The sequence below is a fragment of the Nesoenas mayeri genome, assembly GCF_963082525.1.
Source record: "Nesoenas mayeri genome assembly, chromosome: 2".
Lineage (NCBI taxonomy): Eukaryota > Metazoa > Chordata > Aves > Columbiformes > Columbidae > Nesoenas > Nesoenas mayeri.
In genome coordinates, this window is record NC_137543.1 from 43036440 (window position 1) to 43108528 (window position 72089).

At 37.9% G+C, this 72089-nt stretch overlaps 1 protein-coding gene across 1 annotated transcript; it reads left to right on the forward strand.

Moving 5' to 3' along the window:
- Nucleotides 1-15103: 15103 nt before the first annotated feature.
- On the forward strand, nucleotides 15104-49571 carry ALKAL1 (ALK and LTK ligand 1; the record flags this gene model as incomplete). Its single annotated transcript, XM_080338730.1, has 4 exons — nucleotides 15104-15449; nucleotides 43173-43226; nucleotides 47087-47167; nucleotides 49507-49571. The coding sequence occupies 4 exons, from the start codon at nucleotides 15104-15106 to the stop codon at nucleotides 49569-49571; spliced, it is 546 nt and encodes a 181-aa protein (XP_080194856.1).
- Nucleotides 49572-72089: the final 22518 nt, after the last annotated feature.

Below are 72089 nucleotides of genomic sequence, written 5' to 3' on the forward strand. Positions count from 1 at the left end.
CAACAGAGGCCTGCCAGTATTAAGAAGATCAAAGCATGCTGGCATTGATAGCCGTATTTATGTTGTGGGTTTACTGTACTAAATTATTTAGATGCCTTAGAAGAGAAGAAACATTTCACTATTGATACAATAAATATTATATTGCTAACTTTGGTTTAAAGTTATTTTTTTTTTCAGGAGCGTGTCTTTAATTTGCCATTGTCTAATAAATACAATTTAAAAAGTTATTTATTTGAAAGAAAAAAAATAATGTTTTTCTGTATGTGTTTGAAGCTTTGGGGAAGGAGTGGTTTCCACATCCAAGACAAACAAATCTTGAAATTAAAAGACTTCCTGCTTCTTTTATATTTCACCTGTTTCTTGTTATCATTTCCCCTTGTCATACATACACAGAGAGAAAACCAGTTTTTGAAAAGCGTTAACTGTGGCTTTACATAGTTTGTCCTGCTAGTCAGTCACCTGTGTGTCTCTGCCTCAGTCTTCCCTCTGCTCCATACATTGGCCAACCAAATCCGAGAAGGCTGGTCTAGCCAGCCAGGACTGCAGCCTTCCACATGCTACTTGAGCTTTTGACCAGCTGAAAGCAACATCCTCAGCATATTGACATGACTCTGCTGGCCACCTTCTCCAGTAGCTGCCAAGCCAGGGAACTTGCTCCTCTCTCTGAAGCAGTTATGTTCATACTAGTGACAGACCACAGCATTGCCTGCCCTTGCTGTTCTTTTCATTAATCTTTCTTTTGATCTACCCTTTGGCTTAAAGAACCAGGAACAGAAAGTCCTCAGAAAGACCTCAAGATCCTCTCAGCTCATGTTTTATCTTTTTTTTTTTTTTTTTTTTATTTTCCTGAAGACTGCCAAACTAAGGAATTCTTTTCTTACAAAGAATAGGAGCAGGAGAAATGTAAGAAGAAAGTCCTACTTCACAGACATATATATTTGCCAATATAAATATACTATTTATATTTATTTATTTTGCCTTCCTATTTTCTTCATATTTAATAAAGATTTTAAAAGCATTTAGTGATGATTGTTTAAAGCAGGAAAAAAAATGCTACACTCTCTCAATTTAACCCCCTCTCCTGGATCATATTTAATTGTAAAATGTACAGTGACAATGTCATGACATTTCTTTTAATCAGCTGGGCTCTCTGAAATTAGCTTCCCTAATTTTGGCCTCTAGTTGCCTACTTATAAACTCCATGGCATAGGACAGGAACAACTCATTACAGCCAGCTGGAATAAAGATTTATTTTCTCACAAGAAACAGCATTTAAAAATAAGTGTACATGTACACGGGCGGACATATAAACTTTTTTTACATATATATAGATACACATACACACACGTATATATACTTCCTCCTGGATCAGAATGAAAAGTCAGAAAGTTGACACTTTTCATGGGAATGAGATCCCTCTAATGTCTCTCTTGATTTGCCAGCTGCCAAACTCCTTTGCTTCCACCTCTCTGATTGCTTTCCTGGATGCTCAGCTGTCCAGCTGCCACGCTGGCTTGTTGGCTGCCTGAGGAACCAGCTGCTCCCACAGGGAAGTGGAGGAATCCAGGGATCTGTCAACCTGCCCTCCCCGCTGCCAGCCAACTGGCTAGTGCCTGGTCAAGGCAAACTGCCTGGAAACCTCCATTATTTCTGCTGAATTTTTTGACAGGCTCCTGCAGCATCTGTATGTCCTGTTTAATCATTATTCTCGGATGGAAGAGTATTCCTTCAGAGATAAAAAACTAACGAGCTTCAGTGATTCTGTGGTGTGTACATGTGCTGTTCTCAAATGTGTCCTTTAGCTACGACTGCATTAATGCATGCTCAACACACTTTCAAGATATGCAGGTGTGTCAGAAGAGTGCTCAAATAGGGCTCAAGGAAAATGAAAAGAGAACCATAGAGGTACTGGAAGCTAATAACAGTGAAAGGTACTCATGTATCACAAAAAAAAGGAGCAAGAAGGGCATTTCAGAAGGATAAGAATGATCTAAAAGAATAGAGGAAATTTTTAGGGAATTCCTGATGAGCCAGTGTCTTCAGCTTTTAAACATTAGAAAGCTATGAATGTGTCATGCTTCAGAAATGCACAGACTCAATTTATAAAAGCTCAAGATTGTTGTATGAGTAGATAATAGCTAAGGAGCATCATCTGTGGCTACACAACAGTGTAACCAAGTTCATCGGCTTTCACGCACCCCAGTAGCAAGCCAAATGCCAATATATTACCTTATGCCAGAGAAAATGTTTCGCTTTGGGATTTTTTCAACTAGTAAATAGCATATAATTCAACTAACAAATGCCAAACGATATCTAATTAACACACTTCATATTTGAGAAGAGTGTATGAAATGTGTATGCAGACTTATCTGCCTATATTGTAGGTATGAATTTGGTGACATTTTGATGATGGTCTTTGTCCATAAATTATCAGTATTTAAAGTAGTATTTATCTTGTAAATGCCCCTCCCCACTTTAAAAAGTTTGGGATTTTCTTTTGACTCCCCTTTTCTGTTGCTCAACTCCAACTTAACTTTCCCTGTGGAGAGACTCCTTCCTTTCCAAAGGAAACAAGGTAAATATAATATTCAGATCAATATCTACATCACTTAGCTTCTTCCCTTCCATATATCAAACAAATATTTTTTAATTTTTCTAATTTCTTCTTCTACCCCAGCTCACTATCCTTGTTTTCTTTCTCTACCCAGTCTATTCTAATTTCATCATTTCTTCTCATTTGCTTCAGTTTCTTCACGTTATAGAGATGGTATGGAATACCACTTCCTTCTTTCAGCCTATTCAGGATTTTCTCTGTCTTTCCATTTCTTTTTTCTTACCGTTCTGATTTCACTGTAACAAAATTCTTCCTTCCTTTTAACATTCAACTTTTTGATTTCTTCTTAATCACATCCTCCTACTCTGCATTGACTCAGACTTTCTTTCCCTCCTCTCTTAACCCTTCCGTACCTTGCATCTTTCCTCCTCCCTGCATCACGGCTTCTGCATTCACTCAGCAGTCCTTTCAACATTTTTTTTTCTACCTCCTCCACTCAGCTTGTTATCTTTCCTACTTAAATTTTCTCCTTGACTCATTCAGTGATATTATTGTTAATAATAATAGTAGAAAAGAAGCTTTCCACAGAGAGCAAGAGAGAAGGTCTCTGACAATGAACTCAACAATATAAAAAGATATTATGGAGACAGAAATGAAGTGAACAGGACTGAAAAAGGCAAAGGCATCTAATGAAGCAATGAAGCGCTTGTTCTTTAATTCTCCATCATTTTATTGTTTAAGTAATCTTCTACTAGAGGAAAATTGAGCTAGGGATTAAAGTAGCTGCAAAGCTCATATTAGATAGGTAGCTACTTTGGATAGCTGAGTGGGAGTTCTTCAGCTGTGTCAATGGAGCCATTTGTCAATGATATCTATATTCTTCTTTCTTTTCCAGCATCGCCTGCAGTATTTATTCTTCTGCCTTAGAGAGCTGGCACAGAAGATATGGCCGATACAGAAGAAAAGGGGGAGTCTTGGCTTTTTTTTTTTAAACTGAATTTCTCTCCAAATATTTAGTAGAGCTTACATCCAAATAAGTTAAACCTGTTTGAATAAAATTTAGTGAAGGTCCATATGCCGCAGGCAGGCAGTGTGAAAGGCTATCCCTACTCCTAGTCTTCCTTCTCAAACAGCTAAGGGTCTTTGTCCAGGCCAAGAAAATCTGCTTATCTTAGATCCTCTATCTCTAGTAACACGTTTTTTTCACAGTGTTTTGTAAGCCCTCTAAAGCATCATGTTTGTTTTGTAAAACCTCTAAGGCATCATAGTTGAAATCTATTTTATAGTTTTCTATTTAGAAGGAGAGTGAAGAAAGAGCTTGGGAAATACAGCCTCTTCCTAGCCTTCAGTTGGGTTTTGCATGTCTTGGTGCTGCCTAGCAGGTGAGTTTCACAGCTGCTGCAGGAGCTTTGTGCAGTTTGCTCAGCAACATATTCAAATTTTTGCAACGATAATGAAATCAGAATTGTGGAGGAGGAAAAACAGAAGATGAGGCAGGAAAGACAGAGCAGTAGCAAGCACAGCACTGGGCTCACCTCCTGCTGAGTTGATTCTCTCTGAAACTCCTTGGAAGAAGGGCAGAAGAGCAGCACATCCCTTATAAAGATTTTTAGTTCCTCTCACTGTCCAGCAGCTTTTATTGGATAAGAAATTAGAAAGCAAAGGCAGGGCAGTCAAGAGGTCTTACAACATCTAGAAATATTTCTGTGGGTTCATATCAAACAGTGCCTCAGAGGTTGGAGACCTGGACTTTGTGGTGTGAGTGGGGCTGAACTTGGATCTTCACAAACTGCTGCTGTCATGGCTAATGCCCTCCTCTAGCATCTCTCACATGTAGGCTCTCTATATAGGATGAAAATCGTTTGCACATCTTGGCATGTCTCCTCCAGTGAAAGACTGCTCAGAAACAACTTGAGTAAAGGAAAGCTTTGCAGGTACATCTCCTCAGTTCTAAATATTAAGAGTTTAGGAGAGTCAAATTGCCTTGGACAATCTACGTGAGAATCTCAGTGACTGATTTGGCCTTAGCCATTGCTTGCGTAAGGGCACTGTAGGTCCACCACTGCACACTGAGCTCCTTCAAAAAGCCAATAGTTCAGAAAGCAAAGGAGCCAACAGAGACAGGTTTCCAATGAATATAATGGTGTAGTTAGAATATTTGATACATACGAAGCTTCAAGCTCCAAAGTGAAGTAAGATTGCTAAGTCTGGTAGAAAAAAGTAATCTTATGCAGATGTCTGCCTCTTAGCAGGAGCACTAATTAATTGCTCCCTCTGCCTTGGCTTTTATATTCAGAGAAATATGAGGATAATTTTATCTATTATTACACATCTCTCAACATGGGTGAAATAGTAAATGCACTCCAGTATTGTTAGGATGGGCAGAAGGTATCACAGTGTCATCTGCAGGCACATATTTGTGGACTCTCTAAGTCAACATTGATTATGGAAGACTCAGTCCTGCTTCACCCTTGCTACCAGCTCCTCACTGACATCTCCATGCTAAGTCAACATTGATTATGGAAGACTCAGTCCTGCTTCACCCTTGCTACCAGCTCCTCACTGACATCTCCATGCTATTCACTTATTCAAATCTGCAAGAGGAGTTGTGTATGTTACACAGCAGCTGCATGGCGAAAACAGCCGTTAGGACCTAATTTCAGCTTGAATCAGCATCTTGACTGAGTTCAGTAAGCAACCACCTAGACTCCTGTGCCAGCCTAAGAGAGTTAGCAGCTCAAGGGCAGAAATTTGGTGGCCAGAGGCTTGCAGTGTATGGCATTGATCTTTTTGGAAGCCATTCCAGACTACGTTGGTTTAAATTGTGCTTGAAGCTACTTTAAAATAATGTAACTGGGTGAGAATTCACTGCCTCAGGAAAAAAGGCCAAACAAAGAAACATTTTAATAAGATATAATAAATGTTCATGTTACTTTCCTGTTATGAAGAGTGGAGTAGTGTTGAGAAGCAAAACTGAGTACTGGGTAAAATGCCTCTCCAAAAAGGGAATTATCAACCAAAAAGCAGTCACCAACCAAAACAAATAAATACCCTTCCTCAGTGCCTTGGAATGTTCCCTTAGACAGGGCAAGCCTCCCCTATATCTGTGCCTTTGATTCATCATCTGGGAATCAGATGCCATGGCTGCTTGCCAGCACCTGCGTTTTGCTGTCTGTCAGAGCAGGGCTTGCAGCTTCCCTGAGTCTGAAAAGGGGTTGTATGCACCATGACAGGCCACATTACTTCCAAGCAGCAAAATGAGCATCTTCGGGGCTGCCTTAATCTGTAGTGCATCATCATAGTGTGTGTTGTAGTAATATAGTAATACTGACAGCGATTGGGAAGTGTTGATAAGTTGGGGGTATTTTTGTTGTTTTTTGGTTTGTTTGTTTTTTTTTTATTCTGCTCCATTTCATCCTTTCTACTCCAGCAGAGTTCCCTTTTTGTTACAGGATCCCTAGTTTTACCAGAGAGATGACACTGAGGTAAAGTCAGTTATCTGAACTGAGGACCCTCTTCAGTGGTGCACAGAAAGATATCAGACACATCTCTGTTCCCATAGGGTCACACTGCAAGGATTCATGGCAAAAGATGCAATAAGTCACAGCAAGGAATGTACAACCTCAGCACAACTTCCAGTTTTAATACTGGTTTCAACTAAACTGAAAATAATCTCCAACAACAATGCAGCATTGAATTAACACAGCTTGATTTTCTGTCAGTCAATCTTTATTCCCTTAAAAATGTCCAAGTCAATTTGAAAAAAGAATGCTGCAGTAAAAAAAAAAAGAAAAAAGCCACCACCACCAATTGAAAACCCAACCATTATTAGAATTTGAACATAAAAAATAGAAAGAGTGTTACTTACCTTGTTTATTAAATCATCATAGTTCATGTTCCATATTAAAGGAATTTCAAACCTGATGTTAATAAATTAAAGAGTTTATTTCTTTTATTCGTAACGCCCAAATACATTTGGACACTCCTTAGGCAGCCCTTCGATATCTTGTTTGCTGCAAGAAGGGGAGAGAAGGAAAGGATTGGTATTTTTCCCTTCTTTTGAGTCACTGGAGACTTTCACAGCTGGAGACAGTATGTCAAAAAAAACCATTAGTAATTCATTACATTCTCAGCTACTTAACTAGTGTATCATAATCACAGACTTAGGTACAAGTCAGTCACCAGGGCTGGAGTCATCATGAAATTTTTCCTCTAGATCAGGTAGGCAGAAGCATTCTGGCATTCATAGCTAGGGGATGACCTGCTTCTTCCAGTCAGTTTATTTTAAAAGCTCCCTATTCCTACAAGGCCTTAAGGCTTTGGCATTGTTCTTGATTTTTTCCCTGATGTTTCTTCAGACGCTATATATTTGTTTTTTGGTTCGTTACAGGCATTTTAAATTTGGTCTAGACTATTTTAAAGTATCATGTCATCCAAAGTCTGGGAGATCATGTGGAGAGCATTTTTATACTCTGAAGTAGGTCTCTATTGCACTCTTGCTGAGAATTTCAGGTTTATAGACTGAATGACTATGATGGTCTATTCCAAACTCATGTTCCTAAATTAAAGAGTTCCCTAACATCAAATTTCTCTTTTATGAATAGATATTTTTAGGACAAGCTCAAGGTAGTCTCTGATAAGCTTGAGTATTTTATTTTAAATGTATTTTTCCCAAATTTAAAGGCATATTGCTTATTTGTGTGCAGTTTTCATTATTCTTCCCAAGGTGTGAATTGGTGATTCAAGTGCAAGATTTGAGCAGCAGTCTCATCAGTGAGAAATTGTATTAGTTGAGATGCTTCTTTCTGGACACAACAGCACTGTTTTGGCCAATTATGATTTTTTTGTTTGTTGGTTTGGTTTGGTTTGGTTTGGTTTTTTGTTTTTGGAGAGCAACTGTTTTTCGGATAGCAATCTGTGCACACAGAACTTCACTCTCTGCATTTGTCTGCATCCTGACTGTGTCTTCTTGGTCCCAATACCCATACTGGCCTGCAGCAGAGACCAGTTTTCTTTATTACTTGCCAGTCTAAAAATAAATTCCTGCTGAAAATCTCTTCCCAAATCAACACTGATGTGTGTTCTATTCAACTAAATGAGGATGCCTCACTAGCATTTTTATTATGAAGTATCTCAGTGAACCAGTTGTTAATCCACTGTATTCAGGTTAACTTTTAAGTTCTTGACTAAACTGTCACTTACTGTAAAGCCAAATGCTTCTTAGAAGTCTGTTGCATTGATGTCATCATTGTGAATCAGATAAGAAATCTAACAAAAATCACAAGTCATCCATAGTAGAACACTGCAGAAATCTATCCTTGATTCAATACATTAACAGAAAAAGTCTTTGCTGTAGGGAATTACATTGAATATCTGAACTTTTGCTCTGGAGGTGGCATGAACCTGATCTGACTGGCTTTCTCATTTGAGGTGATCCTTATAGTTGATTTTTTTCTAAAATTTGTCAAGCCTCCTCTTTCATCACTGACAAGAAATTCCCATTTAAATTTTCTTTCTTTTAAAGATTATTACTTGATCGTAGGGGGTCACTGAGCTCTAGATTCAGGCCACTCTGATGTAGCACACCTGCAGTGACTGTCCATATGCATGAAGGATGGAATTGAACCTCTGCCTCCAAAAATCCCTAGGTCCAGGTTCCCCTGATCGAAGGGTCTCATTGTGAGAGGAAATTAAACATTTTTTTCTGGATCAGAGACTCCAGGATTTGAATGTATGGTCTACTTGATATTGTCCTAGCTGCCAAGCCCTGAAAATGCCGCTCAGTTTTTGGTTTGGTTGAAAGGAAATGGATCTGTCTGTTTAGAGGATAGTCCCCATGCTGGCCAGACAGAGCTCTTTGAGGAACCCATGTCACATGCACAGTTATTCTGGTCACCAATCAGCTTTTTGGTGTTGTCAGTAAGTTCCTGTCTGCTGCCATGAATCTGCTGTCACAAAAGGCACATGGTGAAGATGCCTTCTGTGATAGGCAAGAGATTTATTTTTGACCCACTTCACCTGTAATTTTATTATTTTAGCAGCTTTAATGACAGGTGTAATAAGCTGTGATTAACTTAGAAACAGGACTTTATCTTCTGCAGTACAACTGATACAGCTGAGAATTCAGGATTTTGTTCAAAAGAGAAAGACTCAAACCAGTGGGACCATTTAGTACCTATTTTTGACCTTATGATGGGGCAAGACAACATCAGGTGCCTGCTTCAGGACTCTTGCTGGGTATCTCCTACTTCCTTCTTAAATGCAAGTCTGGTCAAAATCAGAACCTGACAATAAACCAAATAACTATTGGAGATTTTCTAAGGTAAACTGTCAGTCTTCAGAGTCATGGTAATCCAAACAATTGCTTTCCATCATCTATGTCACAATGTTTGTGAAGGGTCCTTGGGTCAGACTGGTTATTGCTCAGTCCTCGAGCCCCATTCTCCTCATTACAACACTGCTCCTGGGTTCTGTGAGATCTGTCAGGGTTTTAAAATCTCTCCACTTTCTCTTCTTTGGAAAGTTTGCAGAAGATCTTGTCCAGGGAACAATTTAAAGGAAAGCAATGTTCATTTCTTGCTCCTAAGTTCCTAGTATCAATTGGCCTAGGAGAGAAACTATATAGATTATGTTCTTGTGAAATAACATCCATAGACCCAGGCTCTACTTTTGAACACGGTGGTTTCTCCCATATACAGCCTTCAGCTGAAGAGTCTCAGCTGCAGACAATCAGTCAGATGGTGCAGGAACAAAACCTTCGCTACTGTAACTGTTTCAGAAAAGAAAAAAAAGGAGGAAGGGCTTACTTCACACTTGTGCTGAACTCTGCTCTTCCTGGCTTTCTCCCCTATCCTCTCTTTACTTCCTGCTGAACTGGAAAGATGAGGATCTTTATTTTATGGAATAAACATTTGAAGCTACTACCTAAAATTCAATTAAGAATATGCCACAATTCTCTGCTGAACTATTTCTACAAAAAAGTGCTGAAAAAATAGCAGAAAGTTGCAAGATGCGCTAAGTTTTAAATTAATATATATATGGCACACTGATTCTCACATCTCTTTTAGTAATACTCTTTTACTTCTTTAACTGTACATCCTTCCACTATCAGCCAGTTCATTAGTATATCCTGTGCCATAAGAACTGCTTGCAAAAAATCTACAGATTCATAGAAAAAAAGGACTGCAAAAGGTATTCAAGAGTTCATTTGACCAAGTACTCTGGACTGAGGCAGAATCCAGTATATCAGCCTCAAAAGATACATATATATATATGGGACAGTTTAAAAACTGATTTTAAGGAAACAGTGTGATCTGAAAACCAGCTGGAATCCTCTATTACGTATCAGAAATTACAGCAGACATCTATAAATTATTACCTTGGCTAATACATTCATACCTTTGATGTAATTTTTCACTTCCTCACCTCTCCTTTACTAATAACCCTGCATCAAATCCCAGCCCAACAAAGTCAACAGGAAAATTCCCATGGACTTCAGCAGAATCAGGCTCTCTCTCTCTGTTTTTCTTCGTGGTTTAACTGAGTGGCCATGGAAATCTTTGGCTGACAGATTTATTTAGAAACAGTGAGAACTCTAAATTTTAAATCTTTGCTTTAGCCTGTCTTTTATTTGAGTGTGTACCTTGGGAATACATTTAGATAATTTTTATACTTCAGTGTAAATCCCGAGGTAAAATGTCACCACTAAACCAGCATTTACCAATTGTTCATTTAACGGATTTGAGTTGAAGTGTTGAGCTTGACAGGAAAAATTAAAAGTTAGGTTTCTTACTGAGCCCTGATGACATAGGTACAGTAGGCTCTGCCTTGGGCAATGGAAAGCACTAGATCATCTCTCCAACTCCCTGTCAGCCCTATGATACTTTGATTTAACTAGTTTGCTTTTAACTTCAGTCAGACATAGACTTCTAGCTAAGACAGATCAGAATATAAAAAGAACCTGCCACAGGAACAAAAAGAAAAAAAAAAAAAAAGTGATGTAGTTCTTTAAATCCATTGGCTACAAGAAGCAAATAACCCAACTTACTTAGGCTCACTATGGACAGGTTTTCAGTTCCTGAATTAGATACTGAGTGCGGTCTTAAGATGCTCTCTTTGATGTGAATCTCATGCTGAGGTTCTTTCTCCATATAGTCATGAGGAGGCCCATCAGAGCAACTAACAAAAAGGTCAAGGTAACTATGACCTGGAAATGGGTTTTCAACCTGCCAGGATTGCCTGGGATTAGTAAAACAATCATCTTCCTCTGGTTGCTCCCTAGTTGCCATTCTCTCAAATGCTCTCTGAAGAATGCAAATACCAAAACAATTTAAAAAGAGACAAGGCTTTGCACAATCATAGAAAACATTTTTTTTTTTTAAATCAGTCTTGAAGGCTCTTGGGCATAGAAGGGCATAGAGAGAATCTGAAAAAGCCACTTAAAACTCATTATTTAGATGTGCTGTGGTTCTAATTGGTTCTTTTCATTTTAAGGCTTGCTCCAACTCTCACAGCAGTGAATGAGAACCACTGCAGTAACTTCAGGGCCTGAAAGATCTGCCTCTCAAGCTACTCTGCAGGGACACCCACCCTCTTGTTTCCTTGACTTCTTATTCATTCTTTTGCAAATAGACAAGAACATAAAAAAAAGTCCTGGTAACAAATGAAGCAAACAACCTATCAGTTTGGTTTAATTTAAAACAGTAACTAAGAAACAGTTTATTGCGCTCTGGATGGGTATAATGTCAATTCAAGGAAAGAAGGATGCAACTGTTCTGAAGGAGTGAAGTAAATGACAGTGTAGATAAAGAAGGGTAGAACTGGTTGGCTCACAATGGTAAAGGGCCTAGTTCCGTTCCAATATGATGATTTAAAACTCTAAATCCTCATCATGTAAGATAAAGAGCAAAGTATAACGTCCTCAGTATTTGTATCTTAGAAATCCACTGCATGTGGGTGACACATTTGACTATCTTTGCTCAAGGAGTCACGAACTTTCCCAAACTAGCAGCTCCGGGATGTTGTAAATCAAGATTGGATAGTCTGTTACAGCAGTCTGCAGACCTCTTAGATCTTTTTGGGGGATGTAGGGGACAGAAGTGGACATGTTTGCTTGACTTTTCCAATATTACTCTCAATTCTTGTAAGAATTCTGCTACCTGCCTCAAACAGATACCCAATAAAGACTTTGATTTTTCATGAGCAGAAAAAATATTCTGTCAACATTGCTACATAGATTCCCTTCCTTTGTGACCTGCACCCAGGTCTTAAAGAAGACGCAGACCAAATCTATGACTAGTTATGAGGGTGGGCAGAGGTGCTGGAGTCAAAGTAATATTTTGGTTATTTCTAGAGGAGACATCAGTCCTATTCTGTGGTGGCAGTATGTGTTTCTGAGGACAAAATAAAAGCAAACAAACAAAAAGGAAATGCTGAGAAGCTTCTGATTTGTTTTGGAGTGGGTAAATTAACATGCTGCCTTATTTCGCAGCTTATTGCTGCTCTCTCTTTTCCTCTTCACTCAAACTAACCATCAGCTTGACCAGATAAAACTCCTTATATGCTCCCAATAAAGAGGTAAAAGCAGGAAGTCATGTAGTGAGAAAGAGGTTGACATTGTATGGTCCTGCACATCGGATGGGCAATACAAATACAGATTGGGTGGAGAGTGGATTGAGAACAGCCCTGAGGAGAAGGACTTGAGTGTGTTGGTTGATGAAAAGCTTAACATGAGCTGACAATGAAGCCGAGAAAGCCAACCATATCCTGGACTGCATCAAAAAAAACATGGCCAGAAGATTGAGGGAAGTGATTCGTCTCTCTACTCCACTCTGGTGAGAACCCACCTGGAGTACTGAATTCAGCTCTAGATATCCCAACATATGAGGGACATGGACCTGTCCAAGTCCAGAGGAGGGCCATGAAGATGATCAGAGGGCTGGAGTATCTCTCCTATGACGACAGACTGAGAGAGCTGGGGTTGTTCAGCCTGGAGAAGAGAAGACTCCGAGCAGACCTGATAACAGCCATCTAGTACCTAAAAGGGACCTACAAGAAAGCTGGAGAGGGGCTTTTTACAAGGGCATGTGGTGATAGGACAAGGGGAAATGGCTTTAAACTGAAAGAGGGTAGATTCAGATTAGGAACAAGGAAGAAATTCTTCATCATGAGGGTGCTGAGGCACTGGAACAGGCTTCCCAGAGAAGCTGTGGATGCCCCATCCCTGTGAGTGTTCAAGGCCAGGCTGAATGGGGCTTTGAGGAACCTGATCTCATGGAAGGTGTCCTTGCCCATGGCAAGTGGGTTAGAATTAGGTGATCTTTAAGGTCCCTTCCATCCCAAACCATTCTATGATTCCCTTCTGTTACTCTGGGAATCCAGAGGTCAAACCAGTTTAACTAGTGCTGTACACTGACCTCTAAAACAACCTGTGTGATAAAACCCTTTGTAACACTTCATTAAGTAAATTTCGTTTTATCCCTGATCTCTGTGGTATCACATTCTGAAAAGTTGAGTGAGGGTGGCACAAGAGTAGGAGGATGTGGGGAAGAAGCTGACTTCCCATCACCACCAATGACACAGCCCCTGTGAGATCCAGCCCTGCGTGTGTGCTGCCTGAGGTAAGCAGAGAAGGGGATGAATTGCAGAATTTTGGAAAAGAAATAGAGCTTGTAGGAAAATGTCATATGTCAGACATGCAGGATAGTTTAAATCCCTTTCAAATCCAAACTCCTCATTTTCACATATTCGGGGATGTCTCAAATACTTTTCATTTTTCTCCCACTCTTATTAAGTAAATATCTTAATAAGACTTTCTGACAAAGAGTTACACTTGCAAATTCTGTTAAAATGTGAAATATAGCCTGGTATAATTTTCAAATCTGTATTGCTTTTCAATCTACACCCAGATCACTGGTATGCACTGCTCTCTGAAAGTCAAGATCTCATTTACTAAATATATGCTTACACTTTTATGGCTTTTGGAGGCAAGTTTTGGAGAAACAGACTTTTACAAGGTCCCTAGTTTGTGAATTCACCCGCCAAAGACAGTCTACAACTTTCCTTGCCAACAAAACAGAAACAAATTTATACACACTTTAGGCTTCCCTCACAGCTTCTTTGTTCAATAAGAAAAGGGGGGAAAATAGTTCTCTTGGTGTATTCCCAAGGGAATCTCACTAAGTTAAAGCACATCTTAATCTCTTGAGCCGGCAGCTTTATTAGTAAGCGTTTCCCAGTCCTCAGGGAAATCTAATTTCACAAATAGATCAGAGCCACTTCAAACGCAGCTTTCAGTTGCCATCCACCGGGGGACAAACGGGGAGGAGGAAGTTTGTCAGAAAAGACCTTCTCTGAGCCCAAGAGTGATTACCAGAGGTGTCTCCATCGACTGCCACCCACCTAAAGTCGATAGTACTCAAATGAGTACACCGGTGCGGACTATATAAGAGAAGCGCATGGCCCTGGAGAGCGCATCTCCCCTCTCCGGGCGCAGCACCGACATCCCCGCTCCGTGCCCGGCGGAGCCTCTGCGGGGACACGGGCTCTCCGGCGACGGCAGAGGACGTCTCTCCCCAGCCCGCAGGCACTCAGCGAGACCTGCCTCCGCTTGAAGGTGAGCAGCCGCCCGCTGGCCCGTCCGAGGGGACCTTTGGCGTGGAGTGAGGGGGTGTCGCTGCCTCACTACAGCGAAGCCCGAGTCGCTCCCCGGTGTCTCCCCGGGTTTGCCGTGCGCCCCGGAGACCGCGGAGGGAGGGAGATCCCGGAGCCGTCGGGGAGAGCCGGTTCCCTTGCGGATCCTATTAACTCCTTCGCCCGAGAGGATTTGCAAGGGAGGCCAAGTATAAAACAGTTTGCAAATAACAGAATTTTCCTCCCTCCCCCTTAATCCTAACCGTTTGCTATAATTAGAATAGCTTACTTAGGGGCATTAAGCACTGCTCTCGAAGCCTCAGCCTGTTGTAATTGTTTTTGCCCTTTACACTCTGATTTGCAGCAGTTCCCCGTGTAACCCCCAACGGAACTCCATCCAGTTGTCTGTCCATAGGCTCTCGCCCGAAAACCGTCCTCTGGTACTGCCCGGGCTCTGGCTAGCGGGTAGGCTGCCCCGCGGGGACTCCCCCGCCACCTCGCTCCGCCGGCGGAGGAAGGAGGTGACGGCAGGCGCGGGAACGCCGGAGGCAAAGGGACCCGAGCAAATCCCTTACAAAGCCCCGGACCGCAAATATGTGCGGCGGGTTTAATACCCTTCCCCTAATCCGAGTCTGTAAATGCGCCCTCCGGGGAGCCGGGCGAGCGCGGCGGGGCAGATCGGGGGCTGGCGAGGAGGTGCAGCGGGGCCAGCCGGAGGCGGCCCGTCGGGTCGCCGCCTCCGTTGCCTCTCCGTGGGGCTTCGCCCGACCAGGCCGTGCGGGAGCAGCGGGCGGGATCCCATCGCCTCCGCACCCGCGGGGGTGCCACCGGGCTCGGCATGGGGGGCGGGCAGGCGGGATGCGGGCCGGGCCCGGCGCTGACTGCCTTCGCTTTCTGCCTCCTCCCAGCGACGCAGAGATGCGAGGGGCGAAGAAACACCAGGCGCTGCCTGCCATCGTGCTCCTGCTGCTGGCCTCGGCCCCGCCGTCGCTGGGAGCCGAGGGCCGGGACGTGCCCGCCGCCGGAGCAGAGCGGGGGGCGCTCCTCGACCTGCTCCTCCAAGCCCTGGGCGACGACGGCCGCCCGCTGCCGCCCCGCCCGCCGCGGCGGGACCGGGTGATCTCCCGGCGGTACAGCGGAGGAGGCTCCCCGCCGCCCGACTCCCGCGCCATCGCCGCTGCCGCCGCCGCCGCCCCCCGGCCGCCCCCGGCCGTCGCCGCTGCCCCACCGCCCCCGCGGCTCTTCGTCGCCGCTCGCCACGGAGGTAAGAGCCACCGCGCTGCCCCGCGCAGGGAACCCAGGGATGCAGTCCCCTCCAGGTCCTGTCTCGGCCGCCTCCTCTGAGGCCCAAGCCCGACGGCTCCTCCATCGCGCCAGCCAGCTGCAGGCAGGAAGGGGCGAGAGGAGGTGCGCTCCCCACGTCCGAGGCGGCAGCCCCCGGGGAAGTTTCTGCCTTTGCTGGGGTCGACCCCCCCTGAGGGCAGCACAGCCCAGCTCCACTCCCCGGCAGTTCAGCTATGGGAGTATGCGAGACACGGGGCAGGAGAGGGTCACTTGGGCTTCAGCACCTGCTGGGAGGTCAGTTGTGGCTGCAGTTGATCGACAATCCCTCTGAGGCAAACCTCTCGAGTTCCCTATGTTGCAACGCAACCAGCATTGAGGGAGCCCCGTTTCTCCCCAAACTTAGGACCGCTCCTCTGATTTGAATAAAGAGGGAAAATGAGTAATCTGAGAGATAGATGCCTGGACTTATTCTTCCTCTTCAACTTGACTGATTCCCATCTGATGCATTTTTCTAGTGTTGCTGGGACAGGTGCAGGAGACCTGGGCTGTGCTGGCCATGGGGGCTCATTTCACCTTTCAGAGGATGCTCAGAATAGGGTAGGGAACCACATCCAGCACTGGCACAGGTCAGGCCTGGCTGTGACAAGCAGATGATATTCACAGACTGTGCTTGGTCAGGAGACCACGCTGCGGGTCACCTCTGCTGCAACTAGTTTTGATACAGAGCCATGCAAAACATTTCCTACTAGAGTGGAGCTGTCTGAGGGCCTTGTGTGGGTTAGAATTGGCCAGTTCAGCAAGAAGGAGATTATAGTGACTGTCTTTTGGCTGTAGAGGGAAATTAGGGAAGCTTGGTTTCTTAGAGATTTGAGTCCCTGGAGGGCTGTGTCCCTTGTGGCGGATGGCTGGTAACAGGTGAAACTGAGATGCAGCTCTCTTAGGTCACACTGGTAGACATACTTTTCTCTGTCCAGTGGTCTAATTTAAAGGAAATTAAACCTCATTTTGGAAAAACTTGAAGCCAGCTGACAAGTTCAGAAGTTAGTAGGTGAGTAACTGATTGGTATGGCAGGCACTTGTACAGTGAGATTGCTGCACAGTCTAAGAAAACTGGACTGAAAAAAAGGACAAATCAAGCAAAAAGGTAGTTAATGTTCTGGCTTTGGAAGCTTCTGCTGAGTGTTATCTGCCCCAAGTACCGAGTAAGGGGTTTTGGTGTTCCAATGAACTTCCAGATATTCCTGCTTTTTCAAAAGCATTAAGTCTCTGGTAGTAAACAGAAAGCTACCCCAAACCAGATTGCTACAGATTTGTCTTCTGACTGGAAAAGATGCTTCTGGTTATCAACATGACTGGTCATGAGTGGTTACTTACTATGGCTTGAATTCTTTGTATGCTGTGAGCAAACCCTCAGTGTACACTTTTCCATGAAAAAAATGTAAAAGGGTCTTTTCAAGGCAGAATACATGAAGCCTTTTCAAGAGAATAAAAGTATAAACCTGAGAGCAACAGTTACTAGTATCAGGTGTCTTGAGGAAAAAGTCTATTTTGGACAACAGTATCTCCCATTTGAGATGTTTACTCCTAACTAATGATTGTATTGAGCTCTGAAATAGAAAGTATAAATATTTCATAATATTTATATAACTTTGAAATGAAATTTTCTTGAATTCATCAGTGCTACACATAATAAGGCTTTGTTTTCTATTAATTGTTAGTTTTAGTAACTATATTGTATGCAAAAGGAGTGAAACTGCTGGACACACTTAGAGAAGTTCTTCAGTTGTCCCTGGTGTAGGTACAGTGTCCAATGGGCAGTCACAAAGGTAGCTTTCTCTCCAGCCTGGAAAGGGCACATCTGCACTTTAAGTAACAGCCAAGTTTTCATATTAATTCAATTTTTTATAAGGTAGAGGAAGGTTACGAATTAGTACCAGTTGTGATGGTGTGAGTTTGTTTTTTGCGGCAGGAAACTGTAACAAAGCTTTTCTTACAAGTCAGCATCTCTTTTCATATAACGCCAGTCACCAACGAATTAACAGCGACTTTTTACCCTGGCTGGTAGTGCCTACCCGAGTGTCAGCCAAGGAGAATGGCTCATCTTCCCATCGGTCACGAAAGGCATTGTTTTAAGCAGAGTACTCAGCCAAGCATTTAAAACTGGAGTTATGTATCTGAGTTGTCTGTTGCTGAAAATCAAACCCAAGTGTCTGATTTAAAAGAAAGCTGAGCAGCTCAATTGCTTCTGTTTGAAACAAAAAGCACCCAGAACAGTGCTGTATAGAAAACAGCATCCAAGAAGCATAATTTCTGTGTGTTTTATCTTTTTTTTTTTTCTGAGGATGCTATTCTGTATTATCAATGAGCTAAATACAAGAGGGCTGAAATATGTGTCCCGTCCTGTTATTTCTCTCAAGACCAGTTTCAGCTTTAGACTAACCACATGATGAGCTAATTCAACTCACTGAGCCACACCTCCCCATACACATTTATTTTGTTTTATTTCATTGTAGGGGCTTAATTAGCTGTTTGCATAGTGAGGAGAGACGGCCTAGAGAGCCACCGAGTGAATTTTAGGAGCAGCACAGGGCAAGTGGCTGCAACACATGACCAAGGGAGAGGTTTGAGAGGGGATGGGACCTCTCTCCTTACTGCAATAGGGACCTGCCTATTTAGCCCAGGCCATAATGGCATCATAAGGTGTCTTCAATGAGGCTGGAAAAGGAAAGGTGAGAGACTAATTGTCAGACATCCTACATGTACCACTCAGTTATAGATACGTAAATAAGATGTAAAAGCAAGAGTGGCTGGTCTGTGATGCCCTGTGTGAATGTGACATGCAGGCAATCCAAGGACAGGTCCTGGGCTAGAGCTGTGTCGTGGGAATAACAGCTACACTCTACTTCATGTAGTTTTCACTGGGGGGCAAAGGGACATGAGAGCACTGAAATAGGATGGACACACAAACCCATCCTGTTGTGTTTGGGCAATGAGCTTCTGTGACCTGCCTGGAAACAACTCTCTAGGTCTTTTTTTTCCCCTTAATAATCAGGGGTATCTTCTGCGTCGTGTGCTTCTTGGCCATATGAAGGTTTCTGTCATGTATCTTGTAGGACCCAGACAGACATTCACATATGCAATAAAGATGCCAGTTTCACCATCACTTTATCAGTCTTAACTTCTTATCCCTTTTATCCCTCCATGTTGAAAAGTCTTATCTCACACAGATCTGTCCCTGTTTTTCTTGGTGACCTGATTAATGAGACTGAGCATTTACTCTGAAGGGTGTATTCAGAAGAAATAATGTATTCTAACTAACCAAAAGCAATCTTCATCTTTAGTAGGATTTCTGGTAGGATGTCACTAAAAATACAAGTTGTTCCTTTGAATTATTGTCTCTAGTGTATCTAGTGGGATTAAATTTTCTGTCACAACAACATCCTTTACTTGCCTGATTTCCATGAAGTTTCTGTGCTTGAGTGTGGTGTTTTGTTGTTTGTGGTTTTTTTCCATTTGTTTGTGTTTTTTATTTGTTTGTTTTGGTTTTTTTTGTTTTGTTTTGTTTTCCACTGAGAAGAGTCTCATAAAGTTTTTAAGCTTACTTATGAAAGCTCCTCAATGGGCAATCTTTTTATAATTATCTTCTATTTCTGATGCGTGTGGCAATTTTTTTTTATGAAGAACCCAAATATGGATTTTTCACAAAGAGAGGATTCAATATCAGGTTATTCTTGAACGTTACATTGGGGCAACTAGAATAGTTTGTCATTCTTCTCAGATTTTCTTTGTTACCTTTATCCAAACACTTTATGAAGAATGAAAATGGCTTCCATGTAATTAAATCTAAATAAGTCTTAGGAAATAAATGTCTGCATTAATTGTTCTTTCCTTACATATTCCACACAACAGTGGAGAAATGGGCTATCTAAAATTACAGGGGGTAAGGGGCTGGAATTTGTCTTTGTGCTGGGGGACCAGCAAGACATTTTAAAACATATTGATTAGTTATTTTTCAAGTATGAAAGAATGAAGATAAATATTGCTCTCGATTTACCAGTATGTTCAAATGAGCCTCCTGAGCCTACCTACTTCAGGTTTAGAATAACATATCTGAGAAGAGAATTTGGCTTGCAAACTATTTGAACTTTGAGGTTAGAGTTAAGAGATCAGTTTTATGCCAAAATTTCTTACAAATCAGCAGAAGAAAACCATAAGTTGTCCCATGACATAGTACTAATTTAACCATTATTCATAATTAGTTAGATTTGAAAGATATGTTTGAGGTTTATTTTAGTTTACAGTTGAATCAAAAACTCGTAACCTTATGTAATGCATAAGAAAAGTTTTGTTCCTTTTACTCAATTAGAAAATCTCCTGTGAGTGTAGTGATAGTTACACCTGGAAGTCCCTAATTCTGCAAGACATACTGTGCCTGATACTAAACTACTTCAGTGCATGTAATTACAGATCTGGAATAAAAAAGGAGACCACTGAGGAATGTAAACCTGGTCTCTAGGAAATTGAAATATGTAGTACAAAATAACACAGAGTTCTCTGTAACAGAGTTCTCTGTAATAGTTATGTTTTGTCAGGTTATTATTCCTACTGATAAAATAGGGGGTGTTTAATTTATTTATTTATTTATTTATTTTAGTATATTGTGTAAAGAGGAATTGCTGGGCATTCAGGAGATTTAAAAGAAGATGAGAGCTAATAAAGATTATATTCTCCAAAATAACATGTTAATAAAAACACACATTACCTGAGAAAGTAGCAAAATAGTGGATAAAATTAATTTAATAGAAGAATAACTGTTATACTAAAAAATTGAAATAAGTTTTGTTGGCTTATAGTAATTATTCCTGATTCCACATCTGAAAGTTTTTGAATAAATTATTTTTACAGTGAAGTTACTGGGTAGGCTTTTCTGGAGAAGAACGAAGCAAATATATTTTGCTTTCAGAGGCTTAATATAATCTATATTCCAAATGGCTAAAGGACTTATTTTTCTTTATTTTTATTGTGATAGACATAATAGGCAAATGAATTATAACTCTGCATATTCAAGATCTAGTAGTTAAAAGAAAATATATTCTCATAAATTAACAAACTTAATGGATCATCAGACATTGCTCCTCTTAGCAGAACATCTATATGGCAGTCTCCATGGGAGAGTGCAACTCGTTTGGGTACTGGAACCAGTTTGGTTGCGACAGGGCACCATGCTGCCTGAGCTAATGGTTACTGAGGCAGGATCGGAGGGGCTGAAAGGCTCTCAGAACACCATGATGCAGAAATATGAACAGTCCCAATGAGTTCTGTGAAAATAATGATGATCTCTGCTGATACCAAGATTAGGTGTCAGTTCTACCCCTAAATTACAAGTAGGCAGGATAAGTTTTTGTTATATAGTACTTCATTTGGGTGAGGAAGAAAAATTACTTTTTATTAAATGTATCAATAGTAATTTGATCTCAAAGCCATCCTTAAATTTTCCAAGTTAATTTCTCCTAAACGAGCTGATATTGGCTACTTTTTAATGACCTGTTACTTACAGTCTCCTGTAAAAAATACATAGTTCCAGACATCAATATGTTTAATTCTGACAAATGCAGACAATGAGCCTTGATTTACTGCCTTTCATTCAGGCCAGCTGTTACTTATCACTAGCATTTCCTTCCAGAAAGTGTTACTTTTGTGTTCCCCAAACTGGAAGATGTCCGTGATCTCAGTGCTTCTAGTTTGAGTACTGACTTTCTTAGTTCCTAATGTAATGATTTCCCAAATGCTGCAGAGTGTATATTCCTTCAACCCTCAGTTCCGTGCAAGTTGTATCCAACTCCTTCATGCTTGTGATGCCTTCATGACCTATAACCCTGCTGCTATATTTCTTTCCTTGAATGCTTGGGTTTCTAAGTGTATTATGTGATGTGCCTTGTAATAGCAATATTGTGTGTTTGGCAAACACAACTGTCAGGCAGTAGAGCTAGGCCACTGAACAGAAGGCATCTGAATTCTAGGATGAGCCAGAAATCTTTCACAATCGAGAATATAAAGCCCATGCACCAACCCTGACAGCTAATGAGTGAGCGAGCAAAGACAACCTACATCTTATCTATAATACATGTTACTTGCATGGAGGGTTAAAATATAAAGAAGTTCATCAGAAGAGTCTTTCAAATAAAAATGGGGCCCTTCTCTCATTTCCATTAATCACAATGTGAACTGAGGGTGCTTGATACCTTACAGTATTGACCTGACACTTTGCGTTCTTGTGGCACATGAAGGGAAAAACCTTATGGAAGTGGAGGATGTTGGACAGCAAACATTTTAGATGGCAGTATGCCATGCTGGGAGTAAGATAGGAGATCAGCATATGGATAAGTTTTTTTTGTTGTTGAGCTATTGCATACAAAAAGTCAATGATGTTTTCTTTATCCAGTATGAGGAGATCTTTTGGGTTTTGTTTTAGTTGTATATCATATTTTTATGAAAAGTGTATTTAGCATTACCAAAGACACAATTACTAATATGCACAGCTCTAGTCTCAGAAAAGTGAATGTCAGAATTTTTGCTGAATTACACCACAATTGGACCTGAAGTGCACCAGGACTCCTCCATATACAGGGGAGTAAATAAAAAGTTTTGTGTCAAAGTAGATCCATGTGCGTAACAGTCTGTAACTCAGGAAATATAGCTTGCATTTTGAATTAGTCTAGCTGTGAGCAAACCAAAGAGTTGATATGTTTCATATTTTTTTTCTTTAGTGTAGACACAATTTGATTGTTCAATCAAAAAAGAATGGTAGGTCTCTGTGTTTTACTGGTTTGTTATTTCAAGTGTAAGTATGCTAGGGAAGGCCTCTGAGAGGTGGGAGAATGGTAGTGCAGAGGTGTAAGTCTTTGCAGTACATTTATTTTTTGGGAAACAGGCTTTAATTTTGAGAACACACTGTTTCATGTCTGGAGATGATTTTGATTTTTAAATATGTACATATACAGGGAGAAAGATTTAAAAATATCAGAAGTGTAATTATCCATATATATACATATATATATAGGTACACACACTCATCTTCTAATTGGTTGGTTTGGGGGGCAATTTGAGGAAGAACCATGTGGTGCTTTGGACCTACACATGATTTGAAAGTCCATTTGAAATGGTATGTAAATGTAGACTGTATTTTCCAAAGTACTTAAAACAGCATGAAAAATATTGCATAGTAGTAATCACTGTGCAAAGCTATAAACAAATCATCATAATCAGTGAGGGACCTGAGGAAGAGACAGCACCTAGGAAAATCACCACTGGAAGGTTGCAAAGGAGAGCCTCGTTCCACATTTAAAGCACATGTAGCGTCACTGTCTGAATTGGAGTAATTTTATTTTTACAGAAGATCTCTTCAAGTGACCAGAAAGTAGTTTGTAGGAGGGGGAAAATATCCCCCTTATTAACACTTATCTGTTTCCTAGAGAACTAAAATTTTCAGTGGTATTCACCTAGTACTTTTCATTGAAGTTAAAAAAAAAAATACTGAAAGGTGAGCAAATTTTATGCTACTGTTTTGTAAGACTTGTTTTAAAACATTCCAAGTAAGTGAACTTTAATAGCCATTGTAAATACCTTCTCTTTCAGAAAAAGCATTCAGCTGATGTTGTACTGATAAATACATATTTTTTGATGATTTGTTGCATACGTTTGATTTTGATGATGAGGGAGAATATTAAATAAATTAAATATTATTAAAGCAGACTGTTAGAAAATAATGTAGTGGTTTGTGAATGTATGCACACATGAGCAGTATTACACAGAGTGAGATGCAATTTTTTTTAGTTGGAAAAATATACATCCTCCGGGACATTTTGTTTGTTTTGACACTTAATCCATTGCATATACTCTCTGACTATGAGACCACAACTGAAACTTAGCTCTGAGGAAGAAAACACTTCAAAACGAAACTTGCAAAATGACCAGAAATCAGGTGAAGACATGATGGAAAGATTTTGCTGGAAAAAGTGTAGCCGATCTCCTGTGTTAGCCTCAGCTGATGGTTAGGCTTTTCTATTCAATTTAAGGATGCATGCTATATTTTGTCACTTGTGGATTAGACATTTCCACTTCAGTGGAAGTCCTACAGGCTATTCATTTGTGTTTGGGGCATTTTTAATGTCAGTTAATTGGAAAACAGTTGCTCCAGTGAGAGAATTGATTAACTATTGATTAGGTACTGAGGGTGGAATTCTTTGTCTCTAGGGTATAAACAAGATTTAACACATGAAGCATCCAAAGGTTTGATTGGTTAGTGATCATTTTTATATTCTCCTATGTTTTATTATGTCTGCTGGGCAAAAAATTATTGATGCGCAATGCTCTACTGATTTTATTAAAACAGCACATAAAAATGTGTTTGTTTAATACAGACTTTAGCATCAATGGAAAATACTGTTTGGAGCTACAAATTGTGGCTACATTTTAATCCTAATATTTTGTTTTTAAAAATACAATTAAAATGGTTACAAAATCAGAAAGCACATATGGTAAGGCACAACTTTACATACTACGAGTATTTAAACTTTTTTTGGTAATCTTTCTTTGTCAATTCAAGTAAATTTATTAGATTACATTTTAGTACATTTTCTTTTACTACATAATTCAGAATCTGCCTCTTTGGCTTGAAGAAAAATATATTTCAAGTTGCATGAGGAAAGCATTTATTGTCATGTTCCTTGCAGATTTTATAAAATTTCAGGAGTAACATGATGCAAATCTAATGAAGGTTTTTCTACTTATGTTTTCCTTTTCATTTGAGATTGTAAAATAAAAGTGAGAAGCAAAATAAAGCCTACTGGAAAGCAGTTAGGCACCATTTTTTCCTTAACCCTTACTCTATGTGATGTCAAGCTATATATGATGTGTTTCTGTAGAAGGAACCTTTGAAATGAAACATTAGGAAATGCATTCTTATCAGTATATGTGGCAGTACTGGATATATGCACTAGATTAGTAAAACCCTTAAATCCCATTGGATTAAAATAGCTGAAGGGATAGCTGTGATGTTATTACTGTAATCATGACAGAGTAATTACTTCTTCTTTGTTAATGACATAGCATGCCTAATGTGAGAGACTTGTCACTGACATTTTAATAATTTACTATGCAGTTTTAATCATATACAAGACTGTTTGCATCTACATACACGTCTATGAACATCATAATAATCTTCTAACTTTGCAAGAAAATAAACTTTGTTCTTTTATGCTATGCTTGGGAATGATTTCAGAAAAATACTTTTATGAATAATTTTTAATTTTGTCGCCATCCAGTACTAGTATAACTGGTGGTTCTCTTATCTCTTGATAAAGGCACAACAGCAAGAGTGTTGTAGCTAAGTGATGGAGCCAGTCCCTTAATTACCATAGAAATGATGACCCACAGCACCTCATGCAGACTGCTGTAGGCATCAGTTTATGCTGGCTTTCAGTTTAGGCTTTGTATCATCTCTGACTGTTTCTCAGCTGCCATGTACAGATTTTTTGCTGTCTTGGAACTGTAATGGACTACATGAGCTTCTGGATGCTTCTGTCAGAATTCCCAGAATCAAGCAGTATAAAACATTAAAAATAGAGTGTATCTATCTCACAATATTGATCCTATCAAGATGCAGACAGGTGTCAGCTACTCTAGAGCCCTAGCAAATTGTATCTGGAGTAGAAAGAGAATGTCTTGTGACATATTTAATCATAGAACTTATCTCGTCTTTATTATTATCTAATTCAGTGTCCTTAGGGTACTGACATCTAGAATGTTTCTGTCTCAGACAGCTATCTTGATTTCTGTGTGGGGTACTGTCCTACAAGAGACAAGGTTCAGTTTATGGAGAAAAAAAAGAAGAGAAAAAAAGAGAAAAAAGAAGAGAAAAAAATGAACATAAAAAGGAAGAGAAAAAAATAAGAGAAAAAGTGTAATCTCTTCACACTTGGCATCAAAGTAGGAATATTTTGTAATATTATGAGAAAGTCGTCTTTCCAAATTTAGCATTAAGATCTTTTAGAGATGAAAGAAAAGAGTTTTCAGATTGACATCCTTATCCTTCTCAGTCAGGTCCACAGAAAAATTGGGCTATTCAACAAAGGAAACTTAGGAAAAACATTTTTAGAACTTTTACAAGGTGGACAAAGACTCATGGCTAAAACAAATCAATATGAGGATTGGTTGTGGTGTCCCGAGAAATCTTCTGGATTGGAAGAAAATCTAGAGCAGGCTAATCACTTCCATTTTATGCTGTGGGCCTAACATCTGAATGGACCTGTTGGTCGGTACTAATTTAGCATAGGATTTGTGCTTCCAATTATTAGATCATAAATCCCCAAGTTTGCATGTAAAGTTAATACATTGATTTCCTCCTTTTATTCAGCAAAAAGACAGTTTTCCAGATGTCAGGCAATTTTCAGACTTTCAGAAAAGTGATTACTACAAAATAAATAATTTGTGTTGGATAAGACCTTCACAGGCACAGCAAATTTAAGACCTAGATGTATTGCTCATGAACAAGGTAAGTGCATCACTTGCATGGTGGTGTTTTGACATGTGTACGTACATGACTCAGCTGCATGGGAATATAGAGGATCCCTTATCTAAGCTGCAGTCAGGCCTTTCAAAATCCTGAGAGCAGATCCATATTGCACATTTATACTAAAGTCCACTGACCCAGACACGAGCAGAACCTTCAGAGAAGTTTTGCTGCTGCTTCTTTACTTCTGTCTGGGATAATTATTCCTTTCTTGTCAGAGCAAGGAGTGAAACAAGGAGTAAATATGGAGATTAAATAATACTAACAGGATAAATGTTATCTTAAAATAGACAGAAATCCTCTTGAATATTGAGGGTAACAGTTCATTTTCTCTGCAGTTACACTCTCCAAGTACCAGAATACTATAACAGGGAGAGTAGTAGTGAAAAATAGAAAAACATTAAACTTGCTTTCTCCCAGGATATGGAAAGTGTTTTCTGGTTTTTATTTAAGGCCAACACTTTCTGTTCAACCCATTTTGGCCCACTGAAATGTATGGTTTGCCTGTATTTTACATCTGGTTTTGATCCTCAAATATAAGCTCTCCAGTATCAGTTATGTCTAAATAGCTCACTATCTTTAATGCATTTATATGTCACACTCAAATAAAACATTTTGATCCCCATTATCATTGATAAAATGTCTCCTTATGTAACTGTGAGAGGGTAAAGTGACCTTAGCCTGAGTATAAACATTGCATATGTTCACTGGGAACACCTTTAAGATGGCAGTTTAGAATAAAGTACTTATAAGGGAGAAACCGTGTATTATTAATCTATTATGATAGTTCTGAATCTGTTCTAATTTGGAAAGAAATAGAAACATTTCTAAAATAAGTACAGGAAATGTAAAGCACAATTAAACATTAGCATTTGCACAGCAATCAACCTGGAGCCTATTCATATTTCAAAAAGAGCAGGGTCTAATTAAGCTCTGGCAAACTCAGTTCTATTTCCTTTCACTTCGATAGAGTTTGCCTATGTTTATCACTACTGAGTTTGTCTTGTATGCAGTCAAGCACGTCATCAGTTTCATTCAAACGATTTGACGATTTCATATATTGCTTTTGATGTATTGCAGCTGTTCTTGTGTTTAATTTATGCAAATATTCTAGAATCTACATTTATTAGCAGCCATGATAGCTAAAACAGAATACTTGCATACAGAGCTGCAGAATTCCAAGGAGTGAATTTCCTCTTCAGATTTATCAGTGTGTAGTCTCTATATCTCATTCTAAGAGTGGTTCTGCCTTCAGTCAAGAGCTCTCCAATAACTTTCCAGGTGTAATTTGGAGTTTCTGGATTCAGACAAAATATCTGCCTTGATAGTTTAATGATTTCAAATAGCTGATAGATGAATGAATGGAAATTGTTATCTGTTACAGAAAAAAACAAAACAAAACAAAAACCAAAACCAAAACCTATGAATAGGAAAAGATAGTTTCAGTAAATAATGCCTTGAATAGTTTGTTCAGTCTCACCTATATCTCTCATTATTTTCAGTGAATTATATTTTTGTAGTTTGATGAACAATTAGTATTGTAATACATCTTTCCTCTTGGAAAGAGTGAAGTACGTATTCACAGCTTAGTATTCAAAATAATGAGGGTTTCATAATGCCATACATTTTCCTATTTGAATTGTTCAAGGGATAACCTAACGTGCTTATTAGAATCTCTTAGAAAAAAAAAAAAAGAGCTCTTTTGCATAAAGTCATGCATCAGGTCTATAATTGTTATTTTGCTTTTCAAAATAGATATGTATTTCAGTGTTTTCCATGTTCACATCTGACAGAGGAGAAAAGAAGAAAAAGTGTGCTTTTGAATTATACATGTGTGTGGTGCTGTTCAAGAGGCCCGCCATGCAAAGCATAGTTGCTAAATGCTTTTTTATATTTCTTTTTCAAATGTAACACTTGTCAGAATATGTGAATCTAGATCTATATGCATTCCAGTTCTAACTGTTTTCTAGAGTGCTCACTAATAATAATAGCAGAAAAGTAATCATATATACTACATTTGGCTTATTCCTTGATCCCACAGCATATTCTGATGGAAACAGGGATTTACAGAGAGGAAACAAAAAGAAAGCCATGCTTCTTAATGTTCTTTTGCAAAACAAATATAAAGGTCTCCACAGGCAAGGATTAACTAATACAAATATGCTTTCTGAGCAGCTATTGAAGAATTAGTAATAAACATTATTATAGCTGAGTTCAAGATATTCAACCTTGTAAATATATCCTGTTATGATTTCATTACGGTTGGCTGAAGCCTTAGGAGAAGCCAATGTTTCAACCTCTTTGTTCCAGTCTTAATGAATTATTGGAAAATGGCTGATTAGAAAGCATTGAATCAGAAGGGGCCACTGCATTCTGAATGTTAGACTCTTTGATGTTGTTTACCTCCCAGGTTGAGTCATTTCCTTGGCCAAAAATCTTAATACACAGCTGTGGACCTGCTTTGCTGGGCCATTGTATCATGGTGCACGTCTGGAAGTCAAATGTGCTAGGTAGCCATTTACTGAACATTGTAAGTCTTCATTGAAGCTCAGACCTTAGAAGAGGAGCTTTCCGTTCCAGAGAGCTCCAGATTTTAGGTAGTGAAACATGAGCACAGGCATAAGGGATTAGGATGTGAGTCCATCTCGAGACTAGAGTCGAATCCTTCACCAATTCCTTAAGGAAGTAAACATATTCAAAGGAGTGGATGGAGTATGAGTAATTGGTGTTATCTTCATGGTGTTGTTCCACTGCGATTCACATTTTCTAGCATATCAGTTCCACTCTGCGATGTTGCCTAAAGTAAACTCAAATAAGAGCAGCAATAATCTACATCCCGTGTTTTTAATCTCCATTAAACTAGTGTCATTTAAAGATTTTATCATTGGGTACATCACCTAAAATAATGTAAAAGCATCAGCCATTAATCACAAGGTTCCCCACTCAGGTGATGGTCAACAAATATGCTAATCAAACTTGTTTGTTTGTTTGTTTGTTTGTTTGTTTACTTGAACATGTCTTTGATGTACCCCTTAACACAGCCTCTGCTCTCTTGGGGTGGAGAGGAGGGTTTAAAAAGATGTCTGGCTTGAATTGAGGGTCTTTCCTTTAAGGATGACCTTGCAACATGGTTAAATTCTTAAGCATGGCCTTCACAGATAGGACTGACCTATAGTTTAAGGGTTCAGAGCATTTGAGATGTCTCATTGGTAACATGCCTTGGACAGGTCCTCAACTGTGTGTCCTCTGAAATACCACAGAAGAAGCATCATAGCAGACTATGTTTTCACCTTAGTTACAACAGCCTCTGGACTAAAATTAATCAGATAGCTTTAATTTGAAGAGTTAAGGATTTAAAGAGTTAAGTTTAGTTAATTTAAGTTTAATTTGAAGAGTTAAGGCTAAGAATATTTGAAGCATGGTAATGAGGGTTCTAACTAAACCTCTTTTGTATAAGAAGATGGCAAAGGTTCAGGGTGGAAAAGAGGAGGAAATAACATGAAAGTTGGTTTTGCCAGACAGGTAGAGACTTACTCATGCTGGGAGAATCTCCAGCTGGGAAAATCCACAGTTGTTATAGCCTTTGTGCCACCAGAATAGAAAAAAAGGGTTGGCTCAGTGAAGAGAATCTGGCTCAGAGAACTTAAAATAAATATCAGATGTCAGAGCTGTGACTTAATTGTTTAGCTAAGTAGATCATGTGAATTACACACAGATTGAGGACCTGTTTTTGCTTCTATTGAAACCAAGGAGAACAGAATCAGGCCATACTCTCCTTCCAGTGTCTTTCAGCTCTCAAAATTATATTATTTAAGTGTCTGACAGTTCCTAGAATAATTTCTTGTACCAGACGGGAATCCAGAGAGCTGCTTGTACTCAACTGCTTTATGTTTTACTGTAGACATAAACTAAGACTCTAAACAGAATGCATTTTATTAGTTGCTGTTGATTTTTATTTCAAAATTTGACATTGAAACAATGGCTGCTGTGACTCTAAGCATGGAAACTGGAACTCTGGGTTTAGATATTGGTTTCTGACAGTAGCCAATTTCAAAGACATATACTGAGATGTACATATATTTTCCTCCTTTTAATGTAGTCTCAGATTACAGCTCTGACAATCTCAGAATAAGACTTGTGCTTCATCTCAAAGATATGAGCTTAAAAATATCCCCTTGAAAAACTGTGTTTCTGAAAGCTTTAGAACTTTATAGAAAAAATTTATTTATTTCTTCCTTAATGAACATAGAAGAGATGTTTGTTACCTGTATGAATAAATTAAAACATTTTTCCTTTATAATTACATTATTGCATATTTCCTTTAGCATTTTAAAATTTTCAATTAAATAAATTTTAAAAAACTTTAATCATGAAGGATTTGCAGGGCTGAGGAAACTATCAGAAGAAAGGCAGCATCAGTTGAAAACTTGAAAGGATTGTTTAGCTATAAACAAAATTAAATTACCTGGAGCTGACTGACAATCTGACATGCATCAAGAAAGATTTTTGGAGAAGTCTTCAACTGTGCAATTTAAAGTACATTTCCATTACCTGGCTAAGAGCCTTCAAGTAGTTCTACTGACAGAGTGAAATACTGGTAGACAAGTGACAGAAAGAAAAATGTTTGGAAAGATCTACAGCCAATTTGGAGACTGACGTATTTCTACAGATTCTGGCTGGATGATGAATGACTGTTGATACAGCATGGAACTGATGACATTATAAATGAACGGAGCACAGAGAAACTACTTAATATCATATTTCTGGACATACTTGGAAGGTACTGATATTCTGATTTTGATAGGGCAGTTTTTATGTGCTGTTTTCTGCATTCACACCATAGAGGGCATCAGAGAGTGGCAAATACCTCTGTCCTATGGCCAGCCAGGGTTCAGACTCTTCAAGCCCATGATGATAATAATACCATTACTGCTGTCCATCAACCAGCAACAAGGTGAGATTTCTTTTTCTAAGAAATGAAAGTAGTGTCTGAGGACTTAGTGAGCAATTACTTTCCCTTCAGAAATTATGAGTTAAGCAAAGAAAAATCAAAGTTTGAGGAACAGAGGAGGAATATAATATTACCAGTGTTGAAAACCCTGAATAGTTTACCATAGGCAAAGCTATCCTCCCCATTCCCTGTCTGCCTATCTTGACACTTCAGGCATGATTAAATGCTTTTTCTGTAGCTCAAGTGAGTTAGCCCCCTCCAGTCTCAGGTTATGTCCTTCCCACAGTTCAGTGCCCAGGCTCAGAGGAGCCAACTCTAGGGATAATCTGTTGCCCTTAAGAGGGTGTTGAACTGGAGGCTGGCAACTCCTTTTAGGCTGTAAATAGTCATTGCTCTGCTGAGGTAGAAAGGCCTCCCTGGAATTACTGTTCATGCTGTTAGTTGTCTTCATAGCAACGATCACTGCTAACTATTCCTGTCACTCTCAGTTCCCACTCACAGCTCAGCGGTAACCAGCCAAGACAAGGAGGCCAAGTGGAAGACAAGGGAGGGGAGAAGGCGAAGTGCAATGGCTGGGCAAGAGCAGGGCATGGGCAGGGACGAGCAGGGGCAGCAGCTGGTTGGGTCCTTCCTGTGGATATGAACAGGTCTTTATTACCCTCCCATGACTGGGACAATGGTAGACAAGGGATAATAGGATAATGGAAATGGGTAAGGGGTAATGGGTTAAAATTGGAACACAAGAGGTTCCACTTAAATTTGAGAAGAAACTTCTTCACAGTGAGGGTGACAGAACACTGGAACAGGCTGCCCAGGGAGGTTGCAGAGTCTCCTTCTTTGGAGACATTCAAAACCCACCTGGACACATCCCTGTGTAGCCTCATCTAGGTGTTCCTGTTCCGGCAGGGGGATTGGACAAGATGATCTTTTACGGTCCCTTCCAATCCTTAACATTCTGTGATTCTATGATTCTGTGACTGTGATTCTGTGACCTTTTCTGCTTCTAATACTACTGGAAGGACTTAGTTAAAAATTGTTTTCCTCCATAGCTTGTGAAGAAATGACCTAGGGATGTGTGAAGGTAGGAATGATAACTGTATGTCCTTATCCCGTGCCTTGTATCCTGCATAGGTGTTACAAGTGATACAAGATGAACACCAAATCATAGAATCATAGAATAGTTCAGGTTGGAAGGGACCTTCAAAGGTCATCTAGTCCATCCCCCCTCTAATGAGCAGGGGGATCTTCAAGTAGACCTGGTTGCTCAGAACCCTGTCCAGCCTGGCCTGGAATGTTTCCAGGGATGAGGCGTCTACCATCTCTCCAGGCACCCTCATTGTAAAAAATACCTTCTTCATGTGTAGAATGTTTCCATGCCTCTTTCTCCTACTTTTGTTCTATTGCTTCCAGATGTGTTTTCCAGCCTCCTCCCTGGTACTGTCACACGTTCTTTCACTTTTGTACAATACAGTAATGTGGATCACAAGGAGTGGGAAACCGAGACAAGATGAACAGTTGTGGTGTCTCAAAGATGGTCCTCACAGTACAGTTCAAGTCAGAAAGTTGTGTTATAAAGGAAAGAACTTCTGTATCCTTCCCAAGAAGCAGCATAGTAAAATGAAAAAGAGCAAACTCAAGTAAAATTATTATGTATTTGCTTCATTTCCTCTCACTGTTTTGATTTTGTGAAAGTCTTTTTGAAGGATTTCTTTCACCTGAAGCACAAAAAAGTCTAGAGACAAAAGTTTGTCTCAGAGTACTTCGTGTCACTTCACTTCACTTGCATGAAAGAAGGCAGACCTCCCACAGGTTGTGCTTGTGAAGGGACTGTGTTGGCAAGAGTAACATGATACTAGCTGTAATGGCACAGGAGCTTTGACCTGAACACTCTACTTTGATTATGTCCTGTGAGATGAAATAGAAAAGTACAAGGGTTGTGGGACTAAAGGTCTCACTTCAATGAAAAAGAGGACAAACTTCAGTTTCATTCACTTCCTACCACAGATGAATGGAGAGAAAACTGCAGCACTGTAGAAAATGTAGAATACAAATGAGCACAAATTTAGAATACAAATGAGCACATAATGCCTTCTGAGGCAGCATCACAATTGTAGTTCTGGAGTTTTGAAAAAATCAAAAAAAGTGAGCTGTTTTAAAATTATCTGTCTTGTGATATACACCAATGTTTAGTTACTTTTCCTGAAAACATCAGTGGTTTACAATCTGAAACATCAAAAAAGGAGCTAGATAATGGACATTATCTTCATAAAAGCTAGCTGAATCAATAGGATGTTACTTATGGATTTACTCTGTGTTAGAAATGAGGCAAGGAGCTTGAGACATTCAATTTCTAATTCCATGTACTCCTTCATAATGTAGTAATGAATAAATTGAATTAATTCCCAAACTAACTCCATTTAATGATTTGCAATAAACAAAGAATGAGGAAGTTAGCCATAAGATACTATAGCAAACAAACGTATTTCTTCTCAGGGTAAAAGAGCACTTTTTGCATGGCTCATTGTCATATATTTACAAGTTTGCATAGTGTTTAGGTAACACTTAACGTTTAATCAAAAGGACTCCGTAGGGGAATGAGCAGTAGGGATTCCAGGAGAAATTCCTCTCTCTTAGGTGCTCATAGGCCATGATCCAATGGGGATAAGAGCACATAGAACATAACTCAGATAGTTTTTGTTGAATTAAAGCTAGTATTTCAGAGTTAGAAATATGGCTGGAACCTATTTGATTTATTAAATCCAGCCATCTGCTATTTCAGGCAACAAGTCCTACCATCTTGTTCATAACCTTTTCAAAGAACTGGAATGTGCCTAGCTAAATGTAAGACTTGTCTTGCCCATTTATCAGTTAGCAGAGATAAAAAATATCACTTTCTTCTTGAAGAAAGGTTCAAGTCACATTACTCTTGCTTTTTTGTGTTGCTGTTTATATTATATTATACTATAGTATGTACAGAACCTTAGTGTTGATAAAGCTTACTGCCCCATCACTCAAATAAAGGCTATAATTCCAAATGAAATCAAATGTCTAAAGTTAGTCATCTGTTTTTTTGGTACTCACCTGAGGGTCTCTGTAATAACAATACAGCTGAAAAATATTTGTGTCCAAAATCTCTTCTATATTTCCCTTGCAATTACATTAATGGGGTGTTGATGAGTGAGGGGGACTACACAGGCATCAGTGAGAGTGGAATTTGACTCCAGTCACTCTAAAAAGGCAGCACTTTAACTATTTCAAGACTATTTTTAGAAATCTTAAAAAAAAAAAAAAAAAAAAAGAATAAAAGTGTTCCATTCCATACAAAGGATGAAGAACTAGAAATACGAAATACTTCAAATCTGCTCCAAACTCTGGTGCACAGATGACAATCCATCAGACAAATATTATGAGGACACATATAGCTCTACAGACAAAAGTAAGGCATGCTGAATCAGGAGAGCAGTATGCCTTTACTCTTTAAATACTGTTTAATGTGTTAATTTTCTCACTTCACTATGGTTTGGAGAAAATATTCCTACCTGTTTTTATCATCAGTTTTAGGAAGCCCTTTGTATGATACTATGTGCATTTTTAACATGTTCAGTGTTTGCAATGCTGCAGTTTTGATAGAACATAATAGTTACTCTCCTGTGAATGCAATGTGAATATTAATCTCCCTGGGTTTAAGGGAGCAACTGATGTAGATAAGGATGAGTAAGAGAGATGTGACATAGGTGAATAGAGACTCGGTGATAAGAATGAGTGGTTGGCACTACATGTGATGTATTGGCAGAGGGAAGAGGGGAAAAAAATAGAAACTGTGACTGCATGTCTGGCTGAGCTTTAGAAGCTGGTGCTTCCTTTTATGCCCATCTTTAACGCATTTAGGAATTACTCTGCCACTTGCCAGTGGTGACTGACATGCTAAACTTTATCAGCCATAATGAAAGCAGACCCTGTTAGGATTTTGCTTTGGAGTATTTCTAAACTGATTGATGTCACCGTCCAATTTATTGCTCAAGTTCCTGATGAATGTTACAGAATACAGACTCTCAAGTTTACGTATGTAACATCAGATATTGTATTCATAACTAAAGTTGGGAGAACTTGAGGATATATCAATTACTCAGCATTTAAAAGGAGTATTATTTGCCATGCTCATATAAGAAAAATATTACTGGAATGAATATCAGGGAAAATAAACAGTCACTAGTTTCAGTATCCTTAGAAGCACTGTTTCAGATCTGGACAAGGAAATAAGCATGGAAGCATTTATTTAATATGGGAGCAGAACTAGCATTTTAGGACTTGACTAATGAGGTACAGTCACATATCGCAGTGTGCATTCCAAATATTCTCTATAAATAACGTTAAAGTAGTGAACAAAGGTTTTATGGAGAGCAAATAAATCCAAAGAGATTAGAATATGGTTTATGTTTAGTCTTGGAGAAGCAGAAGATAAATTGACCAAGTCATTAATTATAAATTCTTGATTGCATTCTACTGTAACCCTTAAGCTCTAGAGTACACTTCATATTGCAAGAACATTAGATGGAGTAAATGGGAAGCCTAGTAAACTCCAGTCACAAAGCAGAAAGGTATTCATGAGTATATTCAGCATAGTCCACATTCAGCAGATGGCAGTGGTATGCAGTTGCAGATTAATTCAGGATTGTCTCTTGAGCAAACGGTTTCATCTCTGTGAATCCAAGCACTTGGATTTGGAGATATATTTGAGGTGCTTTTTTTCAGAAAATACTAAGATACCAGATAATTTTTCAACTGCGAGGGCAGACAGTGGTAGAAAATGCAAAAAATTTTGCTAATTTATTGTAATCTTCATTACACAGTACTTGGAAAAGTCTGGTAAGTTTTGTATTTCAAGCAGTGGTGTTACATACAGGAAGGAATGTATCTGCCTGGAGCATTGACTCATTTTCCATCTAGGCCTTGTGGAACTTAGTATGTACACATTGCAATCTCAAAATAAAAGTATTCAGTAAGTGGGAACTGTGTGTCTTACTTAACAGAGGTAATAATACAGTGACATCTCAGAGTCCTGCACACAGAAATAGATATTTTCCCTTGTCTAAAGGAATGAATTGCAAATCTATTGGGGGAAAGCAGGGGGGGGGTGTGTGTATAAGCAGACAAATTGTTAAGAAATAATCAGAAATTATTTTTAGTTTTTAATTATGGAAAACAGGAAGAAAAATAAGAAAATAAAAGCTGAAATACAGTTTATGTGGTAGAAACCACAGATGAAGAGGCTAAGACAATTAAATTACGTCATTTAAGTAGATATTTTGTCATCTGGCAGGTATTTAAAAAACAAATAATATAAAATGTTTAATGATGTATGATTTTAATGATGAAAGGGGTTGCTCTCTGTTGCACAAAGCAATGTTTTTTCTTGCCTCCCTATGGGAAACTGCAATAGGAAAAACATTAAATATATCAGTCTGTGAACTGAGTTGTAACAGAACCACAAATTTCTCCTAAGGACTTCCAGCACTCTTGGACAGACCCCAGAATCAACTGGTGGTCCCAAGTAAGGAGTACAAAGGTCACATATTTTCAATAAAGAACTGCATATTCTGTGTCTCTTCTGTATCAGACACCACGTGAGAATCCAGAGAAATATTACCATGTATATTAATATGGCTATTGTTTGTGGAACAAAAAGTAATACCTTTCTTGTAGCAATGAAATAACAGCATTAAAAAAATAGCATTTCCAGCACAGTCAAAGCTGCTGGAAACCCTCAGCTTTGAAGATGAGAACCTTTTCTAGCCATGGGCCTAGAAGTAAGAGTTTCATGCAATCTGGTCACAGCTGAAGTATGACAGTAAAAGTAGGAAACTAAGAGCTTTTAATTGGCCCAGGGTACTGAAGAAACTGCGTGCTTGATGCTCCATTCATTCACAGGATGTTTTACTGTATGATTCCCATGTGTGAGATTCTAGTCAAAAGCTTACGCTTTATTCAACATCATATGATGCACTTATCAAAGTAAACATTACAATTTTTTTTTCTCTGCTAGGGTGTCTTATGTTTGCACAGTTTTCTATTGTAATTCTTGATTTTGAGCAAAACTTGTTTTTTGTTTTTTGGTTTTTTTTAATCTGAGTCTGTACATCTCTTCCTAACATTTGTAGAAATTATTACATATATAAATTAAGACATTTAGAGGAAAGATGGTTTGGGTCATTAAGGTTTCCAAATGTGTATATATATTTAATACAATGCTTTTGTAAAGATTTTATGGACTTTTAAGACTATCATACTGAGGGTACTTTCATCCTGGCACTGCAACGTCATTCCATTCGCTCATCTTTCTAGTATATCACTTTACGTAGGTATTTTTATCTTGTTTTGATCTAGTTTAATGTCTGTTGCCTAAGTTCTTTTGATAATTTGTCAGTTTCTTTATGTATTTACATTTGAAAGATTTTACTATCCCTTTTATCACCATACATTTTATTTTTACATAAACTGAATCCTTCTTGACATGGCTGGATGTATGCAAACCTACTACTACTAGTGTTTCACCTTGTAATATTGTCAGAATAGACAAGAGTTGTCCTGTTTAGGCACTGTGGAGTGTTTCTAGTAAAGATAAGCTCCATCCAAATAAATGGGACTCGTCTATATAGGTGCTCGAGACAGTTTTGCTGGCAGTGTTCAAATATTTGTAGAAGCATGATATTTCTACCACTGCAAGATTTATTCCTACACTATGAACAAATATAGCCTTTCTTTAAGTTGAAGCTTTGGATAATTTTGTCCTTCAAAATGTCACTTTTATTTAAAACTTTATTAACATATACTGTGTTGTAAGCAGTTTCATGACATGAAATCACCACCAAAAAAAAAAAAAATCACATTATTTTCATGCCAAAACAACATTTTTAGAAGCCTACATTCAGGTTTAGAACACAAGAGTCAGCTGCATCTTACTGCTGACGGTTTTCTTCTGCTATTTTACAGGTAGAAAGAAGAAAATACACAACAATACATTTGTTTTCTAAATGCCATAGTTATAAAATATCTTCAAACACAATATAAGGAAATTAAGATTTTCATGAGATTGTGCATGTGATAGTTGTATAAAATTTAGATAAATCTATACTAGTCTTGTAAAAATTGTTTTTAAGTTTGGTAATGCAAGACCTGCTGAAATGTATTGCCTTGTATTAATATTAATTCAGCTTGAAAATGATTATGAAGTAAGAAAAAATATGAATGAGAAGAATAAAAAGCAAAGTAAGAAGTATAGTTCTAGAGAATGGCCCTTTCTAAAGAATAGACAGTTACATTAACTCAAAATGGCTTTACCAGAGTGAATAAAACAAGAGAACAGGACCATATTACCATTGTAAGATATAAGATATATTGTCATTGCTATTTACTGTATCTTGGACTAAGCATTATATTGGAAACAAACTTCTGTGAGATTATAATAATCTGAACTTCCTAATTTTGTTAAGTTATTGAAATGCAGAACAACATAAAATCAAGAAAAGCCTGTTATTCCATCATGTAACATGATGCTTCAAGGAATGTTGTACTATGTAATTCTGAATTAAGATATGTGAATATTCTGAATTAACATTGGATATTCCATAAAACATATAATTATTAAATCAGCCTAAAAATGCTAAGCTTTAAACGTGTTGTGAAGAGCACTTTAGCAGCTGCATGTAAATCTGAGAAGTATTTATGTGGCAGACAGAGCTATAGTGATAAGTAATGCCATTTGTGCTTTTATGTTCTGTTGGATAAACTTACATTTTCCTGGAACATTTACTGTGGAGAAGTTTTTTTCCATTCATAGTTTAAGAGTTGATTTTTTACTTTTTGTTTGTTTGTTTGTTTGTTTTGTTAGTAATTGAGGAACCTTTGGATTGTTGTTTCTTTTTGTTTGGCTTCTTTTTTTGTTTGTTTTTGGTGTTGGTTTTGGTTTGTGTTTTTGTTTGGTTTTTTTTGGTGTGTATTTTTGTTGTTGTTATTTGTTGTTTTTGTTTTCTGTTGCATGAATATTCTTTCAAAAAGAGAATATTGTGATTCTTGATGAAGACTTTTTTTTCTTATATAGAAAGATTAAGGGGCTTGGCCACTGAAGCAGAGCCTGAACTCTGCTACTTCACATTTTCTACCCTTGCCTACAGCAAGTACAGCCTGCAGTAAGATGTTGTAGGTGTAGGCCTGCACTAGGCCAAGAGCAGGAGTAATTTTTGCTGGCTAATTTACACTATTTCCCTGAATAAGTTAAAAATAAGCAAAGGCTGCCTGTTGGGAGCATAAAGAAATTGAGATCTTGATTTTTTTCTGCCAAGGTGATATCACCTGGGGATGTGGAATTTTCATGTCCCAAGCCAACAAACTGTTGTATGGGTTTAGCTTATTTCAGTGCCACAAGTGCAAGTCATATTTATGCTACAGAAGGATATGCTGTCACAACTTTGCAGTCTGATCAGACAAAAAACAGAGAGACTGAAGGCACAGAAAAGTAAAAAGCCTCATCCAACATGAGTGAACAATGTCTTATACTGCAGGTTGAGCATATGCCTGAGCCCAGAGCTCTGGCCTATTTAGTCTTCTACCTCTCTTAATCATGTCCAAATTAGTGAAAAATTAAACATTCATGTCAGCTACCAGGTGCTGAATAACAACTGAAAAGTGCACAGAATGATTTTCTAGGGAATTAGCTTAACAAAAGTGATTTAAATCAGGTTTGGAAAGTTTACAACAAAATGAAAGAGTGGGGAACTGGAGCAGCTGTTGCTTACTGCTGCTTAGCTCAGACCTTGCTAGCTCTCCCAATCATCTCTTTTATCCCAGCATGGTATAAAACCCAAGCAGATCCTGTCATCTTTTACCCAAAGGCATGAGACCTTCTGTGTAGTGCCACAACTTGAGAAAATTAACTGTATGAATGAATTAGAAACAAATTTGCAGTATGAACTTCACCATTCTGTTCTGTGAAACAGTGCTGGAAAATCCTCTATATTTGTCTTGTCCCTAGATTTTTGCCATAAATGTTGCTAGCATTTTAGACAGAAGATCCAGTAAAAGATCTGTTCTACCACCTTATGATAGTTGTCCATGGCCATCGCTGTCTGTGGAAGGGGTGTAGTATGGGCAGCATTTTGCCCCAAATGAGTAATTTTCTAAGGACACACATAGAAGTGTGTATCTAATGTGTGTCTTGCCTGACGTAAATAAGAAACTAATCCTTGAACTAAGATTATTTATTATTATAAACTGAGATTATACCCAGGATGAACCCAGAGCCAATAGCAAACATGCCTTTTAACTCAGATTTACTCTCTCTGGTGAGCAGTACAGATTTTGTAAGCCTGGGCACAAGAATGACACAGTCCAAATATTCTCTCGGCTGATTAAAAACAGTTACTTTATCCCATGGGGTATATACGCGCTGCATTTTATTAGTTTGTGTAACATGGTCTTGAGGCAAGAATTCATTTAGTATACCCACTCCACTTAATATTTCCTGTTCATGTGGGTTTCACACATAAAATATTTTATTATTTTATTTTCCTGTTTCTATTGTGTTTTTGCCCAGTGTGACTTCCAAGTGTTTTTATTTTAGTAATGCTTTGCCAATCTATCTTATTATATCCATGTTTTTGCTTTTCACTTGTGAAATTAAAATGTCAAAGGAATTTAAATACATTGTGGGGATGTGACTGTAAATTGTGAGAATTGATATTAAACTCTCCTAATAGATGATAGATCCCACATGGAATGTGATTGGAGCAACTAAGAGTTTGTTAGAAGACAGGAAAAGCTGGCCTAGAGGTTTTGTCCTGATAATTTTTCACTGCCTTATAAAAGCATCCTGTGCAGACTTGGGATCTTGCTCCTGGCTGCAGCGTGATATGGTCAGGAGTCAGTGATACATATTCTGTTCCAAAAAGATGTTCATTAGTTTGATTGAAACACTAAGTACTTTGAGAACTCAGCCTCACAGTTATTTACAGATAGGAGGACTTGGCTATGCTGCTGCAAGATGAAGAAAAATACTGTTCGTGTTGGGCAACTCATAGTAGAGGCAGAGTTGTCCCTGCCATTAGAGCCAGTGGACAGAAGTGTTCCAGTAATCTGTGCTGCCTGTGATTTTTATACAAATGAACTTGGGTTGTCTTTGTGGAGGGCTAGGGGCTCACTGATTGTGTTTTACTAAGCAAATGCTGTATACTATGAAGAAAAACGAACGCTTGAAGAGAGCTGAACCGTGGGCACATGTTGAAAAGCTGGTTATTGCCTGGAGGGATGGCAGCCGCAGCAGGAGAGGGACAGGCACACAGTCAGTATCATTCAGCCACTCACCAACACACAACTGACCCAGTTTTCCCTATTGGGGCAAGCGTAGCCGGCTGCCATGAACCTTGGGACAATGTAGGTTACTCGTGGGAAGCAGAGCCTGCAGCACTCCTTCTCAGGCTTACTGACACAGCTACAGCTGCAATTTTATGCTTGCAATGCCTAGCTCCTTCCCTGAGCATCAAATCTGTATCCTGTTTTACCTTATGTGCATTTAGGGGTGAGGTTTTGGCTGTATACTGTATTATAGACTTTTCCTAAAAATTTTTATGGGGCAAAAGGCAGCTACTGTTCCTACAGCAAATTCTACAGACTTTGAAAGGACCTGGCTCTAAATGTTCTCTATCAGAGGAAGAACGGCCTGTTCTTAGCCCAGCCTTCACCAGGCTTTGGTTATTTGTCAGTACTGGTCCACTTGAGGCATCTCATTCAAAACTCGTATAGATTGCTTCACTATTTTGCCTTTTTGTATGCTTCATTTCATGGGTTTGTAAACTACCTGAAATTTCATGTCACTAAAACTCTAAGTTTGATTAGTAAGAGGTAATATTTCATTTGCAATAACAAAACAAGTTAAAACTGAGATTTCAAAAAAATCTTAGATAAATTGGGTCCACTAACCTTGCTGAGTTGCAGTAGAGACTTCGGCATTTTAGCTTAAAATCCTAGCCTAAAAATACACTCATATAACCTCTGAAAAACTGCCTAAAACAGTAAAAAAATATTTTGGCAGATAACCAACACCTTCCTGTAGCATGAAAGGAAACTTGCTCTCTTCTTAGATAAATGTTAATTCAGATGAGGAATTGAGGGGGAAAAAAAAAAAAAAGGAAAAAAAAAAAAAAAAAGAAGAAGTAGGACAATTCAATTATATTAGTGATAAGGAAATATTTTTAGTGAATAACTTTAGCTGCAGGTCCTAATGTGTCAAGTTAATCATGTTCCTTGTGTTAGTGCTAAGAAAGGCATTTCTTTTGAATTTAACGTGACACACAACTGTTATATACAGTCACTGTCTGCAATAATCACTGCAGTCACGCAAGATATTTTTTGATACAGTTTTTCAGTGGAAAATCTGTGACATTGAGGGAAAATGTAGTAATTCTGAGAATATTTACTTACATTAAAAGTTTCCATAATAAGCCAGAGACAGTATCACACTGTAAAAAAAAGAATAGTTATTATAGTTTTTGTGTTAGCTCCAATTTCTGTTCTGCCTGATTCCTTTGGCTATTCTGAGACTTGTATTTTCTCTTATACTTTTTGGAAAATTACTATGTAGGGAAAGGGAATATTTTAAAATCCACAGCAGTTTTCCTAGGAGAGGAGTGCTGTTTTTTGACTAACAGTGCAATGGAAATATGGATCACTCATATCTATCTTAGATGATCTGAAAGAGAATGCTCCTCAGTTACCTGTTATTTCAAAGCCCAAAGTATGGTATTTAATTCATATTTATCTAGGTATTTTACATAATTTACTCAGGTAGTCAAATGCTTGTCATATTATGATAATTTATTTATTATTTATATAGATCTTTATAAAATATATCTCAAATCAGACCTAAGATGTATAGAAATGATTGTCAGAAAATCTGATAGAGTGTATTGTAGCATGACCGTTTGGTGTCCAGCTGTGAATTACCTGAAATGTCTCACAATGTTGTTTACATACATTAGGATAAAAACAAACCAAACAAACAATGAAAGTCAATTTCATAGTTAATTTAGGAAGCTACTGGGTCTCTTTACAGCAGACATCATGGCATATTATGCTTTCAGAGCTTTTTTTGTAATTCCTATATTACATACATTTTTTTCTTCTCTCCTTAGAGAGTTTGCCAAGAGATTCCAGTCTAAAAGACAAATTCATAAAACATTTTACAGGTAAGGCAGCTGCTTGCTCTGAGTTTATCTACATATGCATATTCTAAGTAGTCGTAAGAGTCACAACATTAACTTTTTTTGAGGTTCTGCAGTGAGTTTAACATTTGTAAAGTTAAATTTGCATTTATTAGGACTAGAACTTTTTTCCAGACTCTAATTGTGTTTGAGTCTCTCTTTCAATAGACTAAAATATCTTTCAAAACAAGGTAAGTTAAAACATTCATGATTTAAAACCTATGGTTTCATTTCTCTCATCCTATTATTGCATGTTAATTCGCATCTACACTACAAGTTCAATAGTTTTGGGTACTGAATGCATATGTCTGTATGTCATAGATACTGCATTGTATATCTATGTGCAAACAATTTGCAGTATTGTGTTAAAAATGTGCTATGTGTGAGCACCTTTCTGCTATCTCTGCCAAGTAATATTTTAATGTTTTAAAATTTTAACATTTTTAATGTTAGATATATGTAATTTTTGCATAATTTTTGTCAGTCCTACTGTATTTATTTTTGAGATCACTAATTTTAAAACTCCCCATTGGACTGCATGTATTTTTCAGAAACAGAACTATGTGAATGTTTAAGTTTTCACTATATTAGGGAAACAATTTTTGTCTTCTGTCTCAAGATGTACACAGGTGGATGCTCATTTTAACAAATCAATCAAATAGAACAAGGAAGGATTAAACAGTGCAAATGAATCAGAAAAATAATTTGTTATTTCATATATGAAAGCTTAGTATGATTACACTCAAGTACTCATACTTGAAAACTGAGATGGAGTTTTATAATGCATTTACTTTTGGGACTTTATTTTGTAACTGGAAAAATATTGTACCCTGTGAATATAAACAAAAAGATTTGCCAACAGCAAGATCCTTGCTCTGATTCTTTTCTCTCCAGTTCCAAATGTTCTGGAATTCAGAAAAGTGAAGGTTTCAGAGTATGACACTGCAAATCTGTAGGTGATTTTAAATGTTACTGGGATTAGTAAAACTAAAAACAAGAAAAACTAGAAAAAAAGTTGGCAGAAGGAGCATGAAAAAGAGATTTGGAAAATGCATTTCCCCTTGCTGGAAATTTCAGGCAGTCCTTCTCAAGAAAGGAAAGAATCTGTTGTGTCTTTCACCTGGGGAAGGTGTCCTCAATCCTTTAGGACAAGCACAACCTTAAGTAACTTTCTGCCAACTGCTAACTGCCACCTAACAGCATCTACAGGAAACATACCACACCAGCTGGCCCTTGACTCTTGCAGTAAACCAGAGTAATTAGGAACTTTACAATTTTCAGTCTATATGAGAAGGAAATGAACATATGGATTCTAACTGTGCTATCCTATGTAGCACAGGAATACTGAAAATTCCTCCCTTGGGAAGACAGGCAAGAAAGATTTGGTTATGTTAATACTCAGTCCATTTCCTTTTCATTTTTAACTTTGGATACTGCTCAGCTACCATATAAAGCTCAACATAAGAATCTGGAGAAGCTAAATAATGCATACAGAACAAGTTTTATTACTCGAAAATGACAATGAAAAACAACCATGAGTTTTACAGAAGGTATTTTGAGAATACTAAATCATAGAAAAGAAAAAGAGCAAAAAAGACTTGAAGGCCTGTTTCTGGAGCCATTCATTAAATTAATAGTCCTTTTCTACTTGAGCATCTATAATCAAAATTGCTGAAATTATTTGACTAGAATTAGCTGGAGTGAATAAGGAAAACAGGTTCATTCCAAAATCATTGAAGCTTCTTCTTTGTTGGTTTAGATTTTCTGCCTACCTTTTTTTTTTTTTTTTTTTTAATTATGCTTTTAAGGTCTCCAGTGATCGTTTTTTCTGCCTGGTTGTTGTTGTTGTTGTTTTTGTTGTTGTTATTTTCTACAGCTTTTTTTGGTCCTGTAATCTGTGGATGTTTCCTTAGAATACAGCCTAACTTTCTTGATTCTGTTCAAATCAAAATCTTTTTTCTATCAATCTCAGTTATGTAAACTGTTCAGATATAGTTCAGATATGTTCAAGAGTTAAGACATCCTAAATTAATAAAGTCGTGAAAAATAAAAGAGAAGGAGAAATCAACATTATCTTTACAGTCCATTATCTTTACAGTATCAGGGTTAAGAAAATTATTGTACACTTTTAGTATGCCAAGAATAGTAGACACATTTTAAAACCAAATAAGAACCACATGTAACAGTCCTCAACTATAGGAAAAATCATAAATAATCTTGTAAGTCATAAAGTTATCTATCAATTCAGCTTGAAAAGCCAGCTGACACATTGTGCTCTGTAAAGCACAAGTAAAATTAACAGACTATTTTAGATGGCAGGGAAGAAAGCTAGAAAACCATATATTATCTGAGGGTACAAGGAATTTATTTAATGCCAAAAGCTGATGTTATCTCCATGTATCTTGGATAATTTCAAATTACATACTTTCTCTTGAGCCTAATCACTCAGATAAAAAAAGACAACAATCTCCTTGTTCAAAGTTGCAAGGACTGCTTTGTGAGTTTGTTTAAAAGCCTATTTACAGCTGAAAAATCTCATTAAATCCACATATTACTGTATACTATATCTAATGTCCAAGTGTGTTCACTAACGTAGAGAGGAATCTTCTCTCAAGCTTGTGATGGTTTGGCTCCACTATCCAGAGATAATTGTCTTAGTATGTTTTACCAGGCTGATAATCCACCTTTCAAGTGACAAAATAAATAAGTTTTGCCCTGAAATGTTTGCTATCTTCCTCTGACAGTGTAGTCAACACAGCCTGCTTCCTATGGATCCTTTTGTAGCATTGTTGAAAAAAATCTATTCTTGTCGAGGGTTCCTATTTGTGCTGAATTTAGGGGATGCAAGTTAAATTTATTTGGTTCAGTCACTGTCAATTTATGTCAGTGTTTTCTCTCCAAATCACAGGAAACTCATCCCTAGCTGTCAAGTGGTTATGTTGCTAAGCAGGTTACGTGATGTAAATAATGCATTTTTGCTCTGCTTTTGAATTCAGATGCCATCAGTAATACCTTCCCTGGGCCAACAGCAATCATGGAAGGGCTCTTTCACAACTGGTTACCTTTGAGCCATGATTTGGAGACCAGTGGCTATATACTCATATCAAATACTAATGCAAACAGATGACACTGATATCCAGAGAAGGGAGCACAGGCTGAGAAAACAGACACGCAGCACGCTACACCCTGGGCACACATGGATTTGCCTCACCCAAACATTGAAACACGTACTGCCCTCTGCATGTCTGCACTTTCTTGCTAGGACTACTTTAAGAAATCAGGTTCCTAGATGATATTCAGCTGTCATTATTCTACCTCAACACCCATGCTGTATGTTAAGAACTTTGTATACCATCTATGTGCAAACTAGAAGAATTAGTAAGTGAAGCTACTTCATCTTTCCAGGACTTAGAAACTCATATTTGATAAAATGTTGCTTTTATTTATCTTTAGAAATAAAATTTTAATTCCATCTACATTTGAACACTGACTACTGAGCAAACAAAATTCTTTTGTAGTGGCACCATTCTATTTTTCACCATATAAGAAATGTTATTGTTAATATTGAATTAGTGGAATTTCAAGGCTAATCCAGTCCATCATTTCCAAGGGCCATTTTTTTGTTATTCAGACTATGAGCATAATAGCGTAGCAATAGTGTTTCTTTCTGTTATTTCAGTAGCATTATTATTATTGTATTGCATCATAATTGTTTACAGTGTAATAAAAGACTAAATGTACATTTGTCAAAACACATGGGAATTCTATGCATTGATATCATTCATTGAAGCTGCAGAGCAGTGACGTTGAAAGCTTGTGGTTAACTCCTGCTTACTCTCAAACAGGGCCAGTCACATTTTCATCAGAGTGTAGCAAGCACTTTCATCGACTGTATCACAACACAAGGGACTGCTCAACACCAGCTTGTAAGTAGTAATTAACATACCTTGAAATGCCAGCTGAGATACTTGTTTTAAAGAAACTCACTTTTCCTACTAAGTGTTTGATATGCTGGTCCTTTTGTAACTGTTACTCTTTAACACTATAGTACAGGATATATCCAAGGTCTTCTAATATACAAAGATTTTCTATCTATGCACTTACAGCCAGCTTCATATAATGGAGTTCCTTCAAAGCGAGACTAACATAAATGAAATGAAAACTGCACTCTGAAAAAACAGGCTATGCAGAGGGCAGATATGAAGCCATATTCTCCTTCCTGCTCCCTTTAGCTCTACTTAGTAACTCAGGCAATAAAGTAAAACCTGAACAACTCCCTACCTTCTGTTAATCCTCAATAGTATGGTTATAACTTGATTTTGAGCATTTTTCAGTTTGTGATGTTAATTTTCTAATATATGCTCACTCTTAAAGAACAAAAAAAAAATCAATTATTTCATCATGTCTGTTATTGATACATGCAGTTCTTATCAAACAATATTCCAGTAAGAGAGTCACAGAAGTTTTGCTTTAACACAGCCTGAATGTAATTTTATCAGAAAGACTGAAAAATAAAAGTGTCCTAAGATATTATTAAATGGATAAAACAAACAAAACCCCCTGAAACAAACAAACAAAAAATCCATGCAAAATGGAAATCCCTTAAAAATAAGTTACTTCAGTGTTTCCTGAAGTAACTTATTCTTTAAGGGATTTCCATTTTGCTTGGAAATTGTCTTAGAAAGGACAATTCAAATAAAGTGAGTGGAAAAGAAATAATACAATTTAATTAGAAACACTGGTGATGTGTAAGTGCACACTATGGACCGAGGTGCTTTAGAAATTTTCCAGGATTTAACATGAAAAAATAATGACCCTTCTTGTCTGTATCACTTAGAAAGATGGTAAGCACTTTTTGTGAGCAGCTGAGATGCTCTTTCACCAAAGCTCAGCACCTCAAAGGGTCTGACCTTTAAAAGGGGATGGAGCAGCTCTCGTCTCTGTCCACCCTTACACTGATCAGAAGTTGGAATGTAAAAATCCATGGCTGATTCTCAAAAGACATACATATAACTTTGTAAGTAGACACATGAGTAGGTTAGACATATATATATTACATGCTGCATAACAAAAATACTGTGCATTTTGCAGATTGCATACCTTGAATACATGGATCCACATTGTATGGGTTTTATTTGGATTTTCCTGTGTTGCCTAAGTACTTCATTTATTTATGAAGAAACACAGGCACAATCTTTCTCTTCTAATTAAATAACTTTTCTCTAAAATTAAAAACAAACTTGTGGTTAGGAGTGTGTGAAGAACTCATTTTTAAGATCAACTAGCACGACAAAACATATAACAAAAAAATGCAATTAAAAGCAAAGCAGGGGGTTTTAAATCCATTTTGTCAGCCAAACTCACAGCAATGATTTTCATTCAACCTGAAATGTTCTGTTGATCTGAAAAGAAGAATTAAATCCTTAGAATTGTCTTCACTTTATACAGCACTCAGGGTTTAGAACAGCTACCAAGGCTGATGATAGCCAGGATCTTTTCCAACCCCTTCAGAGGGGTTTGATATTTTCTTTCAGGGACACCTTAGCCACCATAGGTTTTCTAGATGAGCTACTTCTTCTCCTACTAACACAGTTATATTCTGTACAAACATTCCCTGAAGCACCGAATCCAGTTTGGCATTCAGTCTCTTGCTGTTTGTCACAATTTCTATTAAGTTTTATTAAAATACTTACCAAGTAAGGGAAGAAAATGGCACCTAAGCGTTCCTTGTTACCAAAGAACTAGATCTTTGCATCAGAAAGGGTGACCATTTGAACCAAGGACACCAGTGAGATAGCAAGTAGGACACTAGTATCTCCAGTCTGATGATTAAGACATTTACTTGATTGTGGAAAATATGGATTTCTGTCAATGTTAATACTAAATGGTACAATAAAAAAGTTTGAAAGAGTCTGACCTCAAACTGCTTCATAGTCTACTGGTGAGAATAGCCTCCCAGTTAGTGAGTTAAATTCCTTAAGATAAAGTTGGGGTTTGAAACTGGGCTTCTATAGCTTAGAAGAAAATCATCTAGTGGAAAAATAATTGCTGCCATCACTTATATTTCCTCTAGAGCCCTGTCTAGAATAAGATTCAATCTAATTTTGCATGTTGCACACATAATTTCATGATTTTCCATCAGAGAACGATTTCAATGCATAGAGTGTCTGAAACTGTAGTACATATTCTACACTTAATTTTATGCATTTTTTAGGGTATCTGGCAACTAAAATTCATTATTGCTGTGGGTAATTTTGTTTTATAGATTATAAAAGGTGTGCAAGGTTGCTAACAAGATTAGCAATGAGCCCTTTGTGTACACAGTCCTAAGATGTTTGCTATGTAAGTATCATTTTTCCCACTCATTTTCTTATTTGTGGAATCGTCTAGTGATTTACTTCACACTTGTACCACGTTATCAGGTGTGCATATAGTAATGTGGTATTAACAGAGTGGAATGCATCTTAATTCAGGTCTGGCATTGCTCTAAGGACCAACTGGGTCCTCATGGAAATACATAGAAGCACAGACACCTCAGAAATAAGTCCCACTATAATGTCCTACCAGTCACTTGTGGCACCGTAGTCCATAATTATGCTCTGGGTCACCTCTTACTGTTCAAAATTTTGAAAAGGAGCCTGGTTGGTGAAAGAGAAAAATGCATGGGGACTTCATCAACATTTATTTCAGGCCTTTCCATAAGAGGACTTTGTTGTTAATCCGTGGAAGAAGCAGAATATCTTGGTCTCGGGTCTGCCAATGCAATCTTCATAGATAATGTATCACTTTATTCATCTTTGGGACCACTTTTCATTTCCAAATTGTCTCCTGACAATTTCTCTAAAGTTAATAACACTTTATGGTGGTGGAAGTAAACTGAACATAAAGACATGACAAATCTGAAAGCTTCAAGGAACAGGCTGTGGAAGGAACCAGTCCATCCTTGTTTATGAAATGCATATTAAATGTGTTAATTAAACAGCATTGTCACTGATAAAGGGAACATCTTCAAGTGAGTTGTTTTCTCCGTTTATTTGAGTATCAGTGAGATGGTTACACTTCCAACAGCAATTTGAAAAACTGCACTGGTTATTATTGACCAATAAAATATATAAAATTAATGAATTTAATTTATTTAAAATTCTTCAAAGATGGTTTCCTTTTACCACCTCCTTCTGACAAATACTGTAAACTTGGAGTTTGAGGAAGCTGAGTATGTCACTTCTTCTTGCTTCAAGACTTCAATTCATACTAATCAAGAATAAGAAAGGAAGAGCAGGATATGAGTCAGTGTTAGCTGATTTGATTTCCAAGTGGAGGTGGGATTCATTCTGGTGGCTGTGAGAAAATGCTTTGAAGAATATGGTGATATTCCAGTGCTAAGAAAAAATGACCTCATTTATTTATCTTCTTATTTTATTTTTTAAACTATTTTCAGTCTGTTGGGGTCCTTGCTTTCCAGGTCTTGCAGGTGGTTTTGAATATATCAGAGACTGAATATAACCAGAGACCTGTCTATGGATCTCATTAATTTTCCAGGATCTCGTTTTCATGACTAAGGGTATTTTCTGAATACCCTTTTCTTTATATTTGTTGTTGTTGTTGTTGTTTTGAGGAGCCTAAATTCCTCTTTGTTTCTTAGTGTTCTCTTTCAAATCTCAGCTTTCTAAAACATCCCAGCACTCTCTCATTTTCTGCACTGTCACCTATTTAGTGTGTGTTTTTCCCTCATCTGTATCCCTTTACATCTCTGGGTTGGTGGCTCAGGGCTACCAGAAAAGTGTCTGAGTGTTCCAATACTATTCTCCCTTTTCTTTCAAGAGGATGAGTCAAAAGATCTGCCTCTATAGTCACAGTACAGAAGCATCTATCTCTTCCTATTTCCATCTTTAAATAAAAAGGATCAGAATTTGCTGCGATTTGCAAATCCAGGTGTTCCAATTTGCCTGCCAAAAATACATTCAAAGAGATGACATGTGGGGAAGAGAGGGTTTAAATGGTAAGCAATGTTAGGAACTCGTGTGCACTGTGTTCACTTCAAGTTGTATCTAGGCTGACTTTCTCTTTATTTTGTTAAAAATAGATAAACCATTAAATTAAAAAGTAGAGCTGTGATCTGAGTGTTTCCCAGCTGCCTCTGTGCTCCCTCACCCTGTTGCTCCAACAAGCAGAGTGTTGTTTCCACTAGAGATAAACCAGGTTCAGATCTTCATGTTTGCTCATATCCAGCATCTTATTGGAATGAAAACATCTTCCTGAGAAAGATGAAGAGTAGCAGGAGTTGCTCTCCCCTCCAAATACACAGGACAGCACAGGAGTTATATATGTTCATCCCTCAATAACATTTCATTTCTGGCATGATTCTGTGTTTGCTTCTACTCCACCTTTTGGCACAAAAGGATCTGTTTTTCTCACCACCCTCACATTAGCTTAGAGAAGACAGGGTCATAGTTCCTGCTTACTGTAAGGGAATTTGCCTTTGCTTTAACATCTGAGAGAGTCTTGGAGATTCTCCATTGCCTTGAAGAAGGAGGCTCTCCCACTCAAAGAACTGACAACTACTTTTAAACATTTCTCTTGCATGTACTAAAATAGGCTGCATTTTCCTCAAAAAAAAAAAAAAAAAAAAAAAAAAAAAACGAACTGCAATGCTATTATGCAAATATTTTCCACCCCCTCCTGTAAGTGCACGGGCACAAAAAGGAAACGTGGTCTATTCCTGTCAGAAGTTAAGTTTTGTCTTGGAAAAGCCGATCTTCCCATAGGGGTGGGCGGTGGAAGGGAAGCGGTGCGGCCAGTTTCAGCACCATGGAGAAGGGCCGCCGCGGGGACCCGCGCCGCGCCCCGGGGCGCTGCCGGGACAATCGCGCAGGCGACGGCGCGGCTCCGGGACCAGGGTTCAAAGCTCAACCCTTCCCGGCTGCCACGACTTTTAGCCTTTTCGTTTTGGTTTGGCTTGGTTTGGTTTGCTTTGGTTTGGTTTTGGTTTTGTTTTTACAATTCAGATTCTTGCAAATGAAATTTAAGCATTTGATGAAACCCAGAATTCAGAAATTCATGTGACTACATACACAGGAAACTTTTCTTGTAAGATGCAGCAGCATGGACCACTTAAACCTCTTAGCATCAATGATGAGGATTTGCCATGGCAAAACTCATTAGTGTTCACAGGAGGGCAAGACCCACTGGCATTCTGGAGTTAATCTTAAGATTTATGCAGCCCACAAGGAATCATGATTTATAAACAGAATTACACTAAGTGGTCTGCCTCTGTGTTTTGAAATTAGTTATAAAATGGCATGTCCTTTTCTCTTGCAGACTTTCTACTAAGGAGAGAATTCTGATTTGCCAAGAAAGTGCCTTGAAATCTTCCAAGACAGAGAAGACATCTTTTACCTTTTTGATTTACAACATTTTGTTACTAGATGCATTTTATTTTCATATATTTGTCAGACATTCCATATTTGTGTGAAACATTATTTTATTTTAATTTGTAAATTTGTTGCCTATAGTTCAGACAAGCCAATTATTTAAAGACATTGTATATACAGAATACTAATGATGTACTGATTAAATGTAATAACCATATGCAGGGAGTTGGTGAAATTATGCTGTTTCTCTTGTTCCATTGTATTTACATCATTCTGCTCAGGCTCTTACTTTCATTATTTGCACTAACTTGAAATGCAGAAGTCTGTGTAACTGAAACCTGAATAAGCTGTAAGTGAGGAAGTTTTACTTGCCATGGAAGATATTTTATATTATGAAGCTTTGTTAATATATGCATATATATTATTGCACATCAGAAAAAATTGCTCAGAAATGCACCTTGCTTTCAGGAACATTTGTATGACTATTCTGGATTTTCATCAGTTACATTTGTACTGGCACTTATGGAAAGAATTGCGAATAATGTAAATATAAAGACTGGAAAACTGCAATGCAGTTTTGGTGGAATAAAGAACATAAAAAATAAACTATTTTTCAGGAGGAGTTATTTAAATTTATGAAGAGGTTACTTATTTAACATATACATTTAATTTTCCTGTTGAACTTGAAATAATTTTCTATTGGGAACTTGAAACTTGTGCGTTTAGCTTTTTAGAGTATTTCATTTTCAAGTCGTAGATTTTTTTTTTCAGGTGCAAAAATGCATCACGCACCCACTGAGAACAACAGAAACCTTCTGTGAGGATGAAGAGAAAGTAATAATATAGCCCAGTAGAAAAGGAAATACTTTAAAGCATATCATAAAACCAAGGGGTATAATGAATGAATTTGGCTGGTAACACATCAAGTTTAACTATTTGGCAAGAACCCAAAGCACAATTACTTCATCTTTCTTATTTAAAATCAAATTGAGATGATAACATTTGCTACCCATTTGTCTCAGGCCTTTTATTGCAAGCTTATATGATTGCTTTACAAAGAACCTAGTATGAAATGAGGCTTTTATGGTCAGGCCTAGAGTAATTGAGAACACACATTGATTACTGTGCCCAAATTGCAATTCTTGTGATTAACTGACTGTTCAAACTAAACCCCTCAAATTAGATGTTGCTCTATCCTTTCCCTCAGTGTCAGCTTCATGAGCCCTTTAACTTCCATGGCCAGTGCTTTTCCCTCTACAGAATAGCAGGCCAAGTCTGCCCTGGGATTCGTTGTCAAATAGCTAACTGCTATTTGTTTTGTTTCTTCTTTCTACATTGTTCAGTGTGTTTCAGCACCAAAATTGTGCAGTTTCTCATGCTACAGCAGTCAATCTGGCCCACAGCTTCTGCAGGTACTATCGTGTTATGTCTGGGCAACAATATATCACAGCAGCTGTTTGTAACCAGCTCCTTAGTCACAGATGTTGAAGGAGTTGCTCCCTCTGTTCTCCTGTCTAGAAGGTTCCTGTCCTGGGCCATTTGTATTTATTCTTAACATGATTGCTTTTCAAACTTTTTGCCATCATGTTCTTTCGGTAAGAGCAGAGTTTTCAAGCCTCATTCTACTCCATGTTTGAGGCAGTATCCGTACTGAAGATAGAGTAGCATATGGGAAATCCTTATGGCTGAACAGTGAGATGGATAACTTTATTTCTCTGTCAATGGCCTACTTATCATTATTTTGGCTATGGAGAAACTTCAGGATGATGTATAGAAAGTCTAAGACCCTAATGAAATTAACTGTCAGATTCTAAACCAGCCTTCTAATGGCAGTTTTTAACATTTTTATGATGGATCTCAATAAGATTATGAATTAAAATATTACAAGATGCCTTCCTATAATACCTGAATTCTATGTCTTAAGAAGTCTCTCCCATTCCTATGCCAGAAAAAAAGGCAAAAAATGAAAGTACTGACATCAGAGACTGAGGCTTGCAAGATGGGAGGAAAAGATCTTATATTTCACCTGCTCTTGAAGAGTTCCTTCATGTTTACACATCCTGAGATTAACTTTTACCTCTCTTACATGAATTGTGCAGATGCCAGGGCATATTAAGCAGTCATAGTGCATTTACAAGTGATAACGAGTCACAAAAGATAAGAACACTCTTTCTTATCACTGAAGTTTGAACATGCCCAGTCATGCACAGACCCAGGGTACATAAGAGACTGACACAGCTTGTAAGTCACCAGCTTACATTTAGTCACCATCTGAATAACAGAAATGTGTTTTTAATTTTATATGGTGCCAAACTGTTCTGAATGGGACTGGATTTCATCAGTTTATAGAGTTGTATGGTATTTTCCCAAACAAAATAAGTGTAACCATGATATTGCTTGAATTCTTGCAGTTAATCCATACACAGGCTCAGGGCTGAAGTGTGACACCAAATTGAGTGCCAGTCTTCTGAGGGAACTAGCTTGTTCCCCACTGTTTGATATCGTCGGGCCAGGATGGATAACGTTCTTCAGGCCTAGTGCAAATTTAATGGACAGTGGCAAAGTAAATGTCACTGCCCTGCTTAAAGAGGCTTTGGATTCAAAGATTTTTTCAGTCATTTTTCATTATGACTTGAAGGTAGCACTAATAATAACTATCTGAGAGAACTTTCTTTTCAGTTTTCAATTTCAATTATCATCCACTTTGAATAATAACAGGAAGCACTGAGTCACACTCTACCTTTTCATCACAATAGTGGTTTTTAGAGAAGCAAGGAACATGGGGTCTTATTAGCATAAGACAAAGCTATGTATTTCACACATGGCTTCTAGCTTATTAGACTAGAACTGAGCTAGAATCTCCCTAGACTCAAGAGATCCTGGGGACCTCACAGTACGGTGAAGACTAATGTGCTTTGAAAGAGAAGTAAGCTTTGTTTTCATATGTGTAAATTATTACTGGAAAGAATAGAGATGAACTCCAGACTGGTTTATGTTTGAAAGGAGGGAATGGTGCTTGGAACTCCCAAAATTAAATTATATGCCTTTAAATTTGTAAACAGAAATGAAATGCAGATACCAATGGAAAAACTTCTCTGAATAAGTCAGGGATGAGGAAAGAAACCTATATTCTTGACAAAACCAATGATCATGGAAATGACAAAAGCTCCTGCAGATGGCTGAAATGTAAAACCTAAATAAAAACATGCTAGAGCTATGGAGGGAGAAATATAGGGAAAAATACATTAAACCAAAAAAAGGTGAGTCCAAGATGGCATTAATTAGTGACAAAATGTATCATGAAGTATGCAGATACAAAATTTAAAGCATATATATATTTTTCCTAAATAAATAAATAAATAAATAAATAAAAAGGAAATAAACAGGACTGTAAAATATTTCTGGATATTCAAGGCAAGCCCAAATGGGAGCTGAAGGAAAACTGCTGTCTCAGATGTAGGCTCAGTAACATGAGTACTCTTTCAGCGAATAAAACACAGTCCTTTCGGTTTGTTTTAACTTTTCCAGCACAAAATAGTGAACTACATTATTATTTAACATTGATAATACATGCAGTGGGGTGAAAGGGAAGAGCAGAGGAAAAGGTATGTGAAGTTTTCTCTGTATGTGATGACTCTCTGGTGGACTAGGGAGTGCATATTTGAAGGCATCTTTCCAGCTGGGGCTCTGCCCAGAATAAAAAACCCTAAACCGGAGCCACAATATGTGAAGTTGCTTCAATAAATCTGGCTCACACGAGTGTTTAAGTTTATTAAGACTTTGCTGTCTGAAAGCTTCTTGGAATTATTGCTACAGCTGGATTATAACATTCTCTCACTGGACGAGTGTTCTTTCCTCCATGGAAATCTCATAACTTACGTCTACTCCATCATGATGATTGCTAGCTTTGAGCCAGAGGAGGCACACGTACGATAATATTTTTGTCATGTGGAATTTTTATTTTTAAATCAATGTATGGTCTAATAATAACTTGCAACATGATATTTGCAAAATATCTCAAGGAAGATGAGACCTCGTCAAAACTTCCACTAGAAGAAGCTGTTTGTGTGCTAAATCTGTCATTCCTAAATAGGATTCCTGACACCTGTTAACTAAAGAAAAGACAACGGTAACACAAAGACTTGGAGGTGACCTTGAGTCTTGACTCACTCTCTTCAAGATTTAACACTCTTCCTCACTGATAAAAGTTAGATTAATTTATATTATTTTCAGGCATCTAATTGTAGGAAAGAAGGTTCTTGGAGAATGGGGAGAAAAGAGGGTCTTTCAGATGAGACTTGCCTAGGCACAACAAAATCAGTAACGTCACAGTTTTTAACCAAGATATTCCAATCCCATTACATGTTTTGGAAAATGCATTCCGGTATAAGCCTGCACTGTGTTTCTGTGGCTGTTGTCTTTGCTAAAAGAGATATGCTCTCCACTTTTTTGCAACCTCACAATGCAAACTCAGGTATGTAAATAAAGAAAAAAGTGTAGTTTCTTTTAATAGGCTGCCAATCCAGAAAAACAGAGGATTAGAAGTGGGAGGAGAGCATGCTTATTCACTTCATTGCCTCATAGTTTATGAAATCCTAACTGACAACAACTATATTAGGGGCATAACATCCAGTAAGGACTGTTTTTCCCCTCCAAAGTCCAGACATATTTATCCATATGAGTTGTATGTGCTAGACTGAGTGAATTCAAGCAGCTGTTCTTGAAGAGGCAGTATGTGCACTTTTCTCATTCTAATTAAGCATATAATTTCCACAATGTCCCTTCTATTTTGTCTTCTATGTTCTATATATTCTGTATTTTGTCCGTGTAGAATGCAAAGGCACATTTAGACAGATTACAAATAGCTAACAGACTCATTTTAAAAGAATTGTCAATGACAACTCATTATTAATTAAGAGAGTTTTTGAAAAGGGGCTACACAAAAATTAATGTTTTTAAACCTATTAGATATTTTTGATTTATGATTTGGAAGTATGAAGTTATTGATGGTAACAACTATGTTAAGTAAACACAAACATGTGGTAATCACATGAATTATTTGATGCCCAGGCTGATTTATAAGACAGGCGTGCTTTAATGTCACTTTAATATTAGGAGAACTAAGGCTACACATCTAGAAATATGGAATACAGACCATATATACAGAATAAAGGATTACATCCTGAAAACTCTGTGAAGGTTCTAGGTTCATATTAGGTATGTTAATAAGCTTTTTACTAGAGGTATAAAACTGGTGCTGCCTTTGTAATATTTTGCATCACAGTGTTTATCTTACCTTTATAACTATATCTGTATCTTAACCATCCCTCTCCAACATATGTCAATTTGTTGCATAAGTAGAGAAAGAGCAGGGAAGGAATACAAATGTCTGGGAGTTGGAAAGTATATGTTAGAATGACAGAATCAAGGGGCTCAGTCTGATTTTTAAAAGCTACCAAGTAATGAATAGATTTCCATGTTTAATTACTTTCCCAAGGGAAAGGCACAAAAGGACTTAATAAATTTCTGTGGAGAGGTACAATAAAGATGAAAAGCTGGAAGATGGTGTTATGCAGATTCAAATTTGGAATGGTCCTAAACCGCTAATCATCTATTCAAAAAAATAATGTATTGAAATACGTTGAATTCTCTAAAAACATTGAAAAGAATTAAAGATGGAGATTTTTTTTTAAATGTACTGAGTCAATTCAAAAATTATTAGGTTTAGTAAGTAGCTAAACATATTAAGATGTCTTGGCTTACAACACATAAAATAATCTAGCAATCCTTTCTGACCTTAAACACTATGCATTTCACTCTGCTTTTTTCTTTTCAAATAGGGGTCCAGGAGGAGACTGGCAATAGCTTTATTCTATAATTATGTAGTCCTTCCTGTGCAACATGATCGCCCTGCCCTTTTCTTCAAGAAAATGTAGTTTTATTGATACTGTACTTTTACCATCCAAATAACCTTGATGTGTCTGACATTTCATATCCAAAGACACTTCTATTGAGACCCACTATGTTATTCCACAGTAAAGAACAAAAACTATTTTGATTGACATTCCTCCTCCCCTATTCCTTAGGCTATTAAAATTAAAGATGTTTCCTGACAACTTTGTTCTGGGCACAGAACAGACACCAACAAGCCAAATATCCCTCTTATATATCTGAGTTAATACATAATGACACATCACAAAATTTTGGCTTTCCCTTTTAGGGGCTGTGTATGTGACGGGACATCAGATAGAGGAAAAACTGTTCTACGTGACTTAAATTTTTCTGAAGTTGACAGAACACAGTGAAAGTTTCTTTCTTATTTAAAACAGTTCCATGCTTTTCCAACATTATTCTAATACTATACTTGTGTGTCTTTTGTGGCTGATTATGAGCAGCTATGTGAGCTCTGTACAATTGCTATGGAGAGAGAAATGGAAAAGGCTCTCTGTGGTGATCCAAACTACAAAATACCCAGGAATTCTTGCTGTACTATGACATCTGGTTGCCTGAGGATGAAAATTAGGCTATGATTTAAAACGTCAATCCAATAACTTTGTAACAAATGAAGTCTCCTGATATTTAAAAGAGTTTTATGGATTTGTTCTGTCTTGTTTTCTTTTCTCTGTCTGCCTTCCCCTAATATGACATACCTAAAAAGAAATATAACAGTTTTTGGCCTAACTGGTCACTATCAAAGAGTATCACTGGCAACAGTAAGTATTGCCGATGAATAGCAAGGTGATATTTTATGCACTGAATTTATAAATGTCACCATCACATGGGCAAATGTTTCTGATGTCTAGCACAAAAATACAGAAATAAGGGAGTCACGCTAGCACTATTTACTTTGGCTGTCATGGAATAGGCTATGCATCTTCCATGCTGAACTTACTCTACATAAAAGTCTGCTAATGTCTAGAACAGTTCCCACAGTCTTGGCTTGTGATGAAAGTAACCTTCTCTCTGTGTCCTGCATGACCTGCTTCCCTGCCAAATCTGAGTCCCTGAAAGCCAAAGATCTGTGCCATATATCCTTTGTATATCTGAATCACGACAAGGATCAGCTGATATAAAACATGAGGAGACATGAAGGACATGTTCGCAAGAGCCTTGTGACTGCAGGGGGCAGATTTGCACTAATTCATGTCAGTGGTGTGTGTCTTCAAAGAATGTAAAGCTATGGTTCTGTGAAGAACAAGGATATCACATTAGCATTATGTTTATGCCATCTGGGACTCAGCAGCACTTGTCCACAGTGTTCACAGTGCCAGACCTATTCTGCAACAGCAACACATGTATCTTGACCCTTTGATCTTATGCAGAATTAGATCATCACTTAGGTAAATGTTCTCTTCTGTGCCATTGACGTGATTTCAAAACCAATCACTGCAGTTACACAGATTACTCCAGTGCTCTGGATCATCAGCGTTGATTGTGTTGCCTTATATTCTGACATGTCAGAAAACTGCAAGAACAGGTAGAAAACAATAGAAAACAATAGAATAGTGTGGATTTAAACATATCATTAAACAACCTTTTGTGTAATATATGGCTAGTTCCATACAAGTCTTCTGGTAAGCTGTGCAGAATTAGTGCTTTCTGTTGTACTTCTGTCTTGTTATGTGCTATTCTCAACCAGCACTATCTGAGCACACTGCACAGTGATACTCTCATATAAGGATCACCACTAGCCTATTCTCACTGACAGTTCATGTGATGCAAATTTACTTCCTCAGAATAGATCACTGAAGTGCTAGTGAGCTGCTAGAAAGTGAGCTGCTATAGTACCTCGACTGAAGTCCTGTGTTTGCTTAGCCTATTGCAGGAAGGATTTCCTTGTTCAGGTGTGACCAGGCAATGCTAAATATTCTAGCTGTTATTTCCAAACAAAATTCTGTCGTTAGGCACCATTTGCCCTTCAAAGTAATACGGATTTATCTGGCCAGCTTGGAGCACATTCCTCTTATGTCTTTAGCAGAGATGGAAAAATTAGAGTCTAATTTGAAAATTATAAGGAAGTTTAGGAAATTAATTTGTACAATAGACAGATTTTAACAGCCTGATACTTCGTCTCCAGATAACCCTAATTAAACATAGGAGAGTCGAGTCCTATGTCTGTATAGGAGAGGTACTGTTCAGTATCAAAACCTACCTGAATATGGTCCAAAAATTTCTTCAATTTGCCAGTGTACCTAGAAATTATTGCCAGTGAAGCCCATGCTGTGGGTCCTCAAAAGGAAGTCAGTTGTTTTGTAACTGATTTTCTGGAAAATCCTTTGTGTTCTTGTGAAAAAGAAGTAATAACATTTGTTTCTTGTATTTATATTACTCTGTATACTTTATTTTATCTGTTCGATAGTTCTCTGGCTATAGATAATCTTTGAAATCACAACTTATTTTTGCTGTGCTTTTCCTTATTCTTATTTTCTTATTCTCATATATGTTACTTGTTGAATAATTTGTCATTATTTGTAAGGCAGTAAAATTACTTTTTTCCAAAGTCCCTAAATAGTTTAGGTTAAACTTTCAGTCGTGTCACCCAAATTGTTGCTCTTCTTGAGAAACTTGTAAATTCTGATAGCACTTAGTTACTTTTGTGACTTACTGCTTTGCCCAAAATCAGTTAGCAAGGCTGCTAAAATAATTTGAGCAATGCTTCTTTTGTTTCTATTTCTATCCTCAAAAACAATGCTTCAAATACTATACACTGAGGTGTTCATTCTCTAAGTAGCAGCATTGCTGGATAATGTTGCGTTTACTCATTGGGTTTAGTAATGTGCTTAGGACTGAATGTAACCCATCTAAAACATGAGATACATAGTTAAGAGAAAAAAAGAGGAAGAAGTAGAGACATTCCATGAGTGCACCTAAACCCCAAATCTACAATCAAACTGGAAAAGCTTTCTCTTTCCATTGATAAGTAAGAAGTTTACAATGAAAACAGTATTCTCTCAGTGATTAAGCTGGGTAGATTAATCCTGGTGTTGATGTGTGAAAAAGAGATGCAAAATTACTGGTATCATGAAGAATACGAAAAAGGAGGAGGAGGGAGGATAAAGGATTTTGTGGGTTGATGTGAAATTGTTCCTTTTGAAGTAAAGGAAGTAGGGGATAACATCAAAAGTTGTAAGATATGGAACAATGGAGCAAATTGTTTCCATTTGTAAGGAGAATGTTACATTCATGGTGCCATTTGATACAGTGGATGTGTATGTAAGATTGTAAGGTATGTTCCACCATTTCAGTATTCACGGTTGTTGCTGGGGAATTTTTGGTTCGTTGGTTGTTTTTTTGTTTGTTTGTTTGTTTGTTTGTTTTTTGTTGTTGTTGTTGGTTCGGTTTGGTTGGTTGTTTGAGGGTTTTTGGTTTGTTTTTCTTCTTTTTTTGAGGGGGGGAACAGCAGCTTTAAAGCAGGTGAGGAAGTGTGGTGGATAGATGATGGCAAAGCAGTGGATGTGGTCTATCTTGATTTCAGTAAAGCATTTGACACAGTCTCCTACAGCATCCTTGCAGCTAAACTGAGGAAGTGTGGTCTGAACAATTGGGTAGTGAGGTTGAATGTGAACTGGCTGAAGGAAAGAAGCCAGAGTCACAGTGAATGGGGCAGAGTCCAGTTGGAGGCCTGTATCTAGTGAAGTGCCTCAGGGGTCAGTACTGGGACCAGTAATATTCAATATATTCATCAATGACTTGGATGAGGGAATAGAGTGTACTATCAGCACGTTTGCTGATGACACCAAGCTGGAAGGAGTGGCTGACACGCCAGAAGGCTGTGCTGCCATCCAGCGAGACTTGGACAGGCTGGAGAGTTGGGCGGGGAAAAATGTAATGAAATGTAACAAGGGCAAGTGTAGAGTCCTGCATCTGGGCAAGAACAACCCCAGGTTCCAGTATATGTTGGGGAACTACCTGTTGGAGAGCAGCGTAGGGGAAAGGGACCTGGGGGTCGTGGTGGACAGCAGGATGACCGTGAGTCAGCACTGTGCCCTTGTGGCCAGGAAGGCCAATGGCATCCTGGGGTGTATTGGAAGGGGGGTGGTTAGTAGGTCGAGAGAGGTTCTCCTTCCCCTCTATTCTGCCCTTGTGAGATCACACCTGGAATATTGTGTCCATTTCTGGGCCCCTCAGTTCAAGGACAAGGAACTTCTGGAGAGATTCCAGCACAGAGCCACAAAGATGATGAAGGGAGTGGAGCATTTCCCATACGAGGAAAGGATGAGGGAGCTGGGGCTCTTTAGTTTGGAGGAGACTGAGGGGTGACCTCATTAATGTTTATAAATATGTAAAGGGTGGGTATCACGCGGATGGAGCCAGGCTCTTCTCGGTTACAACCAATGATAGCACAAGGGACAATGGGTACAAACTGGAACACGAGGAGGTTCTACTTAAATATGAGAAGAAACTTCTTTGCAGTGAGGGTGATAAAACACTGGAACAGGCTGCCCAGGGTGGTTGTGGAGTCTCCTTCTCTGGAGATATTCAAAACCCACCTGGACACACTCCTGTGTAACCTCATCTAGGTGTTCCTGCTCCAGCAGGGGGATTGGACTAGATGATCTTCTGGGGTCCCTTCCAGTCCTTTACATTGTGTGATTCTGTGATTCTGTGTGACTGTGTTAAAAGAGTGCATTGCTGGTGGGATGGGAGATGGAGCAAGTGGAAACTGGGACAAGAATGAAACTAGGGCATAGTGCAAGGAGGGGAGAAGAGGAGTAGAGGATCATGACCTCGGAACTTGCTGAACCTACCTGGGAGGCCAGCCTGTAAGACAAAATATTATTTATTAATGGTAAAGAGGCACGCTTAATGTATACTTTTGGGTGAACAATTCAGGAAAGAAATCACTAGCTGTGGCCAGGGAAAACTGTTAACTACTAAGTGAAAAATCCATTGCTGACACAGAATGTTATTGGCAAAATACAACATTTTGCTAGATTACAGTTGGCACTAACAGAATCAATGTGTTCTACGTCAATTGATAAAACTGAAATAAATGACAGTGGATGTCTGCTAGGGCTGAGTGGGTAAGTAAAGCTCAATGAATTACACAGAATTTGTTCTTTCTAGCAGCCAGGAAATGTTGCATGGTATGTCTTGATGCCATTTTAGCCTGGAATATCCAAGCCTAGCTGGTCTGGGTAAGTCTGCCCAAGCCAGAAAGTTTATTTTTCCTTAGGGATGGAGTAGGTTAGAAATAAATACAGTTTGTGGGGTTTTTATTCATATTTTTACCATCAGAAGACTCAAATTTTATTCTTGTGGCTGTCTGAAATTTAATATTTCTTTCTGCCATAGTATTCATTAGTCTCCATCTTTTTTTAATAACTTAATTTAAATATTTATATATATATAATGAGATGTTTGGTTTTGGTTTCCTCAACCATACAACTGAATTTGCTGTCTCTTGAAGGTAAGGCCTTCCAGTTTTCTTGAGTCTGAAATAAGAACACTGCAGACCACCTCAGTTACATTTGGTTTTATGGAAATCATGGCAAACTGCTGTAGCTAGTTTATGTCAAACTTTCTGGAATCTCTTTCAACTAGCAGAACATCACTACAACTTTTTTCTAATTGCTGTATTGGGGCTGCAGGGCGGTGGCTAGGTTGCTAGAAGCAAAGACATTTGAACAGAATGTGAGAAACTACTGGCCATGACAAACAAGGTGAGAAACCAGGAAAAGCTGCCCATGGTGCCATGACGGGGGGCTGGTTTTCACAAGTGGTGGTGGTAGGGTGATGTCAGAGCTAACTGAACCTACAGATAAAGCAAGGGCAGTGCTGGGCACCTGTTGGTGACAACAGCTGTCAAGGTCACCAGCAACCTGTCCCACCCCATCAGCCCATTCTGTCTCAGCTAAATGAGGGGCTGCAGAAACATTCCTGCATGGCACCAAGGGATGTTCACCCTTGCCAGGCCAGCACATTGTCTGCATGGGAGATGCATGGGTAGTAGCTGAAAAAATAATACCATCTCACTGCAGCAACAGCCCCCTCAGATCACCTAGGCCTGCAGGTTTTCTTTGTGTCTTCAGCATTCCTCATATCATACTCCTTTCTCCTTTACTTGTTTTCTGCATACTTCTCCATTGGCAATCTTGTAGATAAACGTAAAAATATATATGTATGTATATATATCTCTGTGGTCTAGATATGATGTCTACATTTACAAATCCAATCTAGTGTTGGCAATAGCCCAGATCAGAGAGGCTAGACTAGACCTACAGAAGTTCCTGCCAGCTAATATTTCTGTGATTTTTATGTTTTCATATGTACCTCACTATATCAGATTTGTCTTGCAGGTATCACAGATTTCTTACTCAAGGTGCTTATTCATTACAAATCAATTTTAGTGGAGAAAACAAAAATGAATCTATTTGCAGAACATTGAAACCTTTATTTTTTACTGTGATGTCAGAGTACTTCTCAGTTTTTAATTTATTCATCCTCATAATTAAATTTTGGAGGTAGAAAATCTTTGTTAACTGTATTATACCTCTAAGAAATAGAAATGCAGACATAATGTGGACTATATCTGATGCTTTGTTCCTCGAGGTCACTTTTTAGCTGCTGCCAGCCCTGAAAATGAGTACATTTCTGAGATACACAAAATCTCACCTAACATTATTTCCACCAAGATCCTATAGCATTTGTTCTGTTAACTAAACCACATAGCATTTATAATGAACCTGCTAAGCCTGGAAAAAGCCAAAATCCTAATATAATACCTGTGGCTTACAATGATACTACTGCTCCATTAATTCTGTATGTCTGTAGTTCAAACATGTTGCTAATCTGGAAAAAAGACTTGAAGCAACTTCTTCCATCTCCCTGGAGCATGATTTTGTTTCTAGGCTCTGCTATACTTTATATATGATACTATCATTAATGGGAGGACTAACCTCTGATATCTATCAAATATAAGTGTCTGGACAATTACTTATTCTCATAGTTGCCTTTCTGTATTGTGATGATCTATTTTAGCTTCTTGTGTAGCAAAATAACATTAAATAGAGAGAAAGATACCCATGCTGAAGGATCCCTGTGAGCAATAGGTATATATTCAAATCTAGTAAGAAAAAGTGAAAAAAGTGAAGCTGTAATACATATATTTGGGGGGGATGGGGGGGCAGAGGGGGACGGGGATGGGAAAAGTAAAGCACTTTTATCTCTTTTGATCTGCCTTGATAAAATTGCATCCTTTTCTTACCACCTTGTGCTTTGTAATGGAAAAGAATAGGCTGGTAGAAAAATCTCATTCCAGGAAAGGGCTTGTGGTTTTGAGTTGCAGTTGCAGGATTGTGCCTAAGTCACCCTTGTCAGTGTGCATGTGTGTGTGTGCAGTTTCTGTTTGGTTTTTTTTTTTTTTTGCTTTTGCTTGTTTTTTAATAAAATCCAGTTTTCAGCCCTTAGCCTTACCACTGGTTTGTAGGAAGTCTATGAGGAGTTGTTTTACTTCCTAACCTTTGATACCTACCTTAGGTTCTCTTAGTGGTACAGCGAGAAAGACAAGTTCCACTGAATGTTGTTTTAGAGTACAGTTTCTCTCCATTTGCTGTAAAGACTGACTTATTACATTCTCTGCCTAAAGTTATGAAATAAAATGCTTGTGAGTCTCAATGACTTCACTACAGAAGCATCAGGACATTTGCTACAGAGCAGCGATGACTCATACTACTTGAATTATTTTTCTCAGCTAACATTTTGAAAATTTATATATTGGGGAGAGTTTAGAAACTCCTATTGTAAAAATATATTTTAAAAAAAAGTAGATTAAATAATTCAGGGATAAACCCAACACATTTATTAAAGCAAATATGTCTTTCTATTATGAATTTCAGTGGGTCAATGAGGAGGAAAATCATGATGCTTCACAGTGAATGAAGACTGAATGCTGCTCAGATAGAGGTATGAAACACTTGAACTCCAGCTCCTAGGACAGAGACTGTCTGAAGTTCTGATTTCCTGCAGAACAGGATGCCACAGTGTGGCTGGGTGGCCATGGAGCCATGGAATTGCTCATTTAACATGACTGAGCCATCCCCCATGTCACATGGCACAAGGGAGGAAAAGGAGGAAGAAGAGACAACATAGCTATTATTGGTAAACACTGCCCTTGACAACATGTCCACTTCAGGCTTTTTGACGTGTTTGGTTTTGGACATGTACTACTTTTTGTTTCATGAGGAAAGCCTCCTCCCCAACCCCCCCCTTTTTTTTCCTGCCCTTTCTCTCTCTCTTTTTTTTTTTTTTTTTTTTTTTTTTTTCCCCCCATTGGCTGTGATTTTTTATCTCTACACTGAACTAGAAATCCCTATTCATATCTAAAAATGTTAGTTTACCACTTCAGGTACTTGAGCTTTATTTGAGCTTCTGGTATCTGGGCTTTGTTTCTGTCACTAGGCAGAAGAAATTGCATAACTTTAACATCTCCATTTACCTTATATTTTAGAACTGACATAGAATTTGTTTTCAGTGCTGTTGACAATATGGTAAATCTCAAGAGAAATCTTTAGAGGTCAACAATTCAAACTGTATTATATAGAAGGAAAACACATTGTGCTATTGTCATAAACATTTTATGTAATGGAAAGAGATTTGCAGAGCTGGTAATGACAGCTTTGTTTGCAAAGCACTCTTGTCTTCCATGAACTTTTAAAAGAGGGTTAATTTTTGGTGGAAGGACCATTTTCTCTGACAGTGTAAACCTGAATGTCAAATGTCAAGTTTGGCATAATCTCTGGTGAGGGAAAAAGTATTATGTTTGGTCAGCAGTTTCACAGACCTTGTGTAGGACTGTGTTAAAACAAACTCTTCCTGAAAGCCGTGTGAAAGTCTATTCTAGACAGGTCAGGGAGTCCCTGATCAGCCAGGCCCTAATTAGTTGTTAAAACCAGGAAAAGCTGAAACTGAAAAGCAGTTTAGGTTTTCAAAATAGAAGTTAAAATTTCAATACTGAAAGGACGTTTAAAATTGAGGGGGTTTGCTTGTTTGTTTTTAACTTTGAGGATAATTGATTTTGAATCCAGGTCCACAGCTTTCAGAAGGAAATTTAAGCATAAAAAATAATAAATCAATACAAAATTTAAAATTTTCAACAGAGGAAAACAATATAGACTTTCACACAAAATAAAGTGTGTATATCACAAAACTAATCTGAACCACAAGTCATTGGTTATCTTCTAATTCAGGCATGGAAACCAGGATTTGAATTAATATTGTTATAAATATTTTGATAAGGATATAAATCTGAAATTTGCCTAAGTACTTTACTTGTTTCTCAGAGGATTAATTATACCACAATAAACATTTGAGCATGGAATAAGTTATTAAGGTGAAAATAAGATAATAGTAATATATTAAAATCTAATAAAAAAAAGCTTTTGAATTTTCTTTCATGTAAAAGGTACTCCTTTTAAAACATTCAAAAGGCCTAAAATATATTTCAAAATAAATGCAGTAAATCTGAGCAAATCATCACACATACAAGGCATTCTATGGATATTTACCCATCAGTGTTTTTCTTAATTTGTGTTACTTAATATTGTGTCACCATTTCATATAACGGGATTTTCTAAATGGGCATTTTGTATGTGGTTGCTGTGGGTTTTTGCTTATGAAAATTTCTAAAACAATTTGAAAATACTAACTATGAAGAACAATGGAAGAATACATGTCAGCAGCTTTGGTAGTGCTCTTTGCAGAATAAGCTGGTTTTGCTTAGGAACTGGAGAAGAGAGCTGAAAGTGCAGCCTTTCTAGGTGAAAGGAGTATTGTTTGAAGAGTGGGGAGAAAATTACACTGAGTTTACTCTTCCTTTTCTGTTTCTATGTAGCTATATTTTTGCATGTGCATGGGCACCTGGGCTGAAAACAAGACACACTTGCTTCACTGTGAATAAGAAGGATACAACATGTCTGTTTTTCCATACAGAGTGAATAGCAATACTAGAGTATGTTCTGCTAAAGCCAACCTTTCTTCTGGCCTTTTATTTCAGTCTTTTTTCAGCTTCCCAGCTTCTCTGCTTGTTCTTTATCCTTTCTGCTTTAGGATATCTATTAATACCATCTGATTGTAGATGTGTATATCCCTACAGATGTATCTGCACAGGAAATATTACCGTATTGAAAGAAGACTTTCTAGGGAGACTCATGCTAAATCTGGCCCTAGAACTATTGATAGGAAGGTATAAAGAGGACAAGAGGATTTTCTCTGTTTGGCATTCTTCAGTCTCTTGTTTTTCATGCTTTGGTTCTCTCTTCAGAGCTGGCTTGGAGCTATGATAGAGGGTGAAGTGTTTTAAAAACAATATGGTGTTAAAACCATTGAGTGGTACAGCTGCCTCCTGAATTTTTTAGCATTTGTACAAGCGTCTTTTGTTTCAAATTGGAGAATGAAGAAAAACATGAAAACTAAAGGAAAATCATTAACTGAGTTTATTGAAATTTTAATTTTGTAGAGATTTCTGCAGAATATTGTCCCAGGAAATACAGTGGAAGGCCTACTGCTCAAATATTTAAATGTTAATTGAAATGTTAGAAAAATATATTGTAGAGAACACCCTTGCTCTCAGAAATGGATAACATGACATAAAAGTCAGTGCTTCTAAATTAGATTCTGCTCTCAGAAGCTCTCATAACCAACAAAAATCTGCAGAGTTTATGTCTGTTTGCTGCACCTCATCTGTGCAGTTGACTTGAGCTGGGTATGAGTCTGTGATCTGAGGGTTATTCAAAATAGTGGGGTATCAACACAATGTGTTATATAGAAAAAGGTCTGTTTGTGAGTTTATAGGGCGTCCAATGAACTATGCATTAACTTCATGTAAATGTCTTTATTTTCTGTGCAATAGTCCAACAGCAGCTGATGATTGGGTGACATGTGATATCAAAAAGTACTCAAAGATAACGCAGAGATCTGCAAGCCTAGGTGATTAGAAGTTGAAAGGATAAATGTTGTTAGTATATTTGTGATTTACAGACAGATGGTGTAGAGCAGAGTGGAGGGAAATTGGAAAAGCACAGTTGACAAGCAATGCCTCTCTTTATTTTGGTTAATAAGATATTCGGGTTTGCACATGCTACTGTAGAGCTCAGTTTGATTATGTAAGACCTGTTGAAGATGGATCAGGTTAAGTTTTGTGCATGCTGGATTCATTCCTCAGTTGTCTCCACAAAGGTCTGGAGATAGGTGCCCCACTCTCTTTCCTGGCCCAATTTCTCTTCCCAGTTCCTCCTCCAGTCCCTCTTCCCAATCTGCAGCAGAAATTTGAGATAAAGAGTGATTGGACTTGCATTTCCTTACCTCAGATCAGACTGATAGGATCACAGGACTTTCCCAAGTTTTCCTGGCCATGCTTTCTTCCCTGTCCAAACTTCAAACCCAGAAAAGCATTTCAGAAAATAATGTCAGGAAGGAGAAACTGCTAGTGGCTGCTCCAGGATCTTGTTTCAGTCCTTGGAGCACTGTGTGTGGCTTCTGTTCTGTAATAAGGCCTGTGTTTTGCCCATTGTTGTAATCACTGCTTTTGTTCCAGACTCCCAACCATCATCTCTACAATGCTCAACAGTAGAACAAACAAAATATCTCTGTACCTTTCAAAATGTGTCTTTTAAAGCTCATAATAGCATGGCAACATAAGAAACAGTAGGAGAGCAATGTTTTCTGTGGTTCAGTAGGAAACTCTTCCTAAAGATATTAATTGCTCAATAATCTGTTTTCCTCTCTAAACCACCTCATGTAGGGCTATGTTCCTGTATCTGAGTAGCAGTTTATTTTCAGCTGTATCTCACTTCTATAGATCTCCTACAAAGTCATTGTCATATTTACCTTATTAGACTGCCGATCAACTCAATCATTTTAGTATTTCAAAGTCCAGAAGTCACATATCTGGAAACAGATATGCGAGTAGCTTTTGGCCAGCTTAATAAAATGTTGGAACTCTATTTCTATCCACAAATGTTTGTATTGTATTAAGCTTATTTGGCTAGAATAAAGAAATCTGTAGTCCAGAAACCTGACCACTAGTATGAGAGAAATATGACAGTATAGTGCCAGTGGGTAAAATGCCAGTGGAAATTAAGGTATATTATTATGTTTGGGTATATGCTGATGGAAGGACACCAGTTGGTTAGAAGGCTGGCAGCAGATAAAATCACAGAATAATGTGGGTTTTGTTACTCGCAGCACACCTGTAATGAAGGATTATTAAAACCAAGTAAGAAATAACAGCTGGGTTGAGCTTGTGACAGAGACTCCGTTAAATTGCAAACTGATCTGAAGGTCCCTGATTGAAGTGTGTTTTCATGCATATGATCAGGGGCACTTCCATGTATGAAGAAATAAGAAAATAACAATGCTTAAAAAGAGCTCTTGGAAGGATAGTGTGAATTATTTTCTCTGTTGAAGTAAAGAAGAATTCCTACAGATTTTGTCTGTATTTCCTCCTTTTTTTTTTTTCAAATCATATCTTACCAAACCTACAGTTGTAACTTAAAAGCAACTGGCTTGTTCTAACTAGCTCTTTTTTCTTTTTTTTTTTTTTTTTAAATCAATGTAGTTGAAGTATTTGGAGCAATTTCTTAAATACTGAGATACAGTGGTTTCTACAGTCATGTATTTAAACATGATTCCTCTATTCCTCTTCCAGACCACAAAGAAGGTGATTTAGAGATAGGAATCTCACATCATTCTAGATGTGCTTTGCTATGCTCCCTGGTCCCAAATCAAGAAATATGAGGTTACTTAGCGGTCCTCCCTCATAGTTGCTAGTCCAATGCATATCACTAAAGAGTACTAAGACAGTGCTACTACTCCTATTGCTGAAACAGTTAGTGGTACCAAGTTTGGATCAAAATCTGAGTCATTGATATAGACTTAGTTTAGTGATATGACTTGAATTTTTCTTCACATAACTACAATCACTTTTGGTCCACTATGTTGATTGCAGTTTGGCAAGTTCTAATGAAATGAGGTTGCATAGCTAAAAAAAAAAAAAAATATTTAACAGTTGCTAAAAATTATTTTATAAACAGAAATAATATTTAATATTTTAGGCAGTTACTAGTAGAGTAGTAATGAGTTTCATGTTTTTATCATTTTTTTCTGTAATCTCAGGTGTCTACATTTATTGCTATGGTTGAATGATCCTTTGTAGTATTAAATAATAGATTTTCAGTAGCAGCAAAATAAATATGTATGTTTGAAAATCTAAAAAAATTCCTTTGCACAAAATGTTTGGCCATTGTCAATGCCATTGTCAGCCCAGTCATGTTTCTCCATTTAAGTTTACATTAAATTTGTATTTTTAATCATTTTGCCCTCAGGGATGAAGGGCAACATTTTCTTCTGACTTGGAAGTATAAGGAAAAAAAGCTATCTTGGTTTACAGAACAGACTAAACCAAAGATAAACATCTGTTGAAAACTTATGCTGTACCTTTTTCAGGTAGTATGTGCAGATATGATGCTTAATGTTTATA